The sequence below is a fragment of the Gadus macrocephalus genome, chromosome 23 (assembly GCF_031168955.1).
Source record: "Gadus macrocephalus chromosome 23, ASM3116895v1".
Lineage (NCBI taxonomy): Eukaryota > Metazoa > Chordata > Actinopteri > Gadiformes > Gadidae > Gadus > Gadus macrocephalus.
Window position 1 is genome coordinate 17,076,727 of NC_082404.1, and position 72,089 is coordinate 17,148,815.

The window sequence follows — 72,089 nt, forward strand, 5'->3', positions numbered from 1 at the left end:
TATTCAATGACTTACGGTGTTGCCTCATCGTGGCTTTCCTTCCACTGTGTTCATTTTTGACTGAGCAGCTGTATGTCGATTCTGTGCCATTGTTAATAGTCCTTATGGAGCAACTGATGTCACAGAGTCCCTGGTCGTCTTCATGGACCTCGGTTGTGTTCTGGAGGAGAGTAGCCGGGCGAGGACTGACGGACCAGGTGAGCTGTGGTCTTGGGTAGATTCCTCCAGACTGACAGGTGACAATGTTGTTCACTAGCTGAATGTCCACTCTAGCAACAGGAGCTGCGACGACATGAAACCACATTAAAACAAGAAACTAATAGTAACCATGCCTCATTTGGTTTCCTGCATTTGCATTATATATTTCACTTCATTGCAACATATGCATTGCCATTGAGATCAATGGCGTAGTTCGTTATTATTGCTAACCAAACCACAAGAGGCATAGCCACGGGCGGGACTAGGCCCGTCAACTTTTCAGTCTTGCCCTTCCAATCAGATGGCTTTCCTTTGTTTACGTTCACCATCCAAAGAAGACACACAAGTCATTCCGCTGAGAGCTCCAGAATCAGTCAATCGCCTCCAGCCGGTAGATCATCCCCGCCTCCCCTCCTGAACTTTGCTGTGAGAGCCCTCCCACTACACAATTGAGCGGAGTCTCTCTCTCTCTCTCTGTCTCTCTCTGTCTCTCTCTCTCTCTCTCTCTCTCTCTCTCTCTCTCTCTCTCTCTCTCTCTCTCTCTCTCTCTCTCTCTCTCTCTCTCTCTCTCTCTCTCTGTCTGTCTCTGTCTCTGTCTCTCTCTCTCTCTCTCCCCCTCCATCTATTTTCATCGTTGGAGTAGGCATGGTCGTATATGGCCAATCAGTTTCTATTTGATTTGAAGCTACGTTCCTGCAGTTTTGCGCATGTTTAAAATGTTATGCCAACCCAGTATTGTCAGCTGTGACCGAAAGCGTTGAAGTGTTAAATTTGACGCGCCGATGCAGTGGTCCATGCAGTTTTGCGCAAGTTTAAAATGTTGCCGCGTAATTTGTCAGCTAATCTAGGCCTATTTTATATTCAATCAAATTTGCCTGCCCACCCGTATTTTTCTGTGCTCATCCATTTGAACCTTTCTGGCTAAACCACTGCAACGCACATCAGAAAACATACCAAAAAATACTCCGAACTGACATGGGAACGTTGCAATTTTATTTTGCTGTTGAACAAAACTCAGGACTCAGATTGTAGGGTTACATCTCAAGAGTAAAATTTGTGAGTTGTAAGTGGACCATTGACTGAGTTATTGACCTTTGTTACTGTACCTATATAGCCATATGCACAATTTCTTTCCTAGAAAAATAACAAAACGTAACAACACAACTTTCTCCATCAACTTACAGCTGGTATTGGCCAAAGCCTATGCAGAGGTCACAATTTATTTTGCTAAAACATGAACATAATGCGTTTATGAGCTCAAACTAGTGGGTTGCATTATAAATACATATATTTTTTAAATAGGATATGACATCAGGACTTGAGCTCACCTCTTACTGTCAGGGTGACGAAGGTCTCCTGGTTGTTCTGTGAAGTGCTGGCGTAACACAGGTACCTGCCCTGGTCCTGGAGGTTCACCCTGGCCAGACGAAGGGATGCGTCGCCCCCTGAGATCTGGTCATTGAACAGGGAGGTCCTTCCCTTGTATAGAGGGTCCTGGTGTCCCAGTTGGTCCAGTTCATCGTAGTAGGAGTGGACCTGAACGTTCTTCCCCTTCATCTTGACCCAGTGGAGGATGGTATCACTGTTTGGCTGGAAGCGGCAAGGCAGCACACAGCTCCCCCCAAACACACAGCCCACCGGGGTGTCTGGAGATCAGAGGGTACAGCCGTGGTTGGATGTTAGAACAGCACAAAGTTGTTTTTCACTTTTTGGAAAAGGCATATGTAACTGTGAGGTAAAGGTGTAACCTCAAAGTTTCAAGTAATAGAGCTAAGCGTTTCTGGTGATTGTGTAAAATGTTGCAAAGATAACCACGGGCATGAAATACAGGATTGCACGTTTCCAAGCAGAGCTGCAGCCTTAGCATATCGTTATAGTGATAGGACTGCATAAGTCACTACATGTAAACAATGTGATAAACAGTATATACCAAACTTCCACTTTCACTTCTATCTCAGAACTGTACACCTAATTAACAAATGACTTACTTGCTTGACTTGCAAACAATGCTTGACTGCCAGCGAATGTAATTAGGCAGGTTTATCCTCTGGTGGAATTTTCAAATGGTTTCTGTCTGACTACAGCTCAAAAATATGAACCGCAGTATCTAGTAGTAATATAACATATAATTTACTGCAAAACTATTATATTGTACCCTGTTTCCGTGATCTGTTGTTGCTAAAAGAGGTAGTGAACCCAAAATCGTAATCAATTATTTTTGTTGTTCCAAAGCTGCAATATGTCGTATATGATCTTCCACACATTAATCTATTCCATTTGATCACTATTAGAGAAAATGCTGTTTTGCAAGCCTCTGCCAACCAATTTGCCAACGAAAGGAGGGCCGTGTCATCCCCATGGTTACGACCCATGGACTTTGTAAGAGTTTATAGTCTACCCTGATTGTGTATGAGCGATGCTGGTCATGAAACGTGGCGTTATAGCCTACTAAGAGTCTGAGGAGTCTAACCCTCTCTCGGTCGCGGTCATCGACCGCTGCTCGGACAGAGCTCCACACGCCCACACACACCTCACCACCGGTGTCCCTTCGTCGGGACGTTGAAGAGTATACTAAAGTCACTGACGTCACAAAATATCTCTTCCTGCGTTGGGAGCAGAGTGGAACACACAATATGTGGTTGGCAGAGACTGGCATAAACACAGGATTGATTTTAGGAAAAGATGAAAGGGTTTAGGTTCTACCCCTAGATTGTAAAATTATCAGAAGAAATGAAACGTTCTCCATATTAGTTCATACATTTAGTCAAGCTTACCTCCCTGAACGAGGACCTCCAGCATAAGAAACACGGCCGTGTGGACCAGAACTCTGTTGAGTTCTCTCATCTTGTTGATCCTTTCTGACTCTTGAGCCTCTCAAGTCGGCTGCAGCTCTGCTCATCCAGTCAGTGAAACGATCATATGACCCGAGCTGCATTCCCTTCATGGGGAGGAGGAGGAGGAGGAGGAGGAGGAGGAGGAGGAGGAGGCAAGGAGTGAGAAGTATGTTGCGGTGCCAGTCCTGCCTCACCTGTGCAGGTGGACTGCAGTGACGTCATGCCTGGTTGTTTAGAGGTTGTCTCTCAAATTGGAGGATTTATCTCGTCAGGCCACATTTCCATCAGGTGTATTGAAATGGGTGGACGTAATAATGATTTTACATTATTAAGTCCATACATTATTACATTACATTACAAATAACATTAGAAATAACATTATTAGTATTTACATGAAGTTATGTCAAACAAATCGTACTCAAACAAATCGTATAAGTGACGTTTATTAAATGCCTCTCGGCCAGCTGCAGTACAGCACAACCAGTCAAGGAATGTTTGCTATGGGAGGCAAAAAACAAAAGAAAAAAGAACAATGCAATTCCTGCCACACCTGTTCTTGTGGTCATAGATCACCTGTTTTAGCCGCAATGGGCTTCCACGCTGAGTCGATCCGAGTCGAGCCAGGCCAATACAGTATAATAGAAAAATGCCAGTAGATTACGGTTTTCTTTTGTAATATTAAAGCTTTAAAAACCTCTTGCCGAGTTCAGCACTTCAGCTTGGCATGCATGATGTTCAACCAGTGTAATGGGGGCGTTTAGCAGAACCCAAGTGCACATATAGACGACTGGCGCAGGATAAGTACGAGGCTTTATTTGGGGACAGGATCGACGGGCAGAGGGTAGTCGGCAGGCAGAGGTCGGCAACGGGTACGGCAGACGGACAGACCAGGAATAGGGAACGGGTAAGCAGACAAACCGACAGGGACTCGACGGCAGGCGGGATAGTCAGACAGGCAGAGGTCGGGGGCAGGCTGGTGGATCAGGAGCCGGGGACAGAAGAGCAGACAGACCAGCAGGGGCTGGGCGGCAGGCAGGATAGTCAGACAGGCAGGGATCGACAACGGGAGGCAGACAGGTGGATCAGGAGCCGGGGACAGAGGAGCAGACAGACCGTCAGGGGTTGGGCGGCGGGGAAGGGTCCTATAAACCTGAGGGCCAGCTTGCGACTCTCCAGCTTAAGGGGAAGGTCTCGGGTGGAGAGCCAGACCTTCTGGCCAGGCCGGTAGGCAGGGGCCGGCGAATGGCGCTTGTGGGCGGCGGCGGCAGCGTGGCGACCTGCGGCCCTAGAGAGAGCAGTGCGAGCCCGGGTCCAGGTGCGTCGACAACGCCGGATCAGGGCTTGGACCGAGGGGCAGGAAGACTCCTTCTCCAGGTCGGGGAACAGCGGTGGTTGGTACCCGTAGGCCCACTGAAAGGGAGAGAGACCGGTGGCCTGAAATGGTGGGGTTCCCTGGGGTGCGCTGTCTTGGGGACAGGGACCACACTGGACGTCTTCCACAGGATTGGGACTCTCCCCAGACCCAGGCCGATGTTAACAATGTGCTGAAAGACCCCACAGAGGTCATCAGCACAGTCCCTAAGCAGTCCGGGGCTAATCCCGTCAGGACCCGTAGCCTTCCTCACCTTCATCCTCAGCTGTTCTGGGTAGGCTGGGGAGAGAGGTGAGACCCCCGCAGGCTGGGGAGACACGCCCGAGTGAGTCGGGGAGGGGCTATGTGAAGTGAAGAACTGGAGGTGGAGATGGTCAAGGGGGGGTGGAGTTACTCCACTCTGGTAACCCCGGAGTGGGGCAGGCTGGTGGCGTAGACTGGTGGGGCAGATTGGACTGGGCTCTGGTGGGCGGGGTCTTGAGTGGTAGCGGGGGCCTCCGAATGAAATCGGTTAAAAAATTAGATGTAACTTATTTGGCCACTCCCCGTCCCCGTCTTCAGGTCCGCTCCCTCCTACTTTGCTGTGGCCTGAGATAGTTTTCAAACCCCTCCAGACCTCCCTGACATTGTTACCCTGAAGGCGCTGCTCCAATGTCCTCCTGTAGTCGTCCTGTCCCCTTCTTAGTTCCCTCTTCACATCCTTTTGCACTCTCCTCAACTCTTTATCCCCAGATGCCAAAGCCCTGGGGATAGTTTTTCAGGTCAGGGGTCACCCAGGGTTTATTATTTGGAAAACATCGTACCCTCTTTACAGGTACAGTGTTATTCACACCGAAATTAATAATCACAGATAGTCATACTATCTACATCTTCCCCGTGAGGACTGTACAGTACTTCCCAACAGTACTGTTGAAACACTCCTTAAGAGCCATGCTTGCCTCATCAGACCATTTCCTTATATACTTCTTAGTTGGTAGTTGTCTATTTACTAGGGGTATGTAACCAGGTGTCAAGTGGACCGAATTATGATCAGAACGGCCCAATGGGGGTAGGGGTATTGATTTATAGGCATCTTTGATGATAGCGTAAAACAAATCCAAATTTCTATTGTCTTACCGTTGACATATTGGGTGAATGTGGGGAGAGTGGAAGACAAGGGGGCGTGGTTCAACTCCCCAGAAATGAGAAGGAGCGCTTGGGAGTTGGATGTCTGCAACTCTGGTTCAACAGTGAGTAGAAGCTCGCAAGCAGAGACAGCATCAGCAGACGGCGGGGATGTACATGGTAATGGCAATGACGTGAACATTCTCTAGGGAGATAAAAAGGACGGATGCTGCCCCCTGTCCACTCTCACGAGTTTAAAAACATCCAGTATCACATGCGAACCCAGGGTGAGATCATTCAGCCATGTTTCTGTGAGGAAAGCAAGGCTAATCTCCCAGTACCTCTGCTGTAGTCTGGTTGAACTCTGGGTTTGTTATATTGAATTCAAAACATATAATATCAGAGATCTGAGGTTTGATTGAGCGTAAAGTAGGGATGTCCGATATTGGCTTTTTTGCCGATATCCGATATGCGATATTGTCCAACTCTAAATTTTCGATTCCGATATCAGCCGATACCGATGTCGATATTTTGGTTATTTTTCCTCAAACCTAATTTAGGTAACATTACATATCTCCTGTTGTGGAATTAACACAACATGCTTAATGTTATTGTGATGCCCCACTGGATGCATTCTTGAATGCAACAAGGCTTTCCAAATGTTAACATTGTCTGTGCAAAATAAGAAAAATACTTCAACTTAATTTAAGGGAAAAGTGCCATGTTTATTTATTTATTTTTAATGGTCTCCGACAACAGTTTGGATTACACTCTCCCTGAGATAATCTTGACAATGCCCACAACAAATAGGGCAAACTTGACTTCACAAATGATAAAACATTGTACCTGAACAACTATGTGCAACATAGCAGTATGTTTCTTTAACTAAAACTCAATAACCTTAATTGAATAAATGCACAAATATGAGTCAATTACAATGTGCACTGTACTGCACAATTTTGAAAACATTTGAGCTATAAAAAAATATGTTTTATCGGTTTTAAGGCAAAAAAATTAGATACCGATATTACATTTTTATGCTAATATCGGGCCGATAATATCGGTGGGCCGATAATATCGGACATATCTAGCGTTAAGGGACATTTTAATTGTAAAGAAACTTTTACTATATTATTTATTGTAAAATATTATAGTAAAATCCGTAAGTCTTGTTAATAATAATGGGTTAAGTCTAATATTAGAATTCTCTGCACTTTATGGGCTTAATATATGTACATGTATCATTCAGATTTGATGGATTGATCAGGTGGAAAAGATAACTTAAACACAAACGACATCAGAGGAATATAACACGCAAACAGCAGGGAGGTGGGAAATGAAGGGCAAAAGAGGAATTTATTTTAATGTATTTATTTATTTGATTTGGGCATCACAATAATAGTGTAAACTGCACAGCAGCAGATGAAGTGGAGGACTGTTTGCAACCAAACAAAACAAAATACCATAATTTACACATAGCTGACTATATAAATATAGATACAATACATCGTTTTCAAAAAAGTATTTGAAAAAGGTTGATTACAACGTCATAATACAAATAAAATTAACAATATTAATAAATAACAAGTATTCTGTTGGAGATGCTTTTGTTTTAAATCTGTGTAGAAGTCCAATGACACAGACGGTACGCTAAGATAATGGATGCATGTTACAATTCATCCATTCATAGCCTTGAAGATGAACTTAAGTTTCACGACTTGTTACAAATCTCAATGTAAAAGAAAATTGCGGGATCATTAAGATGACAAAAATCTCACCGCTTTTCAAGTGACCAAACTACAAATCGTTGTGTATTTAGTCAGAAAATGTTTCATTCCCATAAATCCAGACTCATGTGTCTGCACTCTTGGTTGTGTGTCACCAAGGTCGTCCATTTTGTCGTTGTTGTTGTTGTTGTTGTGGTGCTGAAGTTGCCTCGGTTGTCTCCATCACATTGTCTGTTTGACCTTTTCAAAGTCTTTCTCTGTTGCAGAATAAAAATATCCTCCCAGTCCATCTCAGATGAAGACACCGGGCAACATAGCGGCAGACTCTAATCCCAGCAGAGGACTCAGAGGTCAGAATCAGCCCCTACCACTCCCAGTCAACTCCTAAGCACCGCAGTAGCACCTGATGGAGATAGTTTCACTAGAGGGTTGGAGGGCAGGATGTCTCTAGATCTTCAGGTTGTGCTTCACTAGAGGGTGCTGGAGGGCTGGATGTCTCTAGACCTTCATGCTGTGTTTACCTAGAGGGTGCTGGAGGGCTGGATGTCTCTAGACCTTCAGGTTGTGTTTCACTAGAGGGTGCTGGAGGGCTGGATGTCTCTAGACCTTCAGGTTGTGTTTCACTAGAGGGAGCTGGAGGGCTGGATGTCTCTAGACCTTCAGGTTGTGTTTCACTAGAGGGTGCTGGAGGGCTGGATGTCTCTAGACCTTCAGGTTGTGTTTCACTAGAGGGTGCTGGAGGGCTGGATGTCTCTAGACCTTCAGGTTGTGTTTCACTAGAGGGTGCTGGAGGGATGGATGTCTCTAGACCTTCAGGTTGTGTTTCACTAGAGGGAGCTGGAGGGATGGATGTCTCTAGACCTTCAGGTTGTGTTTCACTAGAGGGAGCTGGAGGGCTGGATGTCTCTAGACCTTCAGGTTGTGTTTCACTAGAGGGAGCTGGAGGGCTGGATGTGGTGCTGGATGTTGCTTGACCTGCAGGCTGTGTTCAAACATACAGTTCAACAATATTGTTAAACCACTGCATTAAGTCCTTCGGCATTCTATTGCAGTTAAAGTAGCACTGTACAAATACACTTTATATAATTTGCCTAATACATTCATTTAATACAAGATGTAACTGTAACATTCAACAATATATAATATATATATAGTAAGATTTAATAAGATAATATATATACAATGACGACAAAGCATTGTATTAGCAAATACAAAGAGACCACCAATAATTGGCTGAACGTACAAGCTCCAGAGGGAGGAGGAGAGTTGAAGATTGGGGACCAGATGTCCCTTCTCCATCAGCTGGGGACATCGGCAGATGATCCAAGACATTTATAGAGAAGATAAAGTTAGACTATTACATGCAAAAACATGTAGCTTCTTGGTCGATGAAACGGTTTCCTTTTGGACTAAATTGAAACGGCTCTCATCCTTGCTAAGAAAAAGCTTTTTCGGGGAAAAATGCATTTTGATTGTTTACGTTCTGTTAATAATTTGGGCCAGCAGTTCAATAGGCCTGCCCTACTTTAACTCTTCTTAATGAATAAATAGATAAACGAGTCAAACCCTGCTATGTCTGAGGGTACGGTGATAAAGTCAGGAGGTTTAACCCTTAACACAAACAACTTTCTCAGCCTTGTCCAGCCGTGTTCCCTCACAAGAAGGACCTGGGATTACCTGACCAGATGGTCTCTGGGGAAGCATTGGTACACTTGAGATGCAGACGGGTAGTCGAAAAACAGCATATTTCTTTTTTCCTAAGATTAAAAAGAGTTCAATTAGTAAAGGCTTCTTCTCAATCATATTTGTAAAACCACACATCGGTCCCACATCAAATATAAATGACCGAGAAATAACCTCACCAACTTTCTTGACAAAATCAACTTTAATGAAACGTGTACATTAGTATTTACCTGATGAAGATGCTGATGACGATAGCTGAAAGAATAGCTGCAAGGATGACTCCTAATGTGATCCAAAGTGTTCTAATGGATCCCTCTGAAACAGAGAAAGAGAAGATCATTATTTCTTATTATTATTTATCTTATTATTATATATATGATTTTTTATAATTATTTTCATAATTAATGCTAGTTTAACAATAACAAATATCAGCAAGAGGTGCAATATACATTCAAGTAGCTCAATGTTAATCACTACTTAGTCAACAATGCTATCGACCCAATTTCTAACGTGACTTTAGTTATCGGCCTATGGTGAAAATTGTAAAAAACAAAAAAGACAATTTACAATGACATCAAAGTATTGTAAGCCCGATGTCCCTTTCACACCATGGATGGTTTAAGCATCACACAGACTGCTTTTGTATTTTCACCAAGAGCCTACCTTCAATAGGGTCCTCCAGTATCTTCAGTTCAATGTGGGTTACGTCTTCTTCGTCTGCGTACCTGAGAGTACACCTGTACGTCCCTTCACTCTGGGCTGATGAGGTCACATACAGCAGGAGGCTGCCTGATTCAGACAGGTCTCTTACATGCTGCTGCCACTCTGTTTCCACCACCTTCTCTTGTCCTGCTTGTCTTCTGAGGATGGTCTGGTTGTGGTTGAAGGTCCAGGTGATGTCATCGAGCCCCGAGGCGTCACAAGGGAGTAACACCTCACTCTTGGGAGTACTTTGCATTGGAGCTGAATTAGATGGACACACGATTGGACAAACAGACATATTAGATATTGTTATGAAATCTGCAGAGATTTTGGACCATGACAACCTTTATCCTATTTTGACCAATGGAGAACGCATTTCCCAGACCCATGATGTAAATGGTCCCATTTTCAGCGGAAAATGAATAGACGTTGCACACAAACATATTTTCTCGATAAAAATATGAAGCAGTACTCTTATGTTAGCTATTTAAGAGGTGGTGGTTTCCCCTGAAATTGAAACGACTCAATTGGATCGCAACAGTTCTAATCAACGCTTTACTACTGACTGTCTATCTGATTTTCAAAGACTTACAGCGTAACCTCAGTGTTGCTTTCCTTCCACTGTGTTCATTTTGGACTGAGCAGCTGTAGGCCGAGACTGTGTCACTGTAAACAGTCCTTAAGGAGCCGCTGATGTCATAGAGTCCCTGGTCATCTTCATGGACCTCGGTTGTGTTCTGGAGGACAGTAGCCGGGCGAGGACTGACAGACCAGGTGAGCTGTGGTCTTGGGTAGATTCCTCCAGACTTACAAGTGACAATGTTGTTCAGTAGCACAATGTCCACTCTAGTAACAGGAGCTGGATCAGGAGCTGCAACGACATGGTACCGCATTAAAACAAGGAACTCAAAGAGCTATCGTTTTCCCAATAGAATGTTTTTACTTATTTATACATCCTATTAAAACAGGACTTGAACTCACCTCTCACTGTCAGGATGACGAAGGTCTCCTGGTTGTACTGTGAAGTGCTGGCGTAACACAGGTACCTGCCCTGGTCCTGGAGGTTCACCCTGGTCAGACGAAGGGATGCGTTGCCCCCTGAGATCTGGTCATGGAACAGGGAGGTCCTTCCTTTGTAGAGAGGGTCCTGGTATCCCAGTTGGTCCAGTTCATCGTAGTAGGAGTGGACCTGAACGTTCTTCCCCCTTATCCTCACCCAGTGGAAGATGGTATCCCTGTTTGGCTGGAAGCGGCAAGGCAGCACACAGCTCCCCCCAAACACACAGCCCACCTGGGTGTCTGGAGATCAGAGAACAGGGGGGTGTTGGGTCCATGGATCTTCTGGCCAATCGATTTTCGTTTTAAAACCAGGAAATGGAAAACGGATAACGAGCCGTCTCCCGTCTCCATCCCGTCTCCCGTCTCGGAGTCGGAAAATGGGAAACGAGGAACGAACCTATTTCCCATTTCCCATTTCTGATTTCAAAACGGGAAACGGGGAACGGGTCGTTTTCTGTGGTTCGTGTGCGTGGTTATGAATGGAAATTCGGGTAAATAAAAACAGGGGCAATTTTCCATCACTGATTTTGCATTAATTTTGCATTAATCTGACCCGGAATTTGATGTCTTTTGTCAGTGTCTGTTAATCATGGCTGGCTACCGTTGATGAAGTTGGACATTTAATACACAAAATTAGGCAAAGCGGCATGTCTTATGCTGACATTTCAGAAAGACTAGTCGCTGAATTTGGTTTGCAGAGAGAAGTATTCGGCGATACTGCTCCGAGCATGATTTGTTGAGGCGTCCTCTGTCAAGCGACCGATTAGAGGTGGCTCGCGCGATTCATGAGGTAGGTTAGTAGCCTGGGCGAAAGCCGACTGCGCGGAGCCAAAATGTAATGATGGGCAAATGAAGTTTTGTTGAAGCTCAGATCCATATAGGCATATTGTTTCAAAAATTGGGTTAGTAGGCTACTTGAAGTGTCAGGGCCCTCTCATGTTTGCAATTAAATGCGCCCAATTCGACAAGACGTGACATCCTACCCCCGAAAATATTGGACTGAGCTCAAACTTTTGCACACTATACTTGCATACATTTGACATTTTACGCAACTTGTATTTTTTGGTGATCAGAATAAATCCTCTTCTCCTTGTTTTTCATAAATTATGATGATGATGTGTGTGTACCTAGCCTACTACTGCTATTAATGAAGATGGACGTAATGCAGTCAATCTAGCCTTTTCCCGTCCATGAGAAATGTACTGCGTATTCGGCAGTGGGTTAGGCCTATTTATCCTTTGAAATAAGTTATATCTCATGTCATGTGTATGTGAACACTTAGGCCTATGACCTGTGGGTCTTATGTCTGCTAGCGTTTTGGAGTGCGCGCACCCAGTTAAAACAGGTGCCGGACTAAACGCAATCGAACAAAAGAAGAAAAAGGTCCGCACACTGTTCTGCTCCCAGTTTATTATACACAACGTTTCGACCAGTCTGGTCTTCGTCAGGTGTAGGTGTGAGTTTGTGTTTCTGACAGTTCTTTTAATTTTTAAGTTTTAAAGACTCTCAATCAGGGGCGGGCGCAGTGCGCCGATGAATGACAGCTCCACACTTCATATTTAAAACACAATAAAAAAAGAATTGGGCCTACACAAAAACCCAAATGAATATGAAATAAATTACATAGCCTATGCTGAAGAAAAAGGAACACCATTCAATAGAAACAAAGATGACAAGTGCACAAATATAGGCCTAGGCCTACAGAAATAGGCCTATGTTGGCCTATCACCAAAACGGTGAACGGGCTGGAGAGGGCGTGGTGAAACAGAAGCCTGTGTCCAAGTAGCCGTGTTGCCTCATACCACTACACTATCATTGCCAAATGTATTGTAAAATCTACTAAATGTTTAGTATGTCAGCATTAAAAGCAATTTTCCCTGTGAAAGTGTAGACCAATTCACTGAAGGACAAACTAACATGTTGCTTTGTCTTTTGCTTCATATGCATTTACTGTAGTTAATGCAATAGGCCTACCTTATTTCAACTGAAACACCTTATCATGTTGCTTCACTATATTTAAATCATGTACTTATTAGTTCATACATGTGTAAATAGTGTAACAAATCACGGATGCGTAATATGGCTTTTTATGAATAAACACTAAACACAACTCAATTTCAAAATGGCACGGACTTTATGCCCTGGTACAAGTTATCTCGAACAGACCGTTACCGTCACACAGCTGTAAATGCAGTCCCAACACAAAACAACTATGCGCCCGCCGCAAGTCATTATGGGGCGACTATGCCGGCACGTTAGAATAGGCCAGTATATACTGAATTAAAGTAAATTCAGCTTTTTTCAGGTCCATATGTGTACGTGCTGATCTGGAGTCAGTTTGGTAGGATTTGGGTATAAATGGGTATACATTTTTATATTTAAAGATATTCATGTAATTGCCATGCAAGATTGGTTAACCCGAACCAGCGGACAAAGAATTCAACCCGCGGCAACACTTCAAAAGTAGCCCAATTCCGCGGTAAAACCGTGTACCTGGCAACACTGGTCATCAGCACATACAACAGAACCAGTTCCGGGTCATATTAATGCAAAATCAGTGATGGAAAATTGCCCCTGTTTTTATTTACCCGAATTTCCATTCATAACCACGCACACGAACCACAGAAAACGACCCGTTCCCCGTTTCCCGTTTTGAAATCGGAAATGGGAAATAGGTTCGTTCCTCGTTTCCCATTTTCCGACTCCGAGACGGGAGACGGCTCGTTATCCGTTTTCCATTTCCTGGTTTTAAAACGAAAATCGATTGGCCAGAAGATCCACGGACCGTGTTGGAGCCCTATTCATTAACTTTATAAGCAGGTCCATAAGTAATACTCTGATGGAGATAGCCGTTTATGAGTTACTACTCGATCAAAGATTATCTTACATCACTCATAAAAAATGACCTTTAGACCTCTGTAATCTGAGAGAGTGAACGACGACTAAATCCTCTTAACTAATCCAGAAGACGGACTAATGTCCTCTTATGCCTTTTAGAGTTAGTTTTTTGACCAACTAAATATCAAGCATAACAAACCAAACATAGAAGAACTCTTGATATTAGGTCTGTCAGAGAGCGGTTTATATTCGGTCCAGTTTACCTCCCTGAACGACGACCAGCCCCGTCAGTAACACGACCGCCTGAACCACAACACTGCCCAGTGCCGTCATTGTCTCCGTCTTCCTCTCTCAGCCTTCTAAATCAGGGCGTTTCCCAAAACAGTCAGGAAGTTAGCATTTTGCCGACTTATTACTAATACCAGTTGTACTAGCAGCAGCCGAAGTAGGCCTACTAGGCCTAGTGTTTCCCAAAAATCTCCAGCTAACATAGCAATACTAGCTGACCTCTTCGTTGATAAACTGCGTGCTAATCGGATGAACAGAGTCCTGAAGGGAGTTTCTTCTTTTTTTGTTTCTTGGCAGATTACAACTTTTTTTTAGTATACCGCCACCAACTGTACAGGTGTAATACTGCACGTCGTATATTAAATAAAATAAAAAATAAATGAAAGAAAGAAAAATAGGCTCCCTTGTCCTCCCCTTTTTTTCAATGACCTGTGTCAAGGCTATGTAAAGCTGCCATGGAATCTGTACATATAACGGTTCTCAATGGCTTAACTTCCTCAATTCACCTATCTGTTATTATTATCCCAGTCAGCTCAATAGAATATTCAGATAGAAAATTATTTAACCTGTAACCATCTCTTTTGTCAAATTCTGGAATATATACCCCAATACCACAGTGCCCATTTTGTGGATCTTTTGATCCATATATATATATATGTTAACATACAGAAAGACTTTTTTAAATAACACTGGCAATATGCGGCACATTTTTTTTCATTTGGATAGCCTACTCTCTCTTTACTTCCAATAACTGAAGGCAGAGTTTGGAGTTGCTGGAGTCAATCAATCATTGCAACTGAAGGACGAGAAGGGTCTAAAAACCGATGCTTGTGTGGCGGTTGACATAGTTTCAAAGTTTATACCGTTTATACTCGGTAATACCGGTGTTGAGACGAGTGTATTACTCGGTGTGAAAATGTCCACACCGCAGCAACCCTAGTGAAAACCAGGACTTCCAATACAATTATATGAAACAAACATACATTTTCTAAAAATAGTAATGATTTATGTGACCGTTTAATGTTTATAACATCTGGTGCAACCATAGCCGCGAGAACGTATTCTCAGCAGGGGGTGCTGGAAAAAAAAAACTCAGCCTGCACTAGACTCGCAACTCGTTACATTGATAAAAAAAGATATATAGCAGCGCAGCTCAATTACACCAGTGCATGCGCGCACAGTTGAAAATCGATCGTTGTGTTCACTTTCTTCACACCATGGTTCACATCCAGCTGCTCACAGAACAAGTTTAGCGCACCACCGCTACCCTCACACTTTTTCATATAACCTTTTTTCAGCACTAGGTCATATGAGCATTAAATAAATGCTGCGTCTCAAAATGCCTTGGACAGCAGCGAGGATGACTCGCTTTGCCACGGGCCGAAACAGTTCGGAGCGACCACAGCCAGAGCGAACACAGCGGGGCAGAGGAGTGTCAGGAATAGTCTTTGGTGTACACATCAGTACGGCCTATTTGCACTACTGTTTAGTGGCAATGCAGTGTTTTATTCTATGCCTTTTTATTTTCGTATATTATTTCAATGAATACAATTTATTTATTCATAAAAACAAGATCTGGTCTTCAAATCTTTTTTCCAAATATAGGTCGTCCCCATTTCCACTGCAGGGTGCGGAACGGATCGGATCGCAAAGGGGCGGTAGGGAGGGGGCAGTATAGCCCAGCTCAGTTCCGAGGTCGCGTTTCCACTGCCGACAGTACCCTTGGTGGTAGGCCGGATGTCAATCGCCGCGGCAGCTACGTAAACATCGTAAACAACGTCTTCCTCCGCAAGAATGCAGACGAACGTCTCCACCTCCTTGTTCGCCCAAGCAAGCTTTTTACGCGACATGTTAATTGTAAAGAATAATACCTCGAGGCTACTGTTTGTTTGTTTTTATCCCCGCGTCACCCGGAAGTGACGATTCTGTCGACCAATCAACGGAGGGGGGGTGTAGCTAGAATTCCAGGGTACCCTTTCAGGCGTCTGGTCTCGTTTTGGGTACCGCAACGGAGTAGTCCCTAGAATGGGGTCGGAACGGGTACGGCAAAGTCCGGGTCACGCCCACTTTTGGCGGTGGAAACGCGATCCGACCCGCACCTTTGCGATCCGATCCGTTCCGCACCCTGCAGTGGAAATGCGTCATTACAATGGGGTTTGTGTTTATATTCGGACCAATACGGTACAGCGGGCGCTCACATGACGTTAAGCATTTCCTGGTGCATAATGTGACGCTTCAGAACCTAAAATCCCGTTTCTCCCCGTTGACACGACAACACATAACCGGCGTTTTCAGAAATCTCCACTTTGGCCGGAGTTTTTAGAAATGATCGTTTTTTGTGATAAGACAGGGCCTCGGACAGGGGGTGTTGCAGCACCCCCAGCACCCCTACTTCCCGCGGTACTGGGTGCAACTTACAGCTGAATAGAGTGGCGAAGTCACGCCCCTTCCGGTAGGGCTCATGGGACCTATGAGATCGAAAAATATGAATGGGTGTCAATGGAGAGAAAATAATTATTTTCTGGTCCCGGTCTTTATATGCCCTGGATTACACATATGTTGTTTGTGGATTTAAAGGATAATTTTTCATGCAAAGAGTTCGACCGTTTATTGTGCAATTGTTTAGATAAAGGCTGTAGAGAAAACACAACGAGAAAGACTACACGGCTCGTATGTGACGTCACGCTCCCTGCGACTGGCGTGGAGAAGACCAACAATCTTCCCATCGGCATAACTGAAACTCTGCACGTGCCCCGATTTATAATGGTTTTCACCTCTTTCGATGCTTTTATCCTCCCCTTGGAAAAAGCGGTGAAGTGGGGCAGAGAGATCGCCATCTCTGTGCCGAGTTCCAAGGGCGGGTGTGGTGACGTATATCATATGCGTCTAGAGCAGCGAAGAGCTGTAGTTCACAAAGCGGCCTCACATAAAACCTAAAATTATCAAACTTCTTCACGAACATTTTTAGTTTTCTTTGCATGAAAAATTATCATTTAAATCCACAAACAACATATGTGTAATCCAGGGCATATAAAGACTGGGACCAGAAAATAATTATTTTCTCTCCATTGACACCCATTCATATTTTTCGATCTCATAGGTCCCATGAGCCCTACCGGAAGGGGCGTGACTTCGCCACTCTATGTAGTGCCATGTTGTTAAACGAAAACCTACGCTAGCCTGGCTCGCTCTCGCGCATCTCTGTTCGCGCTCGTGCATGATTGCGCGTCCAGGTACTTGGAACGGGTGGAGTCAGAGTCAGCGTTGAAGGAGAGGGGGTAGGACCATTTGAGTTGTGTATTTTCAAAATCTGCTGGCGTTTCGCAAATCGCATACCCAACCTTTAACGTGAACGCGCATTCGCTGCACTCACGACGATCGTAGGATTGTACCTGACATGGTGCTGAAACGGGCTATGACGCAGGGGGAGACGCAGGAATGTCGGAGAAAATGGGGTTAAAAAGGGTTAAAATATCTCCCCATCAAGGCCAACCGCAGAGTAGCCTACGAAAAGAACAGATTGCAATAATATGAATGCTAAAGATATTAAAACACAATGGATTAAGCCTAGGCCGACATATATATCAGTCCTAATCCTGAGCGCACGATCGGGAGGTGGAAGTTGCGCTAAGATGCCTTCACAAGTCCAGCGGAGGGCTCCAGTTTTCGCCGGCCAAGTCATGCGCTGTGATATGTGTGAGTGACAGCTATGTTGCACTACATTGCAGCTAGGCTGGGGTAGCTTTGGTTGAACCGGAGGACATTGAGGACGATGACGACGAGGAAGATCGGTGTGAGGACGGCCTCCCTCATAACTACGCGGCTGGTTTTCATGCACGTCGAAGAGTGATTGAGACTTTTTTTTAACCCCCTCCACCCTCCCACATGTCACTAAACATTCCCGTCAACGTGACCAATCCCCACCATATCCCAGCCTTTTGCCTGGTCCTTTGCATTTTTTTTTTAAATATTTTTATAATTAATATTTTTTTTATTTTACATTATTTTAGGCTACGTTTTATGAGTAGCCTATGTCAGTCTGCACAAATCCCCCCCACTTTCTCTCACACATTTTAAGTGCCCTACCTGCTCAAACATTTCCTGGACTGTCTCTCTCAAACTAAGAACATAATGGCCCACATTAGGCTCAGACGCACGTGATACACCATTACCAATGTGTTATAATAAAACACATCCAATACTAGGAATGTCCGCTGGTTACGCCACTGAGGCTATAGTAGGCTAACGAGGCTCTTCGTCCTACGAGTACCCTGGAGCACTCGTTAGCTACGAGCGTTTTCAAGACGTTCGTTACCAAAGATGCTTTCGGGAAACGGTGTGAAAACTGTACGATGCTCGTACGACCCACTCTGCGATCCACTTTAGGCTAAAGATGCTTTCGGGAAACGGGGCCCAGTCCTCACCGGACGCCCCTCTAATAATAATAATACATTTTATTTATGGGCGCCTTTCTTGACACTCAAGGTCACCTTACAAAATCAAACATCCATAGTAGCAAACAACAAGACAAAACAAAAAACAACAACAACATAATAAAACAGTATACATGAGAAAAACAGTGTGTTCATTCTAGTCCCAAGAATGCAACTGACTTAAAGGGAGTAGGCTTAGGTGAATAGATAAGTTTTCAGGTGAGATTTGAAGGTGATAATGGAACTGGAGAGCTGGATGTCATGAGGCAGAGAGTTCCAGAGGGGGGGGTTACTGCTCATGGCGCCCCCCACAAATATGGCGCCCCGTGCCCAGAACCACACCTGCTGATGGTACACTAAGGTAATGGACGCATGTTACAATTCACCCATTCATAACCTAAGAGATTTAAATCTAAATGTATCTCAATTTGGGATCATAAAGATGACAAAAACTCACTGCTTTTCAAGTGACCAAATTATTTAGTTTAGTCATAAAACTTGGTCATTCCCATTATTCCAGATCCATGTGTCTGAGCTCTTGGACGTGTGCTCTTTGGTGCATCACCAAGGACGTCCATGTTGTTGTTGTTGTTGTGGTGCTGAGGTTGCTCGGTTGTTCTCACCCATCACATTGTCCGTCTGACCTTTTCAAAGTCTTTCTCTGGTGCAGAATGAAAATATCCTCCCAGTCCATCTCAGATGAAGACAGCGGGCAACATCGCAGCAGACTCTAATCCCAGCAGAGGACTCAGAGGTCAGAATCAGCCCCTACCACTCCCAGTCAACTCCTAAGCACCGCAGTAGCAGAGATAGACGGAAAGAGACAGACAAGATATTGTTATGGAATCTGCAGAGAGACTGGACCATGAAACAATTCTTCCTTCCATTGGGATTAGAAAGATTGGGATATATTAATATTAATTACCTGACTGCAGCTGTAACATATAATGAACACCCACCTGCTGAAGGCTGTGTTTCACTGGAGGTAGCTGGAGTGCTAGATGTTGGTAGATCTGCAGGTTGTGTTTCACTGGAGGGCTGGATGTGGTGCTGGGTGTTGCTTGACCTGCAGGCTGTATACAAACAAACAGTTCAACAATATTGTTACACCACTGCATTAAGTCCTTAGGCATTCTACTGCATATAAAGTAGCACTGTACAAATACACTTTAAATAATTTGCCTGATACATTCATTTAACACAAAATGTAATTTTTAACATTCAACAATATATATATATATATAATAAGATAATATATACACAGTGACGACATAGCAGTGTATTAGCAAATACAAAGAGACCACAAATAATTGGATGAACGTACAAGCTCCGTAGAGAGGAGGAGAGGTATAAACTGGGTACCAGTCTGATGTCCCTACTCCATCAGCTGGGGACATCGGCAGATGATCCAAGACAAGAGAAGATACAGTTTAACTATTACAAGAGAAAACATGCAGCTGCTTGGTCGATAAAAACGTTTCTTTTTGGACTAAGTTGAAACAGCTCTCATCCTTGCTAAGTAAAAGCTTTTTCAGGGAAAATTGTATTTTGATTGTTTACGTTTTGATAATAATTTGGGCCAGCAGTTCAATAGGCCTGCCCTATTTTAACTCTTCTAAATGACTAAATAGATAAACATATGATGAGTCAAACCCTGCTATGTCTGAGGGTACGGTGAAAAAGTCAGGAGGTTTAACCCTTAACACAGATAACTTCCTCAGCCTTGTCCAGCCGTGCTCCCTCAAAAGAAGGACCTGGGATTACCTGACCAGATGGTCTCTGGGGAAGCATTGCACACTTCAGGAGATGCAGACGGGTGTTGGATGATGGTCGAAGTTCCGGATTGAGGGCTTTCGTTGCTTACTTTTAGTTTTTTTCTTTGGTTTGACTTTTTTTCTCCTAAGACTAAGACTACTTCAACTCTTCTTAATGACTAAATAAATAGATAAACATATGACGGGTCAAACCGTGCTTTGTCTGAGGGTTCGAAGTACCGTATTGATGGCTTTCGTTGCGTTGTTTGACATTTTTTCTCCTAAGAAAAAATGAAAAAAAGAGATACATTAGTAATGGCTTCATCTCAATCTTTTTTGTTAAACCACTCAGTCCCACATCACGAAAAAATTACCCAGAAATAACCTCACCAACTTTCTTGCCATAATCACAGTTAATAAAATGTGTACATTAGTATTTACCAGATGATGATGATGCTGATGACGATAGCTGCAAGGAAGACTCCTAATGGGATCCAATGTGTTCTATTGGATCCCTCTGAAACTGAGAAAGAGAAGTTTCTTCCAAAATAATAATTGGATTTTTTATAATTATTTTCATTATTAATACTAGCATAATAATAACAAACATTAGCAAGAGGTAAAAAAAAGACAATGTACATTGACATCAAAGTATTGCAAGCCCGATGTCCCTTTCACACCACGGATAGTTTAAGCATCACACAGATTTATTTGCAGATACAGAGCTGTATTAGTTCTCAGCCAGACAGTGTTGCTGATAATAATGTCATGAATTATATCAAACTACCACTAGAAAAATGTAAAGCCATTAAATTTTACAAGACTGCTAATGCTTCTCTGTTTAATGATTCTAATATTATGAGATTGATTTGGCAGAGGGACATTAGTGTAGAGATCAAGTGTGACAATTGGGCAAAGATGTTTGCGGATTGTGGTAAATATGTGAGAGAGGCAAGGGGAAAGCTCACACAATACAAAATATTACATAGATACTTTTATACTCCTTCTAAAGTCCACAGGATGAAGAAGGGTCCTCTTGAGAAGGGTCTTGGGACCACATAAAGGTTGACAATGACCCCACCTAATACAGCTATAACTGCGAATGCAACTAACTTCACCGGTTCCACTGTAACAAATGTATTCGATTTTTGTCATTAGCCTGTAATTAATTGTGGGGTCTGATCATGTCACATTCCTGGGGGGGAGAAGAAATTGAAAGAAACATTGGCCCCTGTTTGTTGGTATGGTTTCTAGTTTAGAAGTTTTAGTAGAACATTTACTTGTTCTCATTAACTATTTGTTTGTTTGAATAGTTTACCTTTAGCTATTTTAATGGTTGATTTTTTTTAATGATTTTTTTTCTTGAGAGCTGGAAATAAATTGAGTGTATGCCGCCATTAAATCCATGAAATTGAAGCTATTAAATGTATGAATTTTGTGTTGCGCTCTACACGCATGTCGTTGGCAGAAACAGACAGGAACGACAAGAGCCGCAATCATGTCTTGTTGTGCGGTTGGTTGCGCAAACCCTTTTAATAAGACTGATTATCCCATTTATTCTACTTCTTGCTTGCCAACATAATAAAACAATTCAAATACTTTAATAATTCTGCTTTTTTTTATTCGTATTGCACTCTTATTAAATGTATACTCTGTTTGAGTTAATCTCCCTCAAAAAGTAGTCCCCTTTAATTAAGATCGATCAAACATGTTTTTGACACCTCGAAGGGCATTATTATGCATATACCATGGTCACTTGCCAAGGAGAAGAAATTAAGATCATTCAATTAAGGTCTTCACATAAATAGGACGGACCGTAGCTACAACTTGGCAACGGGAGGTATTCGAGTCCGATGAGCTATGAGCCAGAGAGCTAACGCTTTGGATTGTACATATTTATAAATCGAAATACGTCCCAGCCTTTATACTACAGATACTCTAGGGTTCATATAACCGCGTTGTCTGATTACAGTTTAATTCATTTTTCACATTTTACCAGCTCTCGTTTTGAAGAATAATCACTGCGCCATTCGTTTCAATGGGAATCGCGACGTTCTATACTTTCAACATAAAGTGTACATATTTATAATTCGAAAAATCGTCCCAGCCTTTATTCCACCGATACGTCTAGGGTCTATACTAGCATATAACCATGTTGTCTGATTACAGTTTAATTAATATTTCACAATTTACCAGCTCTTGTTTTGAAGAATAATCACTGCCATTCGTTTCAATGGGATTCGCGGCAGTCTATACTTTCAACATAATGTGTACATATTATAATTCGATAATAATTTGTCCCAGCCTTTATACCAGAGATTTTCTTTTTGCAATCTTTCTGCACACGCATCCGCCGTTTTGATAAACAAATAATCCCTCTATCCTATGACCTGGTAACATTTAAGTACCGTCTGTGAACATTTTATCAATATGTGAATTCTGAAAAATAAAATAATAATAATGAAAAAAATAATCCTTACAAAAACAATAGGGTTCCAACCCTTCAGGCTTGGCCCCCTAAAAAAGGAAAACATCACACAGATGTATGTGTTTGTATTTTCATCAAGAGCTTACCTGCCATAGGGTCCTCCGGTATCTTCAGTTCAATGATCTTCAGTTCAATGTGGGTTACGTCTTCTTCGTCTGCATTCCTGAGAGTACACCTGTACGTCCCTTCACTCTGGGCTGATGAGGTCACATACAGCAGGAGGCTGCCTGATTCAGACAGGTTTCTTACATGCTGCTGCCACTCTGTTTCCACCACCTCCTCTTGTCCTGCTTGTCTTCTGAGGATGGTCTGGTTGTGGTCCAGGTGATGTCATCGAGCCCTGAGGCGTTACAAGGGAGTAACACCTCACTCTTGGGAGCACTTTGCATTGGAGCTGAATTAGATGGACACACGATTGGACAAACAGACATATTAGATATTGTTATGAAATCTGCAGAGATTTTGGACCATGACAACCTTTATCCTATTTTGACCAATGGAGAACGCATATCCCAGACCCATGATGACAATGGTCCCATTTTCAGCGGAAAATGAATAGACGTTGCACACAAACATATTTTCTCAATAAAAATATGAAGCAGTACTCTTATGTTAGCTATTTGCGAGGTCTCAATTGGACTCTCAATTGGATCGCAACAGTTCTAATCAATGCTTTACTACTGACTGTCTATCTGATTTTCAAAGACTTACGGCGTAACCTCAGTGTTGCTTTCCTTCCACTGTGTTCATTTTGGACTGAGCAGCTGTAGGTTGATTCTGTGTCATCGTAAACAGTCCTTAAGGAGCCGCTGATGTCATAGAGTCCCTTGTCATCGATATGGACCTCGGTTGTGTTCTGGAGGACAGTAGCCGGGCGAGGACGGACGGACCAGGTGAGCTGTGGTATTGGGTAGATTCCTCCAGACTTACAGGTGACAATGTTGTTCACTAGCACAATGTCAACTCTAGCAACAGGAGCTGCAACGACATGGCACCAAATTAAAACAAAAAACTAATAGTAACCATGCCTCATTTGGTTTCCTGCATTTGCATTACTACTGATATCAATGGTGTAGTTAGGTATTATTGCTAACCAAACTAGGAACGTTACTTCAGAAAATATACCAAAATGCACACACAACTGACATGGAAACGTTGCAATTTTATTTTGTGGTTGAACAAAACACAGGTCTCAGATTGTAGGGTAATATTTGAAAAGTAAAGCTTGTGAAGTGTAAGTGGATCCTTACCTGAGTTATTGATCTTTGTAACTGTACTTTATGAAAATATATAGCCAACTACACATTTGCTTTAGATGCATAGAAAATTACATAACTGCGTATCTACACAACTTTCTGCATCGACTTGTTTTGACATTGGTTAAATCCTATGCAAAGGTCACATTATATTTTTGCTGAAACCTGAATATAATTTGTTTATGGGCTTAAACTACCCGTCGGTGGGTTGCATTATAAAAATAATTGTTTAAAATAGGATTTGACATCAGGACTTGAGCTCACCTCTCACTGTCAGGATGAAAAAGGTCTCCTTGGTGTTATTCAAAGTGCTGGCGTAACACAGGTACCTGCCCTGGTCCTGGAGGTTCACCCTGGCCAGACCAAGGGATGCGTTGCCCCTTGGGATCTGGTCATAGAACAGGGAGGTCCTTCCCTTGTAGAGAGGGTCCTGGTGTCCCAGTTTGTCCTGGTCATCGTAGTAGGAGTGGACCTGAACGTTCTTCCCATTCTTCTTGATCCAGTGGAGGGTCAAATTACTGTTTGGCTGGAAGTTGCAAGGCAGCTCACAGCTCCCCCCAAACACACAGCCCACCTGGGTGTCTGGAGGTCAGAGGGTACAACCGTGGTTGGATGTTAGAACAGCAAACACTTCTTATTCACTTTTTTGGAAAAGGCATATGTAACTGTGAGGGAAAGGTGTAACCTCAAAGTTTCAAGTAATAGAGCTAAGCGTTTCTGGTCATTGTGTAAAATGTTGGAAAGTTACCCACGGGCGTGAAATACAGGATCGCGCGTGTCCAAGCAGAGCTGCTGCCATAGCATATTGTTATAGTGATAGCACTGCATAAGTCACTACATGTAAACAATGTGACAAACAGTATATACCAAACTTCCACTTGCACCAAACCACTTTCACTTTCACTTCTATCTCTTTCGACTCGACTTTCGACTTTCGACTTTATTGTCCCCAAGGGGAAATTTTTCTTCACGTCACAGTACATTACATATTTCTCAGAACAGTACACCTCACTAAACAAATACTTGCTTGACTTACAAACAATGCTTGACTGCTAGTGAATGTAATCAGGCAGGTTTATCCTCTGGTGGAATTTTCAAATGGTTTCTGTATGACTAGAGTATAAAAATATGAACTGCACTAGTATCATATAATGTACTGCAAAATTATTATATTGTACCCTATGCTTCCGAGATTTGTTGTTGCTAAAAGAGGTACTGAACCCAAAAAATCATCATAAATTATTCTCAATATGTCGCAGTAACACAGTCATCTGTTCCATTTGATCACTGTTAGAAAATGCTCTGTTTTGCAAGCCTCTGCCAACCAATTTGCCAACCAAAGGAGGGGTGTGTCATCCCCATGGTTACGACCGAAGGAATTTTGTAAGACTTTATAGTCCCTTATAGTAACCCTCATTGTGTATGAGCGTTATAATGAGCGACGTTGGTCATGAAACGCGGCACACAACGTGGCGTTTGAGGAGTTTAACCCTCTCTCGGTCATGGACAACAACCGCTGCTCAGACAGAGCTCCACACGCCCACACACACCTCACCACCGGTGTCCCTTCGTCGGGACGTTGAAGAGTATACTAAAGACACTGACGTCACAAAAATATCTCTACCTGCATTCGGGAGCAGAGTGGAATGCGCACTAAGGGTTGGCAGAGACCGGCATAAACACAGGATTGATTTTAGGAAAAGCTGAAAGGGTTTAGGTTCTACCCCTAGATTGTAAAATTATCAGAAGAAATGAAACGTTGTCCATATTAGTTCATACATTTAGTCAAGCTTACCTCCCTGAACGAGGACCTCCAGCATAAGAAACACGGCCGTGTGGACCAGAACTCTGTTGAGTTCTCTCATCTTGTTGATCTTTTCTGACTCTTGTGCCTCTCAGTCGGCTGCAGCTCTGCTCATCCAGTCAGTGAAACGATCCTATGACCCGAGCTGCATTCCCTTCATGGGGAGGAGGAGGAGGAGGAGGCAAGGAGAGAGAAATATGTTGCGGTGCCAGTCCTGCCTCACCTGTGCAGGTGGACTGCAGTGACGTCACACCTGGTTGTTTAGAGGTTGTCTCTCAAATTGGAGGATTTATCTCGTCAGGCCACATTTCCATCAGGTGTATTCAAATGGGTGGACGTAATAATGGTTTTACATTATTACGTCCATACATTTTTTTTTACATTACATTACAAATAACATTAGAAATAACATTATTAGTATTTACATGAAGTTATGTCCAACAAATCGTACTCAAACAAATCCTATAAGAGACATGTATTAAATGCCTCTCGGCCAGCTGCAATACAGCTGTACTGCAGCTGGCCGAGAGGCATTTAATACATGTCTCTTATAGCTAACATTCCTTGAATGGTTGTGCTGTAATGTACAGCACAACCATTCAAGGAATGTTTGCTATGAGAGGCAAAAAAACAAAAGAAAAAAGAACAATGCAATTCCTGCCACACCTGTTCTTGTGGTGATTGGTCACCTGTTTTAGCCGCAATTGGCTTCCACCCTGAGTCAATCCGAGTTGAGAGAGACCAATATAGTATAATAGAAAAATGCCAGTAGATTAAGGTTTTCTTTTGTAATATTAAAGCTTGAAAAACCTCTTGCCGAGTTCAGCCCTTCAGCTTGGCATGCATAATGTTGCACCTTTCCTTACAAAGTAATTAATGAGTTGCAGTTGAGTGCAACTAAACCATATGCTGGATTACGAAGCACTTTTAGAGACACTCAAAAGGCTCTTTGTTGGTCTTTCTACCCACAGCTTTCACATGGTCTATATAAATATATGTTAGCATTATTTCACCATCAGAGGGGCTAAAGAGCTGCTGGTTTTTCTTCCTTGAGGTCTTTTGAGTTGTCAACACATTTCCAAAACAAACAAGCAGAACCAAAACCAGTGATGTGGCAAGCTTTATTCTCTAGGGGGTTCAAGCGTCTTTGCTCGGAGTGTCCGTTGTGTTTCCTCCGTTGTCCGCTCCGTTCAACCAGTGTAATGGGGGCGTTCAGCAGAACCCAAGTGCACAGACAGACGACTGGCACAGGATAAGTACGAGGCTTTATTTGGGGACAGGATCGACAGGCAGAGGGTAGTCGGCAGGCAGAGGTCGGCAACGGGTACGGCAGACGGACAGACCAGGAATAGGGAACGGGTAAGCAGACAAACCGACAGGGACTCGACGGCAGGCGGGATAGTCAGACAGGCAGAGGTCGGCAACAGTGGGGGGGGGGGGCAGGCTGGTGGATCAGGAGCCGGGGACAGAAGAGCAAAAAGACCAGCAGGTGCTAGGGAGCGTAGATTGGTGGGGCAGATTGGACTGGGCTCTGGTGGGCGGGGTCTTGAGTGGTAGCGGGGGCCTCCGAATCAAATCGAGTCCTAACTTATTTGGCCACTCCCCGTCCCCGTCTTCAGGTCCGCTCCCTCCTACTTTGCTGTGACCTGAGATAGTTTTCAAACCCCTCCAGACCTCCCTGACATTGTTACCTTGAAGGCGCTGCTCCAATGTCCTCCTGTAGTCACCCTGTCCCCTTCTTAGGTCCCTCTTCACATCCTTTTGCACTCTCCTCAACTCTTTATCCCCAGATGCCAAAGCCCTGGGGATAGTTTTTCAGGTCAGGGGTCACCCAGGGTTTATTATTTGGAAAACATCGTACCCTCTTTACAGGTACAGCGTTATTCACACAGAAATTAATGTAATCTGTGAAACAAGTAGTCATACTATCTACATCTTCCCCATGAGGACTGTACATTACTTCCCAATCAGTACTGTCGAAACAGTCCTTGAGAGCCATGCTTGCCTCATCAGACCATTTCCTTATATACTTCTTAGTTGGTAGTTGTCTATTTACTAGGGTTATGTAACCAGGTGTCAAGTGGACCGGATTATGATCAGAACGGCACAATGGGGGTAGGGGTATTGATTTATAGGCATCTTTGATGATAGCGTAAAACAAATCCAAATTTCTATTGTCTCTGGTGTTACAGTTGACATATTGGGTGAATGTGGGGAGAGTGGAAGACAAGGGGGCGTGGTTCAACTCCCCAGAAATGAGAAGGAGCGCTTGGGAGTTGGATGTCTGCAACTGTGGTTCAACAGTGAGTAGAAGCTCGCAAGCAGAGGCAGCATCAGCAGACGGCGGGGATGTACGTGGTAATGGCAATGACGTGAAAATTCTCTGGGGAGATAAAAAGGACGGATGCTGCCCCCTGTCCACTCTCACGAGTTTAAAACCATCCAGTATCACATGCGAACCCAGGGTGAGATCATTCAGCCATGTTTCTGTGAGGAAAGCAAGGCTAATCTCCCGGTACCTCTGCTGTAGTCTGGTTGAACTCTGGGTTTGTTATATTGATTTCAAAACATATAATATCAGAGATCTGAGGTTTGATTGAGCGTAAAGTAGGGATGTCAGATATTGGCTTTTTTGCCGATATCCGATATGCGATATTGTCCAACTCTAAATTTTCGATTCCGATATCAGCCGATACCGATGTCGATATTTGGGTTATTTTTCCTCAAACCTAATTTAGGTAACATTACATATCTCCTGTTGTGGAATTAACACAACATGCTTAATGTTATTGTGATGCCCCACTGGATGCATTCTTGAATGCAACAAGGCTTTCCAAATGTTAACATTGTCTGTGCAAAATAAGAAAAATACTTCAACTTAATTTAAGGGAAAAGTGCCATGTTTATTTATTTATTTTTAATGGTCTCAGACAACAGTTTGGATTACACTCTCCTTGAGATAATCTTGACAATGCCCACAACAAATAGGGCAAACTTGACTTCACAAATGATAAAACATTGTACCTGAACAACTATGTGCAACATAGCAGTATGTTTCTTTAACTAAAACTCAATAACCTTAATTGAATAAATGCACAAATATGAGTCAATTACAATGTGCACTGTACTGCACAATTTTGAAAACATTTATTTGAGCTATAAAAAAATAAAAAAAAATATTTTATCGGTTTTAAGGCAAAAAAATCCGATACCGATATTGACCGATATTACATTTTTATGCTAATATCGGGCCGATAATATCGGACATATCTAGCGTAAAGTGACATTTTAATTGTAAAGAAACTTTTACTATATTATTTATTGTAAAATATTATAGTAAAATCCGTAAGTCTTGTTAATAATAATGGGTTAAGTCTAATATTAGAATTCTCTGCACTTTATGGGCTTAATATATGTACATGTGTCATTCAGATTTGATGGATTGATCAGGTGGAAAAGATAACTTAAACACAAACGACATCAGAGGAATATAACACGCAAACAGCAGGGAGGTGGGAAATGAAGGGCAAAAGAGGAATTTATTTTAATGTATTTATTTATTTGATTTGGGCGTCACAATAATAGTGTAAACTGCACAGCAGCAGATGAAGTGGAGGACTGTTTGCAACCAAACAAAACAAAATACCATAATTTACACATAGCTGACTATATAAATATATATACAATACATCGTTTTCAAAAAAGTATTTGAAAAAGGTTGATTACAACGTCATAATACAAATAAAATTAACAATATTAATAAATAACAAGTATTCTGTTGGAGATGCTTTTGTTTTAAATCTGTGTAGAAGTCCAATGACACAGACGGTACGCTAAGATAATGGACTCATGTTACAATTCATCCATTCATAGCCTTGAAGATGAACTTAAGTTTCACGACTTGTTACAAATCTCAATGTAAAAGAAAATTGTGGGATCATAAGGATGACAAAAATCTCCCCGCTTTTCAAGTGACCAAACTACAAATCGTTGTGTATTTAGTCAGAAAATGTTTCATTCCCATAAATCCAGACTCATGTGTCTGCACTCTTGGTTGTGTGTCACCAAGGTCGTCCATTTTGTAGTTGTTGTTGTTGTTGTTGTGGTGCTGAAGTTGCCTCGGTTGTCTCCATCACATTGTCTGTTTGACCTTTTCAAAGTCTTTCTCTGTTGCAGAATAAAAATATCCTCCCAGTCCATCTCAGATGAAGACACCGGGCAACATAGCGGCAGACTCTAATCCCAGCAGAGGACTCAGAGGTCAGAATCAGCCCCTACCACTCCCAGTCAACTCCTGCACCGCAGTAGCACCTGATGGAGATAGTTTCACTAGAGGGAGCTGGAGGGCTGGATGTCTCTAGACCTTCAGGCTGTGTTTCACTAGAGGGTTGGAGGGCTGGATGTCTCTAGACCTTCAGGTTGTGCTTCACTAGAGGGTTGGAGGGCTGGATGTCTCTAGATCTTCAGGTTGTGCTTCACTAGAGGGTGCTGGAGGGCTGGATGTCTCTAGACCTTCAGGCTGTGTTTCACTAGAGGGTTGGAGGGCTGGATGTCTCTAGACCTTCAGGTTGTGCTTCACTAGAGGGTGCTGGAGGGCTGGATGTCTCTAGACCTTCAGGCTGTGTTTCCCTAGAGGGAGCTGGAGGGCTGGATGTGGTGATGGGTGTTGCTTGACCTGCAGGCTGTGTTCAAACATACAGTTCAACAATATTGTTACACCACTGCATTTAGTCGTTCGGCATTCTATTGCATTTAAAGTAGCACTGTACAAATACACTTTATATAATTTGCCTAATACATTCATTTAATACAAGATGTAACTGTAACATTCAACAATATATAATATATATATATAATAAGATATAATAAGATAATATATACACAATGACGACAAAGCATTGTATTAGCAAATACAAAGAGACCACCAATAATTGGCTGAACGTACAAGCTCCGTAGAGAGGAGAGGTATAGACCGGGTACCAGATGTCCCTTCTCCATCAGCTGGGGACATCGGCAGATGATCCAAGACAGTTATAGAGAAGATAAAGTTAGACTATTACAGCAAAAACATGTAGCTGCTTGGTCAATAAAACAGTTTCCTTTTGGACTTAATTGAAACAGCTCTCATCCTTGCTAAGAAATGTATTTTGATTGTTTACGTTCTGCTAATAATTTGGGCCAGCAGTTCAATAGGCCTGCCCTACTTTAACTCTTCTAAATGACTAAACAGATAAACATATGACGAGTCAAACCCTGCTATGTCTGAGGGTAAGGTGATGAAGTCAGGAGGTTTAACCCTTAACACAGACAACTTTCTCAGCCTTGTCCAGCCGTGCTCCCTCAAAAGAAGGACCTGGGATTACCTGACCAGATGGTCTCTGGGGAAGCATTGGTACACTTGAGATGCAGACGGGTGTTATATGACGGATTGTTTTTTTCTCCTAAGATTAAAAAGAGTTAAATTAGTAAAGGCTTCTTCTCAATCATATTTGTAAAACCACACATCAGTCCCACATCAAATATATATGACCGAGAAATAACCTCACCAACTTTCTTGACAAAATCAACTTTAATGAAACGTGTAAATTAGTATTTACCAGATGATGACGCTGATGACGATACCTGAAAGAATAGCTGGAATGATGACTCCTAATGTGATCCGAAGTGTTCTATTGGATCCCTCTGAAACAGAGAAAGAGAAGATCATTATTTCTTATAATTATTTATCTTATTATTATATATATGATTTTTTTATAATTATTTTCATAATTAATGCTAGTTTAATAATAACAAATATCAGCAAGATGTGCAATATACATTCAAGTAGCTCAATGTTAATCACTACATAGTCAACAATGCTATCGACCCAATTTCTAACGTGACTTTAGTAATCAGCCTATAGTGAAAATTGTAAAAAACAAAAAAGACAATGTACATTGACATCAAAGTATTGTAAGCCCGATGTCCCTTTCACACCATAGATGGTTTAAGCATCACACAGATTGCCTTTGTATTTTCCCCAAGAGCCTACCTGCAATAGGGTCCTCCAGTATCTTCAGTTCAATGTGGGTTATGTCTTCTTCGTCTGTGTACCTGAGAGTACACCTGTACGTCCCTTCACTCTGGGCTGATGAGGTCACATACAGCAGGAGGCTGCCTGATTCAGAGAGGTCTCTTACACGCTGCTGCCACTCTGTTTCCACCACCTTCTCTTGTCCTGCTTGTCTTCTGAGTATGGTCTGGTCGTGGTTGAAGGTCCAGGTGATGTCATCGAGCCCCGAGGCGTCACAAGGGAGTAACACCTCACTCCCGGGAGCACTTTGCATTGGAGCTGAATTAGATGGACACACGATTGGACAAACAGAAATATAAGATATTGTTATGAAATCTGCAGAGATTTTGGACCATGACAACCTTTATCCTAATTTGACCAATGGAGAACGCATATCCCAGACCCATGATGTCAATGGTCCGACTTTTCAGCGGAAAAATCGAATGTTAGCAGTAATCTTATGTTAGCTATTTGCAAGGTGGTGGTTACCCCTGAAATTGAAACGACTCTCAATTGGATCGCAACAGTTCTAATCAATGCTTTACTACTGACTGTCTATCTGATTTTCAAAGACTTACAGCATAACCTCAGTGTTGCTTTCCTTCCACTGTGTTCATTTTGGACTGAGCAGCTGTAGGATGATTCTGTGTCACTGTAAACAGTCGTTAAGAAGCCGCTGATGTCATAGAGTCCCTGGTCATCTTCATGGACCTCGGTTGGGTTCTGGAGGACAGTAGCCGGGCGAGGACTGACGGACCAGGTGAGCTGTGGTATTGGGTAGATTCCTCCAGACGTACAGGTGACAGTGTTGTTCACTAGCACAATGTCAACTCTAGCAACAGGAGCTGCAACGACATGGCACCAAATTAAAAAGATAATCTAATAGTAACCATGCCTCATTTGGTTTCCTGCATTTGCATTACTACTGATATCAATGGCGTAGTTAGGTATTATTGCTAACCAAACCAGGAACATCAGATTGGGTCACATCAGAAAATATACCAAAATGCACACACAACTCACATGGAAACGTTGCAATTTTATTTTGTGGTTGAACAAAACACAGGTCTCAGATTGTACGGTAATATTTGAAAAGTAAAGCTTGTGTGAAGTGTAAGTGTACCCTTAACTGAGTTATTGATCTTTGTAGCTGTACTTTCTGAAAATATATGGCCAACTACACATTTGCTTTAGATGCATAGAAAAATTACATGACTGCGTAACTACACAACTTTCTGCATCGACTGGTTTTCACATTGGTTAAATCCTATGCAAAGGTCAAATTATGTTTTTACTGAAACCTGAATATAATTTGTTTATGGGCTACAACTACCCGTCAGTGGGTTGCATTATAAAAATAATTTTTTAAAATAGGATATGACATCAGGACTTCAGCTCACCTCTCGCCGTCAGGATGACAAATGTCTCCTGGTTGTTCTGTGAAGTGCTGGCGTAACACAGGTACCTGCCCTGGTCCTGGAGGTTCACCCTGGCCAGACGAAGGGATGCGTTGCCCTCTGAGATCTGGTCATGGAACAGGGAGGTCCTTCCCTTGTAGAGAGGGTCCTGGTATCCCAGTTGGTCCAGTTTATCGTAGTAGGAGTGGACCTGAACATCCTTCCCATTTTTCTTGTTCCAGTGGAGGATCGTATCACTGTTTGGTTGGAAGCGGCAAGGCAGCACACAGCTCCCCCCAAACACACAGCCCACCTGGGTGTCTGGAGATCAGAGGGTACAACCGTGGTTGGATGATAGAACAGCACTACTTCTTATTCACTTTTTTGTATAAGGCAAATGTAACTGAGGTAAAGGTGTAACGTTTCAAGTAATAGAGCTAAGCGTTTCTGGTGATTGTGTAAAATGTTGGAAAGTTACCCACGGGCGTGAAATACAGGATTGCGCGTGTCCAAGCAGTGCCGCTGCCTTAGCATATTGTCATAGTGATAGCACTGCATAAGTCAGTACATGTAAACAATGTGATAAACAGTATATACCAAACTTCCACTTGCACCAAACCACTTTCACTTTCACTTCTATCTCAGAATGGTACACCTCACTAAACAAAAATGCTTGACTGCTAGTGAATGTAATCTGGCAGGTTTATCCTCTGGTGGAATTTTCAAATGGTTTCTGTATGACTTGAGTTCAAAAATATGAAATGCAGTAATAATATCGTATAATGTACTGCAAAACTATTATATTGTACCGTATGTTTCCGTGATTTGTTGTTGCTAAAAGAGGTACTGAACCCAAAATCGTCATCAAATATTTTTGTTGTTCCAAAGCCTCAATATGTCGTGTATATATTCCACACAGTAATCTATTCCATTCCATCACTGTTAGAGAAAATGCTCTGTTTTTCAAGCCTCTGCCAACCAATTTGCCAACGAAAGGAGGGGCGTGTCATCCCCATGGTTACGACCCAAGGAACTTTGTAAGACTTTGTAGTCTGCCCTCATTGTGTATGAGCGTTATAATGAGCGATGTTGGTGATGAAACGCGGCACACAACGTGGCGTTATAGCCTGCTAAGTGTCTGAGGAGTCTAACCCTCTCTCGGTCGCGGTCATCAACCGCTGCTCGGACAGAGCTCCACACGCCCACACACACCTCACCACCAGCGTCCCTCCGTCGGGACGTTGAAGAGTATACTAACGAGACTTTGACGTCACAAAAGTATCTACCTGCGTTTGGAGCAGAGTGGAACGCGCACCAAGTGTTTGGCAGAGACCGGCATAACACACAGGATTGATTTTAGGATAAGATAAAAGGGTTAAGGTTCTACCCCTAGATTTTAAGATTGTCCAAAGAAATGAAACGTCATCATCATACATAGATCATACATTTAGTCAAGCTTACCTCCCTGAACGAGGACCTCCACCATAAGAAACACGGCTGTGTGGACCAGAACTCTGTTGAGGGCTGTCATCTTGTTCATCCTTTCTGACTATTGAGCCTCAGAGTCAGCTGCAGAGCAGTTCAACCAGAGAGTGGAATGATCAAATGACTCAAGCTGCATTCCTTTTATTGGGGGGGAGGAGGAGGCAAGGAGAAAAATATGTTGCGTTGCCAGTCCTGCCTCACCTGCGCAGGGGGAATGCATTGACGTCATACCTGGTTGTTTAGAGGTTGTCTATCAAATTGTAGGATTCATCTGATAATACCCAGTGGCGGATTTAGCAAATTGGGGGCCCAAGGCGAAGATATGTATGGGGCCCGCCTCATCCGATCTTTAAAAGATCTTAAAAAATGTACAGACTAAATGGTGGATAGGCAGGTAAAACTAATCTACTGTATATAGTGTCCTCAGAATACTCAGAGTAAGGGTAAGCATGTTTGTACTGTCACGTGATTGTTTATTAAACAGGGTTATTTTCTTCATTCATACCTCGTCAATGAGTCATCTTGTTGGGTTGGATTCTTCTTGTGTTTCTTCCTTCTTATCTTGTTACACCCTTCACGATAAAACGATTATAAGGGGCGTTTTTTAGAGACACGCAGTAGTCCCACAAAAGTATGCAATTTAACAGTAAATATAAAGAATGTTGCAATGATACATTACAGTAGAAATATCATCATTTAAATAGTGTATTAGGTCAACTGAATTCTTACTTGTTGTTGTAATTGAGTTTTATATACAAACGGCATATTGTGTTGGCTTGTTGACTTGGATTCTGCTCGTGTTTATTCCTTCTTATCTTGTCAACCCTTTACAGGCAGCTATTCAGAAAGGAGCCAAGGCAAGGTGGCACACAGAGACATGCGCGCGCACACGCACGCACGCGCGCGCACACACACACACACACACACACACACACACACACACACACACACACACACACACACACACACACACACACACACACACACACACACACACACATTATCAGAGACAGTTTTTAATGTTAGAGCCTACAAATATATAACGACTAGGGCTGTAACGATATGCGTATCGAAACCATAATCGCGACACTCAAAGCCACAAACCTGTCTCGCGGTGTGAGAAGGCAGAAGCACGTCATGCCCTTTCTAACTCCCATTATCCTTCCAGTCAAGATCCAGCCACGTGATATTAGATGTTAGTGCCAGGGCTTCCGTTGTCCGGCAATAGAAAATTTTAATGTCGGACAAAATTGTATCGGTTTTTTGGGTCAAATTGTCCGAAATTAGAAATTAGCTAATAATCTGTCTAAATAATAGTCTGCGACGAGATGCCCTCGCTGTGATGACAGCGCTCCGTAGCTACGGAGGATTGCATTTCACCACTGCCTGCGAAGTCCTCATATGCGATATGAACGACATTTATCCAGAGTGGGCCAAGCGCGCAAAAATAGCTTGTGTGATCCCTGTCTCTAGAAGCTGCCACCGATTATTGACAGGCTGGGTACTTCATTCTTATACACAACCGGACTCGTTTGTTTCTTCAGTAGACTGACACGTACGCTACCGCTCGCTCCCCTCGCTCGTCCACTCACTCGCTGATGTCGCACACACACGCTGCCATTCTCGCACACACACATACGCTACTCGTAGGCTATGCCTCGTTATTGCGAATCAGACGTTTATTTTTTTTCCCATCTATTTGAAAGTTAGACTATTAAACATGTTCATTTTATACAGCCTGATTATGTCATTATTTAAGCTACATAGCCTAATAAGAAGCGATAATAGGATATTTGACCGAAAAAACTAAACCTATGCAGGTCACTTTGACCGGCACCGTTTTTTCTAGCGGGAACGCTGGTTGGTGCTACCAAACTATTCAAATTACTATTATTTATTTGACATTAATGTTTTCAAATGCGTAAGCCTAAACCCCCAAAAAGTTGAGTGTTTTTTCCTAGCTGCAAGCATCCTCCAACTGCAATCTTTGGTTATTTATTTATTCATTTGCTATATGCCTACTTGAATAGTATTCTTTCCTGTTCAAATCTATTCAGTGTTCCAAATTATTTGTTATTAAATGTTTTCTGAGCCAGAGCAGGCTGATAGGCCGGACAACACAAAGGCATCCAGCGCACTGCCTGGAGGGTCCAGAGTCGGACGTCCCGCACTGTGCTCGAAGTAACGTTAAAGTGTAATTCCGGCCAAAATAGAACCCAGGGTCTTTGTTTTGGCATGAATACCCATCATTGTTAAAAATCATATAACACGACAAATAACCAAACAACTTGACCTCAAGTCTATCCGTAGCCACTTGCTGCACTCCTGGAATAGCATTCTTCTTCAATGACATGGGTCAGCAGCTCTTTTAGGAATGATGAAGTCATCCTTATCGAAATGAGCACTGCAGACACGGTGATCCTTCTGCATCAGCATCTCAATTGGCGTCTCAATGTCCATATTCAAAACAATAAGCCACTTGTCTACCAGAGATTGGTCATTGTACCACGATGGCAGTCTATGGAAAGTTTCTGGGGTGTAACTTTTCATTTGTTTTCCGTAGCCGGGGAAAACACAAACACAAACCATCTCTCTCCTTCTCTCCACTTCTGTCAACAACGTGCCATGCTTGATTGTAGCGAACAAATATTTTGTAACGGTAACCTACACATGCAAGTCCTTTAATTTACGTGTCAACACTTGCTATGTATTATTTATAAATATAAATGATGTTACTTAGAAATTCCCCAACTTTCCTCCTTGAACTGAATTCCGGCGCATTCGGTCACTCTATGCGTCAATCACGTGTGCAGTGCGTCTTCTGTCAACAACGTGGCATGCTTGATTGTAGCGAACAAATATTTTGTAACTAACTTATACATGCAAGTCCTTTAATTTACGTGTCAACACTTGCTATACATTATTTATAAATACAAATTATCTAAATTTTAAATTCCCAAACTCTCCTCCTTGAACTGAACTCCGGCACATTCAGCAATCGACTTGTGTGGACTTCCTGTAAACATGGACCTGCCGGTAATGCTTGTTAAACTGTCTTTTTAAATAAACTCTGGGTTTACAAACTAAGTTGTTGGTGCTTCGTTTTATGTGTAGGGACCCTAGTCATGCTACTGCAGAGTTTTGGTGTTATTTTTAGCAATATTAGTGGTTAAAAAATGCCGATTTGGAAGCAAAACTCAATGCCCCAAGCCAATAACATGGACGCCAAACATTGTGCCAGGCAAACTCTAATACTCGATTTTCAATGAAAAAGGTATCTGGAGGGCTTATTTGATGGGTTTTCATGCCAAAACAATGACCCTGGGTTCCATTTACGCCAGCATTACACTTTAACTCCTTGGACATCTTCCACACAAACACACTGCTCAATCGGTCTCAAACTGTTTAAGACTTGGTCACCCATGACCATATCTTTAAGAGAACTTATCCACCTGATTATTTCTGAAAAAGTCTTCAATACGGGGCTGACGAGGATCTGCTGCTCAGCAGCACTGCACAGGGTAGTGAGTGCTCCTATACATTACACCACGACGAAGAGTAGTGGGAGTGGACCTGTCTTTGTCTTTGGACTCGTATTTACAACACGAGTTTCGGATACTTTTGCCATTCAAGTAATTTTAAATGTAAATAACAGTTCAGGCATAAACAACTGCACAGCACCAGCCCTGTATGAACGTTTGTGACAAATGAATAGTGGAAAACCATAATTTACATTCATAGTAAATACACGTATTTGAAAATGGTTGATTATGACGTTATAATACAAAAGAAAACAATATTTTAAAATAAAAATAGTAGTAATCTGTCAGAGTTGGTTTTGTACCGTCAATGGAAAGTCCAATTCCATTGATGGTACACTAAGATAATGGACGAATGTTACAATTCAGCCATTCATAGCCAAAAGATGAATTAATATTTATCTCAATGCAAAATAAAATGCTGGGATCATAAGGATAACAAAAACTCATTGCTTGTCCAGTGACCAAACGAGAAAAGAACTTTGTTTTTTTCATTTGCATTAATCCAGAGACTTGTGTCTGCGCTCTTGGACGTGTGCTCTGTTGTGCGTCACCAAGGTCGTCCATTTTGTCGTTGTCGTTGTTGTTGTTGTTGTGGTGCTGAAGTTGCCTCGGTTGTACCCATCACATTGTCCGTCTGACCTTTTCAAAGTCTTTCTCTGGTGCAGAATGAAAATATCCTCCCAGTCCATCTCAGATGAAGACAGCGGGCAACATCGCAGCAGACTCTAATCCCAGCAGAGGACTCAGAGGTCAGAATCAGCCCCTACCACTCCCAGTCAACTCCTAAGCACCGCAGTAGCACCTGATGGAGAGAGACAGAAAGAGACAGACAAGATATTGTTATAGAATCTGCAGATAGACTGGACCATGACACAATTTTTTCCTAAATTGACCAATGGAAAATGCAAAACCCTGACCATTCCATTGGGATTAGAAACATTGGGATATATTGGTATTAATTCCCGGACTGCAGCTGTAACATGCAATTACCACAACTCACCTGCTGCACGCTGTGTTTCACTAGAGGGAACTGGAGGGCTGGATGTTGCTTGACCTGCAGGCAGTGTTTCACTGGAGGAAGCTGGAGGGCTGGATGTTGCTTGACCTGCAGGCAGTGTTTCACTGGAGGAAGCTGGAGGGCTGGATGTGGTGCTGGATGTTGCTTGACCTGCAGGCTGTGTTTCACTGGAGGAAGCTGGAGGGCTGGATGTCTCTAGACCTTCAGGTTGTGTTTCACTAGAGGGAGCTGGAGGGCTGGATGTCTCTAGACCTTCAGGTTGTGTTTCACTAGAGGGAGCTGGGGGGCTGGATGTGGTGCTGGATGTTGCTGTACCTGCAGGCTGTGTTCAAACATACAGTTCAACAATATTGTTACACCACTGCATTAAGTCCCTTGTAATGCTACTGCATATAAGGTAGCACTGTACAAACACACTTTATATAATTTGCCTAAGACCTTAATATAATTATTTACAAGGTGTAATTGTAACATTCAACAATAATAACAATAATAATGACAACATAGCGGTGTATCATCAAATACAAAGAGACCACAAATAATTGGCTGAACGTACAACCTCCAGAGGAAGGAGAGGTGAAGATGGGAGACCAGATGTCCCATCTCCATCAGCTGGGGACATCGGTGGAAGATCCAAGACAGCTATAGAGAAGATAAAGTTCAGACGATTACAAGCAAAAATGTGTAGCTGCTTGGTGGATAAAACAGTTTCCTATTGGACTAAATTGAAACAGCGCTCATCCTTGCTCAGAAACAGCTTTTTCGGGGAAAATGTATCTTGATTGTTTACAGTCTGCTAATAATTTGCTGGCCGGATCAAAATGATACATGGGCTGGATGTGGCCCGTGGGCCAGCAGTTCAATAGGCCTGCCCTACTTAAACCCTTCTAAATTACTAAATAGATAGATAAACATTTGACGAGTCAAACCCTGCTGTGTCTGAGGGTACGGTGATGAAGTCAGGAGGTTTAATCCTTAACACAGACAACTTCCTCAGTCTTGTCCAGCCGTGCTCCCTCACAAGAAGGACCTGGGTCAATCTGACCAGATGGTTTCTGGGGAAGCATTGTTACACTTCAGGAGATGCAGACGGGTGTTATATGATGGTCGAAGTACCGGATTGAAGGCTTTCTTTTTTTTTCCTAAGAATAAAAAGAGTTAGATTATTAATGGCTTCATCTCGATAATTTTTGTGATGTCACACAGTCCCACATCATGAATAAATGACCCAGAAATAACCTCACCAACTTTCTTGACAAAATCTCAGTGAATGAATGTGGTGTACATTACTATTTACCAGATGATGATGCCGATGATGATAATTGTAAGGAAGACCCCTAATGTGACCCAATAAGTTCTTCTGGATCTCTCTGAAACAGAGAAGAGAAGTTGATAATTACTTCCATAATAATAATAATGACAATAATAATAATCATGCGATTTATTATTATTTTAATTTATTATTATTATAATAATAAAAATATATTAACCAGAGATGCACAGTCAAGTAGCTCAAATCCTTGTCAACAATGTTTAAATATAATGTATAAACTTTTGGCCTAGTGAAAAAGGTAAATGGACATTTTTACATTTTTTGAGTATTGTAAGCCCGATAACGCTTTCCCAACACGGATGGTGTAGCATCTTAAAGATTGCTTTTGTATTTTCACCAAGACCCTACCTTCAACAGGGTCCTCCAGTATCTTCAGTTCAATGTGGGTTACGTCTTCTCCGTCTGCGTACCTGAGAGTACACCTGTACGTCCCTTCACTCTGGGCTGATGAGGTCACATACAGCAGGAGGCTGCCTGATTCAGACAGGTCTCTTACATGCTGCTGCCACTCTGTTTCCACCACCTTCCCTTGTCCTGCTTGTCTTCTGAGGATGGTCTGGTTGCGGTTGAAGGTCCAGGTGATGTCATCGAGCCCCGAGGCGTCACAAGCGAGTACCACCTCACTCCCGGGAGCACTTTGCATTGGAGCTGAATTAGATGGACACACGATTGGACAAACAGACATATTAGATATTGTTATGAAATCTGCAGAGATTTTGGACCATGATAACCTTTATCCTATTTTGACCAATGGAGAACGCATATCCCAGACCCATGATGTCAATGGTCAGATTTTCAGCGGAAAATGAATAGACGTTGCACACAAACATATTTTCTCGATAAAAATATGAAGCAGTACTCTTATGTTAGCTATTTAAGAGGTGGTGGTTTCCCCTGAAATTGAAACGACTCAATTGGATCGCAACAGTTCTAATCAACGCTTTACTACTGACTGTCTATCTGATTTTCAAAGACTTACAGCGTAACCTCAGTGTTGCTTTCCTTCCACTGTGTTCATTTTGGACTGAGCAGCTGTAGACCGAGACTGTGTCACTGTAAACAGTCCTTAAGGAGCCGCTGATGTCATAGAGTCCCTGGTCATCTTCATGGACCTCGGTTGTGTTCTGGAGGACAGTAGCCGGGCGAGGACTGACAGACCAGGTGAGCTGTGGTCTTGGGTAGATTCCTCCAGACTTACAAGTGACAATGTTGTTCAGTAGCACAATGTCCACTCTAGTAATAGGAGCTGGATCAGGAGCTGCAGCTGCAACGACATGGTACCGCATTAAAACAAGGAACTCAAAGAGCTATCGTTTTCCCAATAGAATGTTTTTACTTATTTATAAAACAGGACTTGAACTCACCTCTCACTGTCAGGATGACGAAGGTCTCCTGGTTGTACTGTGAAGTGCTGGCGTAACACAGGTACCTGCCCTGGTCCTGGAGGTTCACCCTGGTCAGACGAAGGGATGCGTTGCCCCCTGAGATCTGGTCATGGAACAGGGAGGTCCTTCCTTTGTAGAGAGGGTCCTGGTATCCCAGTTGGTCCAGTTCATCGTAGTAGGAGTGGACCTGAACGTTCTTCCCACTTATCCTCACCCAGTGGAAGATGGTATCCCTGTTTGGCTGGAAGCGGCAAGGCAGCACACAGCTCCCCCCAAACACACAGCCCACCTGGGTGTCTGGAGATCAGAGAACAGGGGGGTGTTGGGTCCATGGATCTTCTGGCCAATCGATTTTCGTTTTAAAACCAGGAAATGGAAAACGGATAACGAGCCGTCTCCCGTCTCCCGTCTCGGAGTCGGAAAATGGGAAACGAGGAACGAACCTATTTCCCATTTCCGATTTCTGATTTCAAAACGGGAAACGGGGAACGGGTCGTTTTCTGTGGTTCGTGTGCGTGGTTATTAATGGAAATTCGGGTAAATAAAAACAGGGGCAATTTTCCATCACTGATTTTGCATTAATCTGACCCGGAACTTGATGTCTTTTGTCAGTGTCTGTTAATCATGGCTACCGTTGATGAAGTTGGACATTTAATACACGAAATGAGGCAAAGCGGCATGTCTTATGCTGACATTTCAGAAAGACTAGTCGCTGAATTTGGTTTGCAGAGAGAAGTATTCGGCGATACTGCTCCGAGCATGATTTGTTGAGGCGTCCTCTGTCAAGCGACCGATTAGAGGTGGCTCGCGCGATTCATGAGGTAGGTTAGTAGCCTGGGCGAAAGCCGACTGCGCGGAGCCAAAATGTAATGATGGGCAAATTAAGTTTTGTTGAAGCTCAGATCCATATAGGCATATTGTTTCAAAAATTGGGTTAGTAGGCTACTTGAAGTGTCAGGGCCCTCTCATGTTTGCAATTAAATGCGCCCAATTCGACAAGACGTGACATCCTACCCCCGAAAATATTGGACTGAGCTCAAACTTTTGCACACTATACTTGCATACATTTGACATTTTACGCAACTTGTATTTTTTGGTGATCAGAATAAATCCTCTTCTCCTTGTTTTTCATAAATTATGATGATGTGTGTGTACCTAGCCTACTACTGCTATTAATGAAGATGGACGTAATGCAGTCAATCTAGCCTTTTCCCGTCCATGAGAAATGTACTGCGTATTCGGCAGTGGGTTAGGCCTATTTATCCTTTGAAATAAGTTATATCTCATGTCATGTGTATGTGAACACTTAGGCCTATGACCTGTGGGTCTTATGTCTGCTAGCGTTTTGGAGTGCGCGCACCCAGTTAAAACAGGTGCCGGACTAAACGCAATCGAACAAAAGAAGAAAAAGGTCCGCACACTGTTCTGCTCCCAGTTTATTATACACAACGTTTCGACCAGTCTGGTCTTCGTCAGGTGTAGGTGTGAGTTTGTGTTTCTGACAGTTCTTTTAATTTTTAAGTTTTAAAGACTCTCAATCAGGGGCGGGCGCAGTGCGCCGATGAATGACAGCTCCACACTTCATATTTAAAACACAATAAAAAAAGAATTGGGCCTACACAAAAACCCAAATGAATATGAAATAAATTACATAGCCTATGCTGAAGAAAAAGGAACACCATTCAATAGAAACAAAGATGACAAGTGCACAAATATAGGCCTAGGCCTACAGAAATAGGCCTATGTTGGCCTATCACCAAAACGGCGAACGGGCTGGAGAGGGCGTGGTGAAACAGAAGCCTGTGTCCAAGTAGCCGTGTTGCCTCATACCACTACACTATCATTGCCAAATGTATTGTAAAATCTACTAAATGTTTAGTATGTCAGCATTAAAAGCAATTTTCCCTGTGAAAGTGTAGACCAATTCACTGAAGGACAAACTAACATGTTGCTTTGTCTTTTGCTTCATATGCATTTACTGTAGTTAATGCAATAGGCCTACCTTATTTCAACTGAAACACCTTATCATGTTGCTTCACTATATTTAAATCATGTACTTATTAGTTCATACATGTGTAAATAGTGTAACAAATCACGGATGCGTAATATGGCTTTTTATGAATAAACACTAAACACAACTCAATTTCAAAATGGCACGGACTTTATGCCCTGGTACAAGTTATCTCGAACAGACCGTTACCGTCACACAGCTGTAAATGCAGTCCCAACACAAAACAACTATGCGCCCGCCGCAAGTCATTATGGGGCGACTATGCCGGCACGTTAGAATAGGCCAGTATATACTGAATTAAAGTAAATTCAGCTTTTTTCAGGTCCATATGTGTACGTGCTGATCTGGAGTCAGTTTGGTAGGATTTGGGTATAAATGGGTATAAATTTTTATATTTAAAGATATTCATGTAATTGCCATGCAAGATTGGTTAACCCGAACCAGCGGACAAAGAATTCAACCCGCGGCAACACTTCAAAAGTAGCCCAATTCCGCGGTAAAACCGTGTACCTGGCAACACTGGTCATCAGCACATACAACAGAACCAGTTCCGGGTCATATTAATGCAAAATCAGTGATGGAAAATTGCCCCTGTTTTTATTTACCCGAATTTCCATTCATAACCACGCACACGAACCACAGAAAACGACCCGTTCCCCGTTTCCCGTTTTGAAATCGGAAATGGGAAATTTCGTTCCTCGTTTCCCATTTTCCGACTCCGAGACGGGAGACGGCTCGTTATCCGTTTTCCATTTCCTGGTTTTAAAACGAAAATCGATTGGCCAGAAGATCCACGGACCGTGTTGGAGCCCTATTCATTAACTTTATAAGCAGGTCCATAAGTAATACTCTGATGGAGATAGCCGTTTATGAGTTACTACTCGATCAAAGATTATCTTACATCACTCATAAAAAATGACCTTTAGACCTCTGTAATCTGAGAGAGTGAACGACGACTAAATCCTCTTAACTAATCCAGAAGACGGACTAATGTCCTCTTATGCCTTTTAGAGTTAGTTTTTTGACCAACTAAATATCAAGCATAACAAACCAAACATAGAAGAACTCTTGATATTAGGTCTGTCAGAGAGCGGTTTATATTCGGTCCAGTTTACCTCCCTGAACGACGACCAGCCCCGTCAGTAACACGACCGCCTGAACCACAACACTGCCCAGTGCCGTCATTGTCTCCGTCTTCCTCTCTCAGCCTTCTAAATCAGGGCGTTTCCCAAAACAGTCAGGAAGTTAGCATTTTGCCGACTTATTACTAATACCAGTTGTACTAGCAGCAGCCGAAGTAGGCCTACTAGGCCTAGTGTTTCCCAAAAATCTCCAGCTAACATAGCAATACTAGCTGACCTCTTCGTTGATAAACTGCGTGCTAATCGGATGAACAGAGTCCTGAAGGGAGTTTCTTCTTTTTTTGTTTCTTGGCAGATTACAACTTTTTTTTTAGTATACCGCCACCAACTGTACAGGTGTAATACTGCACGTCGTATATTAAATAAAATAAAAAATAAATGAAAGAAAGAAAAATAGGCTCCCTTGTCCTCCCCTTTTTTTCAAGTAGGCCTATATCATGAGTTGAGTTCTCTCCTTCCATTTCCGGCCATATTGCTCTACATTTCTCACATGCATAAAGTACATGGTCTAAATCTTATCTTCGCATTCTATGCATATTCCATTACCCTTGCCTACCTGATCCAAGTCTGGTGTAAACCACTCCTTCCCTTCTGCTTAATATTGAATTAAACATGTCCCTCCTACTTTATGTCTAGCATTAAGTTCTTCTTCCCTTTGCCAGTTTTGTATGATTACGGATTTAATTGTTGATTTGGCTTAACCCTTCCCCATTGGAAAATTAATTGCTATCTATTTATTTTCCAGAATCTTTTTTGTAATTTTATCCGCCTCTTCATTTCCTCTAATGCCTATAAAAGCTGGAACCCAACAAAATTGAATAATGATTGCAAGGTTTCTGAGTTGTAATAATAAATGTCTCATTTCAATAATCAAATCTTCCCTTGATGAATGACCTGTGTCAAGGCTATGTAAAGCTGCCATGGAATCTGTACATATAACGGTTCTCAATGGCTTAACTTCCTCAATTCACCTATCTGTTATTATTATCCCAGTCAGCTCAATAGAATATTCAGATAGAAAATTATTTAACCTGTAACCATCTCTTTTGTCAAATTCTGGAATATATACCCCAATACCACAGTGCCCATTTTGTGGATCTTTTGATCCATATATATATATATGTTAACATACAGAAAGACTTTTTTAAATAACACTGGCAATATGCGGCACATTTTTTTTCATTTGGATAGCCTACTCTCTCTTTACTTCCAATAACTGAAGGCAGAGTTTGGAGTTGCTGGAGTCAATCAATCATTCACATGCGGAACCCTCAATCATTCACAGGTGGAAGCCTAACAAACTTTGATTTAGACCACATGCTTGATATAGGCCTACAGTTGTGGTTAATATTCAACAACTTCATTGTATCACCTATTCTTTACATCGACATTAAAACGATATCGGAAATAACTTTATTTTTTAAGATTAGTAGCCAAGCCCACTTGAAGCGCCGGGATTATAGCCTATGCGGCATAAGGCCGATTTTGGACTGTGTTTCTTCAGGAAATGATCAATAAATAAGAAATAGACTAGCCAGGCTATGTCTCAAGCCTATCATTAACAAATTAATTAAATGAAATGAATAGGCCTATATCAGAAGACATGCCAAAATAAATTGTTGACGTGACATTTATCATATTATGATTTACATGTACACGTTTTGACAATCAAACAAGCTCAGAACAAACAATATAGTGGTTTAGGCCTTGATCTGTGACTAATTGTTTGTTTTATAACCTTCATCATGGCCCTCACCGATATTGCTGCTTCCAATTAATTAATGAGATCCATTCATTAAATTGAATCAGGTGAAGATAATCTTTGGCCAACATTATTTAAGGCCATTCTCTGTTGACAGGACAGCCTATAATAACTATGACGCGTACACCAATTTTTTCCGCACAAGAAATGTGCACATTAGGGACGGGGTTGAGAAGAAAATCCTTTCCTCTACTCTCCGGAGTTCGATTTCTAAATGCCGTCAAAACGAGGGGTTGGGAGGAGGTCGGCGAGCGGGTGAACGCAGTCGGTGTGGGGGGTGTGAAGGCTCGATTCCACCGGACGCGAACGTTACGGCAGCGGCACGTCTTGGCCGCGGTCACCGCAGCAGATGGGTTCCACTCTAATCAATGAGACCATTTCCACAGGGCGCGGCTGCGGAACGTCTCAGCAACGTCCCAGGAGCGGCTCGCCGTGCCGCAGCGCTATCATTCCGTAGCATTTCTATTTTTGCCGCAAGCCGTTGCTGAACCGCGTCAATTTCAACAGAGCAGATCGATCAGGGCAGGAAGTGAACAAGTAAAAGCCATAGAGCATTCCGGTCAATTTACAAAATAAAACACAATAAATAAAACACCAACATTATTACTTCATGACCGGTGGCACCAGGTCAGCAGTCAATCAATCAAAGGGTCTCAAATCATCTTTTTTATAAGAACAATGTCAGAAAGGACAAAGCCTGGCATTTAATTGCAGTAGTTTTGGGAGTGGAAGGTGAGTAGGCCTACATTAGGTTTAGGATTATCGCGGGACCTCGTGATCTCGCGGGAATACGGCTGGCTCGCAAGGCAGCGTTGCGCTGCCGTAACGCGCCCGGTGGAATCCCCGGGTCAGGCATCATAACTCTGAAGAGAGCGAGAGAAGACCGGCTCTGGCAAGGTCAGTCTTCCAGACCACGCCCCCTTGGAGGAGCGCGTAATTGGGGTGCTGGGCTCCGAGGCACTGGAGGGAGTTAGTTAGTTCCAGAGAGGTTTGAGGTGCTCCGAATGCACACCCAGCAACGGGACAACCCACCGTCGACGTCAGTTGCGGAGACAACCCCCGGCACATCACAGGCTCTGGGCCCCGTTTCCCGATATCGATGGATCTTCGCTCGTAAGATCATTCTCCCGATGGATCTTTCGAACCATCGATAATTTTTTTGGAGCGTTTCCCGAAACTCCTCTTAAAGGTTGCGTAGGTGATTCGCTTTTTTGGCCATTTTTGCAAAATTACTTGAAATCCTTATCATAACCCGCTTACAGCCACTGAGTTAGAAGTACTGACATGAAAATTAAACTTGTCAATCATCTGTGGAACGGGCAGGGCTCGAAAAACTCCAGCCAATCATTTCCATTGCCACCGAGTTTCATTGGACAGTAAGTACGTCAATCAAACGGTCGTACTGCACTCCCCCTCCCCCGCGCCCCGCGCGCGACCCCTTCGTGCAGTACTCGTGACCCAGAGCTCGTGACCCAGAGCAAGCTCCTGTTTGTTGTTATCCTGCGGTATCTACTGGAACTAGTTAATCCACATTTGGACCTAGCAGTAGAAGACAATTTCCATGGCAGACAATACGCCACCATCCCCACCACCACCACCACCAGCAAAGAGAAGGAAAACTCTTTTTCAGAGAGTAATTGATAATAAAAACGTTGAAAGAGAAAAACTGAAATCAAGAATAATCCTAGGCGCTGCTTTCGAACGTTGGCGGCAACTGAAGGACGAGAAGGGTCTAAAAACCGATGCTTGTGTGGCGGTTGACATAGTTTCAAAGTTGATACCGTTTATACTCGGTAATACCGGTGTTGAGACGAGTGTATTACTCGGTGTGAAAATGTCCACACCGCAGCAACCCTAGTGAAAACCAGGACTTCCAATACAATTATATGAAACAAACATACATTTTCTAAAAATAGTAATGATTTATGTGACCGTTTAATGTTTATAACATCTGGTGCAACCATAGCCGCGAGAACGTATTCTCAGCAGGGGGTGCTGGAAAAAAAAAACTCAGCCTGCACTAGACTCGCAACTCGTTACATTGATAAAAAAAGATATATAGCAGCGCAGCTCAATTACACCAGTGCATGCGCGCACAGTTGAAAATCGATCGTTGTGTTCACTTTCTTCACACCATGGTTCACATCCAGCTGCTCACAGAACAAGTTTAGCGCACCACCGCTACCCTCACACTTTTTCATATAACCTTTTTTCAGCACTAGGTCATATGAGCATTAAATAAATGCTGCGTCTCAAAATGCCTTGGACAGCAGCGAGGATGACTCGCTTTGCCACGGGCCGAAACAGTTCGGAGCGACCACAGCCAGAGCGAACACAGCGGGGCAGAGGAGTGTCAGGAATAGTCTTTGGTGTACACATCAGTACGGCCTATTTGCACTACTGTTTAGTGGCAATGCAGTGTTTTATTCTATGCCTTTTTATTTTCGTATATTATTTCAATGAATACAATTTATTTATTCATAAAAACAAGATCTGGTCTTCAAATCTTTTTTCCAAATATAGGTCGTCCCCATTTCCACTGCAGGGTGCGGAACGGATCGGATCGCAAAGGGGCGGTAGGGAGGGGGCAGTATAGCCCAGCTCAGTTCCGAGGTCGCGTTTCCACTGCCGACAGTACCCTTGGTGGTAGGCCGGATGTCAATCGCCGCGGCAGCTACGTAAACATCGTAAACAACGTCTTCCTCCGCAAGAATGCAGACGAACGTCTCCACCTCCTTGTTCGCCCAAGCAAGCTTTTTACGCGACATGTTAATTGTAAAGAATAATACCTCGAGGCTACTGTTTGTTTGTTTTTATCCCCGCGTCACCCGGAAGTGACGATTCTGTCGACCAATCAACGGAGGGGGGGTGTAGCTAGAATTCCAGGGTACCCTTTCAGGCGTCTGGTCTCGTTTTGGGTACCGCAACGGAGTAGTCCCTAGAATGGGGTCGGAACGGGTACGGCAAAGTCCGGGTCACGCCCACTTTTGGCGGTGGAAACGCGATCCGACCCGCACCTTTGCGATCCGATCCGTTCCGCACCCTGCAGTGGAAATGCGCCATTACAATGGGGTTTGTGTTTATATTCGGACCAATACGGTACAGCGGGCGCTCACATGACGTTAAGCATTTCCTGGTGCATAATGTGACGCTTCAGAACCTAAAATCCCGTTTCTCCCCGTTGACACGACAACACATAACCGGCGTTTTCAGAAATCTCCACTTTGGCCGGAGTTTTTAGAAATGATCGTTTTCTGTGATAAGACAGGGCCTCGGACAGGGGGTGTTGCAGCACCCCCAGCACCCCTACTTCCCGCGGTACTGGGTGCAACTTACAGCTGAATAGAGTGGCGAAGTCACGCCCCTTCCGGTAGGGCTCATGGGACCTATGAGATCGAAAAATATGAATGGGTGTCAATGGAGAGAAAATAATTATTTTCTGGTCCCGGTCTTTATATGCCCTGGATTACACATATGTTGTTTGTGGATTTAAAGGATAATTTTTCATGCAAAGAGTTCGACCGTTTATTGTGCAATTGTTTAGATAAAGGCTGTAGAGAAAACACAACGAGAAAGACTACACGGCTCGTATGTGACGTCACGCTCCCTGCGACTGGCGTGGAGAAGACCGACAATCTTCCCATCGGCATAACTGAAACTCTGCACGTGCCCCGATTTATAATGGTTTTCACCTCTTTCGATGCTTTTATCCTCCCCTTGGAAAAAGCGGTGAAGTGGGGCAGAGAGATCGCCATCTCTGTGCCGAGTTCCAAGGGCGGGTGTGGTGACGTATATCATATGCGTCTAGAGCAGCGAAGAGCTGTAGTTCACAAAGCGGCCTCACATAAAACCTAAAATTATCAAACTTCTTCACGAACATTTTTAGTTTTCTTTGCATGAAAAATTATCATTTAAATCCACAAACAACATATGTGTAATCCAGGGCATATAAAGACTGGGACCAGAAAATAATTATTTTCTCTCCATTGACACCCATTCATATTTTTCGATCTCATAGGTCCCATGAGCCCTACCGGAAGGGGCGTGACTTCGCCACTCTATGTAGTGCCATGTTGTTAAACGAAAACCTACGCTAGCCTGGCTCGCTCTCGCGCATCTCTGTTCGCGCTCGTGCATGATTGCGCGTCCAGGTACTTGGAATGGGTGGAGTCAGAGTCAGCGTTGAAGGAGAGGGGGTAGGACCATTTGAGTTGTGTATTTTCAAAATCTGCTGGCGTTTCGCAAATCGCATACCCAACCTTTAACGTGAACGCGCATTCGCTGCACTCACGACGATCGTAGGATTGTACCTGACATGGTGCTGAAACGGGCTATGACGCAGGGGGAGACGCAGGAATGTCGGAGAAAATGGGGTTAAAAAGGGTTAAAATATCTCCCCATCAAGGCCAACCGCAGAGTAGCCTACGAAAAGAACAGATTGCAATAATATGAATGCTAAAGATATTAAAACACAATGGATTAAGCCTAGGCCGACATATATATCAGTCCTAATCCTGAGCGCACGATCGGGAGGTGGAAGTTGCGCTAAGATGCCTTCACAAGTCCAGCGGAGGGCTCCAGTTTTCGCCGGCCAAGTCATGCGCTGTGATATGTGTGAGTGACAGCTATGTTGCACTACATTGCAGCTAGGCTGGGGTAGCTTTGGTTGAACCGGAGGACATTGAGGACGATGACGACGAGGAAGATCGGTGTGAGGACGGCCTCCCTCATAACTACGCGGCTGGTTTTCATGCACGTCGAAGAGTGATTGAGACTTTTTTTTTAACCCCCTCCACCCTCCCACATGTCACTAAACATTCCCGTCAACGTGACCAATCCCCACCATATCCCAGCCTTTTGCCTGGTCCTTTGCATTTTTTTTAAAAAATATTTTTATAATTAATATTTTTTTTATTTTACATTATTTTAGGCTACGTTTTATGAGTAGCCTATGTCAGTCTGCACAAATCCCCCCCACTTTCTCTCACACATTTTAAGTGCCCTACCTGCTCAAACATTTCCTGGACTGTCTCTCTCAAACTAAGAACATAATGGCCCACATTAGGCTCAGACGCACGTGATACACCATTACCAATGTGTTATAATAAAACACATCCAATACTAGGAATGTCCGCTGGTTACGCCACTGAGGCTATAGTAGGCTAACGAGGCTCTTCGTCCTACGAGTACCCTGGAGCACTCGTTAGCTACGAGCGTTTTCAAGACGTTCGTTACCAAAGATGCTTTCGGGAAACGGTGTGAAAACTGTACGATGCTCGTACGACCCACTCTGCGATCCACTTTAGGCTAAAGATGCTTTCGGGAAACGGGGCCCAGTCCTCACCGGACGCCCCTCTAATAATAATAATACATTTTATTTATGGGCGCCTTTCTTGACACTCAAGGTCACCTTACAAAATCAAACATCCATAGTAGCAAACAACAAGACAAAACAAAAAACAACAACAACATAATAAAACAGTATACAAGAGAAAAACAGTGTGTTCATTCTAGTCCCAAGAATGCAACTGACTTAAAGGGAGTAGGCTTAGGTGAATAGATAAGTTTTCAGGTGAGATTTGAAGGTGATAATGGAACTGGAGAGCTGGATGTCATGAGGCAGAGAGTTCCAGAGGGGGGGGGGGGGGGGGGGTTACTGCTCATGGCGCCCCCCACAAATATGGCGCCCCGTGCCCAGAACCACACCTGCTGATGGTACACTAAGGTAATGGACGCATGTTACAATTCACCCATTCATAACCTAAGAGATTTAAATCTAAATTTATCTCAATTTGGGATCATAAAGATGACAAAAACTCACTGCTTTTCAAGTGACCAAATTATTTAGTTTAGTCATAAAACTTGGTCATTCCCATTATTCCAGATCCATGTGTCTGAGCTCTTGGACGTGTGCTCTTTGGTGCGTCACCAAGGACGTCCATGTTGTTGTTGTTGTTGTGGTGCTGAGGTTGCTCGGTTGTTCTCATCCATCACATTGTCCGTCTGACCTTTTCAAAGTCTTTCTCTGGTGCAGAATAAAAATATCCTCCCAGTCCATCTCAGATGAAGACAGCGGGCAACATCGCAGCAGACTCTAATCCCAGCAGAGGACTCAGAGGTCAGAATCAGCCCCTACCACTCCCAGTCAACTCCTAAGCACCGCAGTAGCAGAGATAGACGGAAAGAGACAGACAAGATATTGTTATGGAATCTGCAGAGAGACTGGACCATGAAACAATTCTTCCTTCCATTGGGATTAGAAAGATTGGGATATATTAATATTAATTACCTGACTGCAGCTGTAACATATAATGAACACCCACCTGCTGAAGGCTGTGTTTCACTGGAGGTAGCTGGAGTGCTAGATGTTGGTAGATCTGCAGGTTGTGTTTCACTGGAGGGCTGGATGTGGTGCTGGGTGTTGCTTGACCTGCAGGCTGTATACAAACAAACAGTTCAACAATATTGTTACACCACTGCATTAAGTCCTTAGGCATTCTACTGCATATAAAGTAGCACTGTACAAATACACTTTAAATAATTTGCCTGATACATTCATTTAACACAAAATGTAATTTTTAACATTCAACAATATATATATATATATATATAATAAGATAATATATACACAGTGACGACATAGCAGTGTATTAGCAAATACAAAGAGACCACAAATAATTGGATGAACGTACAAGCTCCGTAGAGAGGAGGAGAGGTATAAACTGGGTACCAGTCTGATGTCCCTACTCCATCAGCTGGGGACATCGGCAGATGATCCAAGACAAGAGAAGATACAGTTTAACTATTACAAGAGAAAACATGCAGCTGCTTGGTCGATAAAAACGTTTATTTTTGGACTAAGTTGAAACAGCTCTCATCCTTGCTAAGTAAAAGCTTTTTCAGGGAAAATTGTATTTTGATTGTTTACGTTTTGATAATAATTTGGGCCAGCAGTTCAATAGGCCTGCCCTACTTTAACTCTTCTAAATGACTAAATAGATGAACATATGATGAGTCAAACCCTGCTATGTCTGAGGGTACGGTGAAAAAGTCAGGAGGTTTAACCCTTAACACAGATAACTTCCTCAGCCTTGTCCAGCCGTGCTCCCTCAAAAGAAGGACCTGGGATTAGCTGACCAGATGGTCTCTGGGGAAGCATTGGTACACTTCAGGAGATGCAGACGGGTGATATATGATGGTCGAAGTTCCGGATTGAGGGCTTTCATTCCTTACTTCGTTCCTTAGTTTTTTTCTTTGGTTTGCATGTTATTCCCCTAAGAGTAAAAAGAGTTGTATTAGTAATGGCTTCATCTCAATCATATTTGTAAAACCACACAGTCCCACATCACGAATAAATGACCAATAAATAACCTCAGCAGCTTTCTTGAAAAAAAACATATGAAGATAGTTGTAAGGATAACTGCAAGGAAGACTCCAAATATGATCCATAGTGTTCTATTGGATCCCCCTGAAACAGAGAAAGAAAAGTTGATTATTTTAATAATATTTACTTACAATAATAATAATATTAAGATTTAAAATTATTATTTTCATTTTTAATAGTAGAATAATAATTACAAATATTAACAGGAGGTGCAATATACATTCAAGTAGCTCATTACCTAGTCAATAATATTTTCAACACAATGTCTAAATTAACTTATCATTTATCAGCCCAAAAGAAAGTGTACATTATTTTTTTTCTTTTACATTTGATTATTGACATCGTCAAAATATTGTAAGCCCAATAACGCATTCACACCAGATGGTTTAACATCACACAGATTGATTTTGTATTTTCACCAAGAGCCTACCTGCCATAGGGTTCTCCAGTATCTTCAGTTCAATGTGGGTTACTTCTTCTTCGTCTGCGTACCTGAGAGTACACCTGTACGTCCCTTCACTCTGGGCTGATGAGGTCACATACAGCAGGAGGCTGCCTGATTCTGACAGGTCTCTTACATGCTGCTGCCACTCTGTTTCCACCACCTTCTCTTGTCCTGCTTGTCTTCTGAGGATGGTCTGATTGTGGTTGAAGGTGCAGGTGATGTCATCGAGCCCCGAGGCGTCACAAGGGAGTAACACCTCATTCCTGGGAGCACTTTGCCATGGAGCTGATGAAGACAGACACACGAGTTGGTGGACAGACAGAGAGACCCAAGATATGGTTATAGAATCTGAAGAGAAATTGGACCATGACATAATTTTTCCTTGATCAATGGAGAATGCAAATCCACAACCAATTATGTCAATGGTCCAACTTTTCCGACATTTTCCAAGGAAAATGTAGTAGATGTTGCAGACCACTGCTATTTCACAACACACATTTGAAGCAGCAATCTCTTTTTTTAGCTATTAGCGAGCGGGACAGGCACATTAAGTTGCCACCATGGAAAATCGATCTATCTTTACTTCTGACTGCTGCCCTTCTGAATTTAAAGACTTACAGTGTTGCCTTATCGTGGCTTTCCTGGCACTGTGTTCATTTTGCACTGAGCAGCTGTAGGCCGAGACTGTGTCACTGTAAACAGTCCTTAAGGAGCCGCTGATGTCATACAGTCCCTGGTCATCTTCATGGACCTCGGTTGGGTTCTGGAGGACAGTAACCGGGCGAGGACTGACAGACCAGGTGAGCTGTGGTCTTGGGTAGATTCCTCCAGACTTACAAGTGACAATGTTGTTCAGTAGCACAATGTCCACTCTAGTAACAGGAGCTGCAACAACATGGTACCGCATTAAAACAAGGAACTCAAAGAGCTATCGTTTTCCCAATAGAATGTTTTTACTTATTTATACATCCTATTAAAACAGGACTTGAACTCACCTCTCACTGTCAGGATGACGAAGGTCTCCTGGTTGTACTGTGAAGTGCTGGCGTAACACAGGTACCTGCCCTGGTCCTGGAGGTTCACCCTGGCCAGACCAAGGGATGCGTTGCCCCCTGAGATCTGGTCATTGAACAGGGAGGTCCTTCCCTTGTAGAGAGGGTCCTGGTATCCCAGTTGGTCCAGTTCGTCGTAGTAGGAGTGGACCTGAAGCTTCTTCCCACTTATCCTCACCCAGTGCCGCTTCCAGCCCACTGTTTGGCTGGAAGCGGCAAGGCAGCACACAGCTCCTCCCAAACACACAGCCCACCTGGGTGTCTGGAGATCAGAGAACAGAGTGGTGTTGGAGCCCTTCTATTCATTAACTTTATAAGCTGGTCCATAAGTAATACTCTGATGGAGATAGCCGTTTATAAGTTACTACTCGATCAAAGATTATCTTAAATCACTCATAAAAAATGACCTTCAGACCTCTGCAATCTGAGAGAGTGAACGACGACTAAATCCTTCAACTAATCCAGACAACGGACTAATGTCCTCTTATGCCTTTTAGAGTTCGTTTTTTGACTAACTAAATATCAAGCATAGCATACCAAACATAGAAGAACTCTTGATATCAGGTTTGCCAGAGAGACGGTTTATATTCGGTCCAGCTTACCTCCCTGAACGACGACCAGCCCCGTCAGTAACACGACCGCCTGAACCACAACACTGCCCAGTGCCGTCATTGTCTCTGTCTTCCTCTCTCAGGCGTCTGAATCGGCAGTATAACAAAGCTTCCCCCAGAGAACATCATCCCCATCGTCAGATTCTAACACAGGTCCTTCTTGGGAGGGAGCATGGCTGGACAAGACTGAGGAAGTTGTTTTGTGTTAAGGAGATAAACCTCCTGACTTTATCATCATACCACCAGACAAAGCAGGGTTGGATTCGGCCAAAGGTTCAAACGTTTTTTTATTAATGTAGGTGTGTCTTTATTAAGTATAACAGGTGAAGGCCGAGCCCACAGAGGAGGGGGCAGGTGCAGCCCGCCCTAATGAGCCCTGCACAACGGGGGTGCACCGACCCCTAGTGGCCGTGGCCGGGATCGCTGGGAACGGCTGTCAGCCGCCGACCGCCGCCTAGTGGCCACCGGCCAAGCTTCCTGAGACCATTCTCGATCCAGGCGCAATGATAGCTCACGCCCTAACATCAAGGCCCTTTCCCATTCCTTTGCTCTAAAGAAAATCTCAGCCCTAGCCCTCGCTGTTGCGCGTGCACGCACCGTGGAGCAATGTCCCAATACCACTTTAAGGTAGCTTTAAGGGGTAAGAGGGAGGGCTAACATCCCCTCAAAATTGAGATTTTCGATGGGCACCCTCAAAGCGATTCAGTTCTGACTTGCTCCCACAATACCTTGCGAGAAAACGGAAAATCAAGAAATATCCCAGACAAGATGGAGGACGAAAAGATGCGACAGGATTGGAAAAACACAAATGTAAGTATTTTCTCTGTAATTAACTAGTAATTATTTTATTAATTATACTCTGCAGCCCGGCCGTGGGCTTCGAAGCCCGGCCAAGGACTCTCGGAAGATCGCGAAAGTCTGTGGCCGATTTTCGCGGAAGATCGCGGAAGTCCCCGGCCGACTTTCGCAGGCCGCCCGACCCCGGTTCTCGGCCGGGATGCATGCCCCATCACGGGCTCTGCATCCCGGCCGTCGACCGGGCTGCAGACCGGGCTGGATATCATGTCGTATGATATCCAGATCTTCCATGTTCTAGTGACTCCAGGTTAAAAATAAGCTTTACTATACTAATATATTATATTATATTATATTAGATTAGGCTTTATTGATCCTTTTGGGATGACTCCCTCAAGGAAATTGATTGTCCAGTAGCTTACAGAAAGAAACACAACACAATATTAAATTAAATTATATACAATATAAGATAAACAATACACTCTAATATAACTATAAAAAGTAAAATAAAAAGTAAACAGTAAACAATAATTATAATATAAGATAAGATAAACAATAAACTCTTAACTAAATAACTATAAAAAGTAAACAAAAAACAGTAAACAGTCAACAATAAACTCTTATCTAATATAGAAAGTAATTTTAGTAATATTATTTGTTATTAATTATTAATATTCTATAAGTAATATTATATATACTAATATATATATTAGTAATATTCTATAAGTATTATTATACTAATATATTATATTATATTAGTAATATTACAAGGTTAATCAATGTATTTTTTGGCAGTACTATATTGTGTACATAGCTATTATATATTGTACATAACATATGGCCATATCACCCAGTTCTGGCATATAATTCCTAATTCCTTCTTATTCGTTTTCTTTCAGGACATCGTTGAGTCCACTGCCACCAGCCCCCCCACCTCTCCCTCATGCTCCTCCACCCCAGGCACCTCTTCCACCACCCCAGACACCCCTTCCAAGAGGAGAGTGCCAGGGGGCAGGCGAGGCATGAGGAGAGCGAGGCAAAGTTGGCGGAATGGTGGAGAAGATGTGATTCTCCACCATTCTCTCAAAAGCTGAGAGAGAGTGTGTGTGTGTGTGTGTATTTTTAGGTTTGCGTGTGTGTGTATTTTTAGATGCGTGTGTGTGTATTTTTAGATGTGTGGTTCAGTGTTTCTTATTTAAATAAAGTGTTTCTTCTAAAGTGTTCTTGTTCATAACCGATTATTATCTAAGGGTGCACTCACACTAGGCCATCTGTCCGTGGCCATGGCCGTTTTAGCACCTAACCGTGCTCAAATCTGCCAGTGTGAGTGTGGCCAGTCTGGCTAATACCACCTTTAACAGTATTATTATTTTTTTAACACTTTATTTAAACATGCCAATTACAAAATATAAATACCATTTCAGGTTAAACATCTTTACAATGGGTCTTGCTCGTTGCCTGAGACAATGGCAGCCAGTCTGTCTCTTGTAACATTACCAGGGGTCTGGTTATCTGCTAGGGGGCACGGGGAGGCCATGATGACGTCACAGGGTAGGGTTGTCCCATTTGGTAGGGGATCGGTTAGGGTAGCAATGAGGGGTAGCAATGTGCATGAGCAATGAGGGTTAGGGTTGAGATGTAGGGTTGAGACAGTGAGCAAAGAAACGGGATTGGGCCAAGAGTGCTGGTGAGCTGTCCGTTGTAGTATGAGTAGTAGTATTTGAAAATGGTTGTTGTTGTTTTGATTAGTTTACTAACCCAAGTGCTGTTATACTAAAGTAGGCCTACTGTATAAGATAAACACTTATTTCAACTAGGGAGAAAAGGTTGAGTGCAAATACTTGATATGCTGAGCTACTGTAATTAGCTAATGTTTTTATGCTGTACAGCAGGGGTCTCAAACTCAAATGACCTGGGGGCCGCTGGAGGTAGAGTCTGGCGGGCCGCGAGTTTGAGACCCCTGCTGTACAGTACAAATGATGCGTTTGAAAAAACGAGGGCAGAAGTCTAAACGAGTCAACGCATCACAGGGACATGTTCACACAAAGTTTGCTTGCGCTGCCACTCGCGCTAGGACCATGGGTCCTTCCCCCTCCAAACGGAAACAGGCGGGCGGTGCAGTGAGCGCAATGCACTGTGGTAGTTTGAGGATTTCTTACCTTTGAGCCATGGAGTCACTTTCTGCCTTTTCTCAGGCTAGGATAAACCGATTTCAAATTTTTTCCACATTTATAATACATAGAATTATTTACTTAATATAACCTTCATAACTCCACCGGTGGAGAATCCCTTCAATGGGTACAACATTACAAATATGTGCAGCCAGCACCAGAGGCATTGTGGTTTTGAGGTGAAGCTCATTTGAACACCCATCACCAGTGAGGCAGGGAAGACAAAGACAAATGGTAAGACATCATAACAGATAGCTCCCTAAAATATATAAAAGGTTGATAATTACATTATGATAAAAAATAAAGCGGACAATGATAATAAATAATCATAGCAACATTGACCTTTACATCATCAAAATACAGCTTAAGTTGCCTTTCAATCCGATCAAAAGGCAGACAATATAAAACACCACGTAAGGCATGTATAAAATAACCAGCAAGCAATGTGAAGCAGAAATATATCTGAGAACTCCTTCAACTCTGTTCATCCTGATAAATGTGTCGGCACTCCGGGAAGGGTGCTCTTTGGACGTCCCTGCTGTGGGGCTGAAGTTGCCTCCCTGATTGCCATCCAATCGTCAGTCTGTCAACTGTCCTCTTCCCTGAAGCTGGTCAGCCCCTCTAACAAGGCTCCCCTAAATGACATGTGACCGTTGAATCCTGGTCCCTACGACCCAGTCTGACCCTGCTGTGTCTGATGGTACGGGTCATAAAGTCAGGAGGTTTAACCCTCTGCCCCAGACAGAGGAAGGCCTTCATGGGGAGAGTACAGAGTTCAGTACTCAGGTTGTTTGAGCTTATTCCTTGTCTTTTGTTTGCCTAAGAGTTAAAACAAAGTTATATTAATAATAGATCCATGCCAATCAGATTTGTAAAATTATATAGTCCCACATCACTCATAAATAACCAACTTTCTCAACAAATGCACGCTGGATAAAATGTGTATTAAACATAATAAATGAAAGTGAAACTATTTTTTTACCTTTCTTTTTATATGTAAAGAGATGGTGAGGCTTAAAATCATAACTGGAACCCCAACTACCAATGCAATATGAATGATCCAAAGTTTGTTAAATGATCTCTCTGGAACAGAAAGGGAAAATGATTATTATTATTTCTATAATAAGGATGAGAATAATAACAATGAGAGCAAGACACATCCTAATACCTTCATAATAAACATGACCTAGATAAAAAAAAAATGAAGATGGCTTGTCAGTTACTGGCCCAGTGAACATGGTTCAGTAAAGAAGCCAACGGACACCCTTTCCTTACTCCCCCAAGCATGAGCCAAGTGTTAAAACACAATGTCGCTTTTTTACACCACGTATGTTTTAGCATCTCACAGATTGCTTTTGTATTTTCACCAAGAGCCTACCTTCATTAGGGTCCTCCAGTATCTTCAGGTCAATGTGGGTTACGTCTTCTTCGTCTGCGTACCTGAGAGTACACCTGTACGTCCCTTCACTCTGGGCTGATGAGGTCACATACAGCAGGAGGCTGCCAGATTCAGACAGGTCTCCTACATGCTGCTGCCACTCTGTTTCCACCACCTTCTCTTGTCCTGCTTGTCTTCTGAGGATGGTCTGGTTGTGGTTGAAGGTCCAGGTGATGTCATCGAGCCCCGAAGCGTCACAAGGAAGTAACACCTCACTCCCGGGAGCACTTTGCATTGGAGCTGATGAAGATAGACAGACAAGTGGACGGACAGTCAGACGATTTTTCCTTATCTGACCAATGGAGATAGCAAATCCCAGATCAATTACGTGAACTTTAACATTTTAACATTTTTCTGCGAAAATGGAGTAGATGTAGAAGCCCAAAATATTTTCACAAACACACATTTGAAGCAGTACTCTCTTATGTTAGCAATTAGCGGCCTTATGGTTCCACTTTAAGTTAAAGCCATCACAAATTGTATCGCACCAGATCTAATCTACTTTTTCTCTGACTGTTGCCATTCTAATATTCAAAGACTTACGGTGTAACCTCATCGTGGCTTTCCTTGCACTGTGTTCATTTTGGACTGAGCAGCTGTGGGTGGATTCTGTGTCATTGTAAATAGTCCTTAAGGAGCCACTGATGTCATAGAGTCCCTGGTCATCTTCATGGACCTCGGTTGTGTTCTGGAGGACAGTAGCCGGGCGAGGACTGACGGACCAGGTGAGCTGTGGTCTTGGGTAGATTCCTCTAGACTGACAGGTGACAGTGTTGTTCGCTAGCCGAATGTCCACTCCAACAACTGGAGCTGCAACAACATGGTACCACATTAAAACAAGCAAATAATGGTTACTATATTTCACCTGATTGCTACATATGCATTGCTCCTGATATAAATGCCGTAGTTTGCTATTGTTGCTAACAAACCACCAGAAGCAGGCATAGCCACGGGGAGGGCCTAGGCCCGCCTACTTGTCAGTCTTGCCCTTCCAATCAGAGGGCTTTTCTTGGTTTATGTTCACCATCTTAAAAAGACACGCAAGTCCGTATTCCGCTGAGAGCTCAAGAATCAGTCAATCGCGACCAGCCATGTAGCTCACCTCCCCCCCCTCCCCTCCTGAACTTTGCTGTGAGAGCCCTCCCACTATACGATTGAGCAGAGCCATTATATCTGCATGGGTTCATGCAGTTTTGCACAAGTTTCAAATGATTTCGCGTAATTTGTCAGCTGTGATCAAATGCCTTTCATAAATTCACCTTTATGTCATAAATGTAACATGCTATTGATAATGTTTGCGCGATACATTTAATCTAGGCCTATTTTATGTTCAATCAAATTGGCTTGTCCAACCGTTCTTTTTTGTGCCCGTCCATTTGAACCTTTCTGTCTACGCCACTGCAAACCACATCAGAAACAAACCAAAATACACACCGAACTGACATGGGAACGTTGCAATTTAATTTAGTTGTTGAACAAACTCAGGTCTCAGATTAAAGTAAAGTTAGTTAAGGGAAGTAGAGTAAAGTGTGTGAGGTGTTAGTGGACCATTAACTGAGTTATTGACCTTTGTTACTGTACTTTATGGAAACATATAGCCAATGTTCAGCACTTGAGCTCACCTCTCACTGTCAGGGTGACGAAGGTCTCCTGGTTGTACTGTGAAGTGCTGGCGTAACACAGGTACCTGCCCTGGTCCTGGAGGTTCACCCTGGTCAGACCAAGGGATGCGTTGCCCCCTGAGATCTGGTCATGGAACAGGGAGGTCCTTCCCTTGTAGAGAGGGTCCTGGTGTCCCAGTTGGTCCAGGTCATCGTAGTAGGAGTGGACCTGAATGATCTCCCCATCCTTCTGGACCCAGTGGAGGATCGTATCACTGTTTGGTTGGAAGTGGCAAGGCAGCTCACAGCTCCCCCCAAACACACAGCTCACCTGGGTGTCTGGAGATCAGAGGGTACAACCGTGGTTGGTGTTAGAACAGCACACACTTCTTATTCACTTTTTGGAAAAGGCACATGTAACTGTGAGGGAAAGGTGTAACCTCAAAGTTTCAAGTGTCTGAGCAGAGCTGCTGCCAGCATATTGTCGTAATGATAACTATGTATAAGTCACTACATGTAAATATTCCAAACTTCCACTTACACCAAACCCCTTTCACTTTCAGTTTTATCTCAGAACAGTACAGTACCGTACTGGAATTTTCAAATGGTTTCTGTATGGCTACTGTTCAAAAATATGAACTGCAGTATCTAGTAGTAATATAACATATGATATAATGTACTGTAAAACTATTATATTGTAGGCCTACCCCGTTTCCGTGATCTGTTGTTGCTGTAACCCAAAATTGTCGTCAATTATTTTTGCTGTTTAAAAGCTGCAATACGTCGTCTATGATCTTCAACACAGTAATCTATTCCATTTCATCAATGTTAGAGAAAATGCTCTGTTTTTCAAGCCTCTGCCAACCAATTTGCCAACCAAAGGAGGGGCGTGTCATCCATGGTTACGACCCAAGGAACTTTGTAAGACTTTATAGTCTACCCTCATTGTGTATGAGCGTTATAATGAGCGATGTTGGTCATGAAACGCGGAAACGCGGCACACAACGTGGCGTTACAGCCTGCTAAGAGTCTGAGGAGTTTAACCCTCTCTCGGTCGCGAGAAACTGCTGCTCAGACAGAGCTCCACACGCCCACACACACCTCACCACCGGTGTCCCTTCGTCGGGACGTTAAAGAGTAGCCTATGCTAAAGGAACTTTGACGTCACAAAAGTATCTCTACCTGCATTCGGGAGCAGAGTGGAACGCGCACTAAGTGGTTGTCAGAGACTGGCCTAAACACAGGAAAAGATAAAAGGGTTTAGGTTCTACCCCTAGTTTTTAAAATTATCAGAAGAAATGAAACGTTCTCCATATTAGTTCATACATTTAGTTAAGCTTACCTCCCTGAACGAGGACCTCCAGCATAAGAAACACGGCCGTGGGGACCAGAACTCTGTTGAGTTCTTTCATCTTGTTGATAATTTCTGACTCTTGAGCCTCTCAGTCGGCTGCAGCTCAGCTCATCCAGTCAGTGAAACGATCCTATGACCCGAGTGGGGCTGTCCCCGACTCGGAATTTTATGAGTCAGATCGGCCTTTTCAGTTCAGAGATTTGACTATTTGGCGGCCGTGCGGGGCAGGTCTTTTGGAGTTTTAAAAAAAATGAGTTTCCTTTCTATTAACACTGTTTTGGTAGGCTAGGCTATAGGCCTTTTTTTATACAACGGGCTTAAATCCAGCGATCTGATTGGTTCCAAACGGTTGTATAATGAGCGTATACATAACTGCTATGACGATTAATCCTTTTGTGAAAGTTTGCATATCACTCCGCGCCTGGAAGTAGAAACAGTTACAAAGTAGCAGTTGTTGGTAGTAGCCTAAAAATATGTTGAATGATGGAGAGGGTGTAAATGTTGTTACTCCGGGAGTGAGCAAGGCGATGGAGAGACTAACGAAAGCTTAGGCACACGGTGAGTGAACTGCTCCATAGGATAAATTGCTGGCGAACCGCTCTAGCCGAGCCTTCTCTCGGAGGGACGCTAAATGCTTCTTCTTTTTTTTAATATATATATTCTGCTTTATTTTGCACTTTATTTTGCACTATGGGCAGTGAGCACCACCCCAAATTCATTGTACAAGTTGGAACAATGACAATAGAGTCTGAATCTGAATCTAAAGTGTGTTGCATAGCGACCGTCGTGCATTTTGAAGGCAGCCAGGAGGGACTACTTTTTTGTATACTTAAAAAAAAAAGAAGCTATTTTGACTTTCTTGCCTTTCTTGTCTATGACTTTCGTTTTGCCATAATAGTAACCGTTGTATAAAAGCAATAGCTCACTTCAGTCTGTGGTAGCCTATGTGCTCATTATACCACTGTGAAGGGGTCGCAATAAATGTGTCGATTCATGCATATGGTCTGCCACGCCTACACTGTAGGTTGGGTCTTTAACTGAGATCAAATAAAAACTCTTTGAAAATACACAAAGTAGGCCTAACGCTCCTAACCTTCTCCCTCACTCTCTCCTTTCGGCACGGCACCAGCTGTCTCTTCGGTGTCAAAGTCGTATTTATTGTTTGTTTATATGTAGGCCTATTTATAACTTTAGACTGGCTGCTGCTTGTTGCTGCTAAGAATTCATTCTTAAACTGTATATAATATTTCCTTGTTTTGCCATGGCATGGGGCTTTTCCGCTCGCTTGTCACCGTTTGAAAAAATAAATAAAAAGGAAGACGGCGGGAAACCCCGCAGTCGACTCAGATTCTCCGAGTCGACCGCGGGGTTTCCCGACTTATGATTCGAATCATCGACTTTCAGGGGACAGCCCTAGACCCGAGCCGAATTCCCCTGTCGGTTGCACCAGCAGAACGTAAAGCCGATCATAAGTTCGGGTGTAAAGTCTGCCTTAACCCTACGCTCGACGTAGCTAGTGTCAAACTAAAGGTGTTGTACATTTTGGTTGCACCACCATAACTTAAGTTGTAACGTTACTAGTAGCGCATAAAGTGTACCAGTGTCGCTTTTAATGACGTTTAGATCATTTCAAGCCAATCATTGACAGATAACAATGTAAACAGGAAATACCGGCAAGTTTCCACCTTACCCGAGTGAAGACCATGGAGGTGAAGACGCGTTAGCACCCAAATGAGAGGGCAAACAAAAGAGTTTCAGTCATTTATTCTCTAAATTTTGCTTGGACGGTATAGGCGTGAGGTTAAGCTATTTGATGGCGGATTTTATAATAAATAAATAAATATAATATTCCGCCCGGCAAAACCGACGTTTTCAGCTTGTAGGGATCGAGACCTAACAGGTTAACTTTCTGCTGGTATCTTCCCCTGGCGGGACCGCTTAAATTTGAGAAATATTCAGACATTGTATCGCACTATTGTGTTCGCTGCTAAAAGACGACTGTGTCTTCACTTGTGTTTTCCTACCAAGATGGCCGCCGTCGTGACGTAAGCACTTTTTACGTCATTTTGATCACGTGGTTGCAAACGATGCTGCGTTGAGTATTTTCTGCGAACCGACTCGGATCTCGGATCTGACACCACGCCCACACTTCAAGCGTTAGGAAAACATGGACGCCACCCGGAAAGCTGTTGTCGCGGTAGCATTGGCAGAGGACCAGGCGCTCCAAAATAAGTAGGCTATAGGCCATAGGCAGAGATACGGACGCAGTTAGGTATTGCAGTAATACAAGTGATTGAAATTGCCATTTAAACCACCAAAGTGGTCCAATCACAATGAAAACAGTTCATACTTCAAGTCACACTGGGCGAAGCCATCTTGAATTCTGTCTCGGAATTTTGCTCGGTCACCACTGAGTTCAACCGAGATGGCGAGTTCGCCGTCCGAGGAAAAGGGGCGTGTTCGTGCGTGTCGGTAGGCAACGTCCTCGGACCTCCGAGACGGATGAATAATAAAACACAGTTTTTGAAACTCTCCTGAGGTGGCTGGATTCACAAATGCATTTTTTTTTTAACAAGGAACTCTCTGTAGCCAATCAGATGCCTCCCTCGTTTTCAGCCAATCACATGACTGCACTTCCGACCTCTGAGTCCAGCCTCCGAGCCTCCCGGTTCCCTCGGTCAAATGTCTATGGGAAATAACATGTTTTTTTTAAATATTCGTACATAACAATCTCGAGGTGGCGAAGAAGTAAAAGCTGCGTCACGTTTTGAACTTCAAACTTTTTCCATCTAGCTTCGACTGGGTTTTAGGATTGTCGGTGCCCTTAACGTAGTAAACGGTACCGACAATGTAAAAACCCAGTCACTGCAGTCATGTGATTGGCTGAAAACGAGGGAGGCATCTGAATTCAGGGTGAGGTCATTCAGCCATGTTTCTGTGAGGAAAGCAAGGCTACTCTCCCGGTATCTCCGCTGCAGTCTGGTTGCGCTCGGAGTTTGTTATATCTAATTCAAAACATATAATATCAGAGATCTGAGGTTTGGTTGAGTGTAAAGAGACATTTTAATTGTAAAGAAACTTTTACTATATTATTTATTATAAAATATTATAACAAAAAGTCTTGTTAATAATAATGGGTTAAGTCTAATATTAGAATTCTCTGCAATGTATGGGCTTAATATATGTAAATGTGTCATTCAGATTTGATGGATTGATCAGGTGGAAAAGATAACTTAAACACAAACGACATCAGAGGAATATAGCACGCAAACAGCAGGGAGGTGAGAAATGAAGGGCAAAAGAGGAATTTATTTTAATGTATTGATTTGATTTGGGCGTCACAATTAAAATAATAGTTTAAAGTGCACAGCACCAGATGAAGTGTAGGACTGTTTGCAACCAAACAAAATAAAAATGGAAAACCATAATTTACATATAGCTGACTAGATACATATATATACAATACACTGTTTTTCAAAAAGTATTTGAAAAAGGTTGATTACAACGTCATAATAAAAATAAAAAAAGTTAAAAAAAAAAGTATTCTGTTGGAGATGCTTTTCTTTTAAATCTGTGTAGAAGTCCAATGACACAGACGGTACGCTAAGATAATGGATGCATGTTACAATTCATCCATGCATAGTCTTAAAGATGAACTTAAGTTTCACGACTTGTTACAAATCTCAATGTAAAAGGAAATAGTGGGATCATAAGGAGGACAAAAATCTCACCGCTTTTCAAGTGACCAAACTACAAATCGTGTATTTAGTCAGAAAACGTTTCATTCCCATAAATCCAGACTCATGTGTCTGCACTCTTGGTTGTGTGTCACCAAGGTCGTCCATGTTGTCGTTGTTGTAGTTGTGGTGCTAAAGTGGCCTCGGTTGTACCGATCACATTGTCCGTCTGACCTTTTCAAAGTCTTTCTCTGGTGCAGAATAAATATGTCCTCCCAGTCCATCTCAGATGAAGACACCGGGCAACATAGCAGCAGACTCAAATCCCAGCAGAGGACTCGGAGGTCAGAATCAGCCCCTACCACTCCCAGTCAACTCCTGCGCCGCAGTAGCACCTGATTGAGAAAGACAGAAAGAGATAGGCATACAAGATGAAATCTGCAGAGAGACTGGACCATGAAACAATTCTTCCTTCCATTGGGATTAGAAACATTGGGATATATTAATATTAATTACCTGACTGCAGCTGTAACATATAATGAACACCCACCTGCTGCAGGCTGTGTTTCACTGGAGGGAGCTGATGTGCTGGATGTTGGTAGATCTGCAGGTTGTGTTTCACTGGAGGGAGCTAGAGTGCTGGATGTTGGTAGATCTGCAGGTTGTGTTTCACTGGAGGTAGCTAGAGTGCTGGATGTTGGTAGATCTGCAGGTTGTGTTTCACTGGAGGTAGCTAGAGTGCTGGATGTTGGTAGATCTGCAGGTTGTGTTTCACTGGGGGGAGCTGGATTGATGGATGTTGGTAGATCTGCAGGTTGTGTTTCACTGGAGGGAGCTAGAGTGCTGGATGTTGGTAGATCTGCAGGTTGTGTTTCACTGGAGGTAGCTAGAGTGCTGGATGTTGGTAGATCTGCAGGTTGTGTTTCACTGGGGGGAGCTGGATTGATGGATGTTGGTAGATCTACAGGCTGTATTCAAACATACAGTTCAACAATATTGTTAAACATCTGCATTAAGTCCACACTTTATGTAATTTGCCTAATACATTCATTTAACACAAAATGTAATTTCTAACATTCAACTATATATATATATATATATATATATATATATATATATACACAATGACGACATAGCAGTGTATTAGCAAATACAAAAAGAGACCACCAATAATTGGATGAACGTACAAGCTCTGTAGAGAGGAAAGGTGTAGACTGGGTACCAGATGTCCCTTCTCCATCAGCTGGGGACATCGGCAGATGATCCAAGACAAGAGAAGCTACAGTTAAACTATTACAAGAAAAAACATGCACCTGCTTGGTCGATAAAAGGGTTTTCCTTTTGGACTAAAATGAAACAGCTTTCATCCTTGCTAAGAAACAGCTTTTTCAGGGAAAATTGTATTTTGATTGTTTACGTTCTGCTAATAATTTGGGCCAGCAGTTCAATAGGCCTGCCCTACTTTAACTCTTCTAAATGACTAAATAGATAAACATATGACGAGTCAAACCCTGCTATGTCTGAGGGTACAGTGAAAAAGTCAGGAGGTTTAACCCTCAACACAGATAAATTCCTCAGCCTTTTCCAGCCGTGCTCCCTCAAAAGAAGGACCTGGGTTCAATCTGACCAGATGGTCTCTGGGGAAGCATTGCACACTTCAGGAGATGCAGACGGGTGTTGGATGATGGTCGAAGTTCCGGATTGAGGGCTTTCGTTCCTTACTTTTAGTTTTTTTCTTTGGTTTGCATGTTATTCCCCTAAGAGTAAAAAGAGTTGTATTAGTAATGGCTTCATCTCAATCATATTTGTAAAACCACACAGTCCCACATCACGAATAAATGACCAAGAAATAACCTCAGCAGCTTTCTTGAAAAAAAACATATAGCTATGAGGATAACTGCAAGGACGACTCCAACTATGATCCATAGTGTTCTTTTGGATCCCCCTGAAACAGAGAAAGGAAAGTTGATTATATTAATAATATTTACTTACAATAATAATAATATTAAGATTTAAAATTATTATTTTCATTTTTAATAGTAGTATAATAATTACAAATATTAACAGGAGGTGCAATATACATTCAAGTAGCTCATTACCTAGTCAATAATATTTTCAACACAATGTCTAAAGCAACTTATCATTTATCAGCCCAAAAAAAAGTGTAATTCTTTTGTTTTCTTTTACATTTGATGATTGACATCGTCAAAATATTGTAAGCCCAATAACGCATTCACACCACGGATGGTTTAGCATCACACAGATTGATTTTGTATTTTCACCATGAGCCTCAGGTTTGTACGGTATCTTCAGTTCAATGTTGGCTACGTCTTCTTCGTCTGCGTTCCTTCGAGTACACCTGTACGTCCCTTCACTCTGGGCTGATGAGGTCACATACAGCAGGAGGCTGCCTGATTCAGACAGGTCTATTACATGCTGCTGCCACTCTGTTTCCACCACCTTCTCTTGTCCTGCTTGTCTTCTGAGGATGGTCTGGTTGTGGTTGAAGGTCCAGGTGATGTCATCGAGCCCCGAGGCGTCACAAGGGAGTAACACCTCACTCTTGGGATCACTTTGCATAGGAGCTGTTGAAGAAAGACCCATAATTTGACAAACAAACGAACATACACATATTGTTTTTTGATTTTTTTTTTGGTTTCGAAATCTGCAGAGTAATTGGACCATGACACCATTTTTCCTAATTTGAGCAATGGAAGACGCAAATCCCGCACCAATGATGGTCCAACTTTTCTGCCAATTCTCAGCGGAAACTGAGTCAACTTTGCAGACCAAAATATTTTCACGATAAAAATATGAAGCAGTACTCTCTTATGTTAGCTATTAGCGAGTGGGATGGTTTCCCCTTAAATTGCAACCACTCTAAATTGGATCGCAACAGTTGTAATCAACGCTTTACCACTGACTGTTGTCTATCTGATATTCAAAGACTTACGGTGCAACCTCATCGTAGCTTTCCTTGCACTGTGTTCATTTTGGACTGAGCAGCTGTAGGTTGATTCTGTGTCATCTTTCACAGTCCTTAAGGAGCCGCTGATGTCATAGAGTCCCTTGTCATCGATATGGAACTCGGTTGTGTTCTGGAGGACAGTAGCCGGGCGAGGACTGACGGACCAGGTGAGCTTGGGTCTTGGGTAGATTCCTCCAGACTTACAGGTGACAGTGTTGTTCACTAGCCCAATTTCCACCCTAGCAACAGCAGCTGGATCAGGAGCTGCAACGACGTGGCACCAAATTAAAACAAGAAACTTATAGTAACCATGCCTCATTTGGTTTCCTGCATTTGCATTACTACTGATATCAATGGTGTAGTTAGGTAAAATTGCTAACCAAACCAGGAACGTTACATCAGAAAATATACCAAAATGCACACACAACTGACCTGGGAACGTTGCAATTTTATTTTGTTGTTGAACAAAACCCAGGTCTCAGATAGTAAGGGAATATTTGAAAAGTAAAGCTTGTGATGTGTAAGTGGACCCTCAACTGAGTTATTGATCTTTGTAACTGTACTTCATGAAAATATATAGCCAACTACACATTTGCTTGAGATGCATAGAAAAATTACGTAACTGTGTAGCTACACAACTTTCTGCATCGACTTGTTTTGACATTGGTTAAGTCACATTATATTGTTGCGAAACTTGAACATTGTTTATGGGCTCAAACTACCCGTCAGTGGGTTGCATTATAAAAATAATTGTTTAACATAGGATATGACATCAGGACTTGAGCTCACCTCTTGCCGCCAGGATGACGAAGGTCTCCTGGTTGTTCTGTGAAGTGCTGGCGTAACACAGGTACCTGCCCTGGTCCTGGAGGTTCACCCTGGCCAGACCAAGGGATGCGTTGCCCCCTGAGATCTGGTCATGGAACAGGGAGGTCCTTCCCTTGTAGAGAGGGTCCTGGTATCCCAGTTGGTCCTGGTCATCATAGTAGGAGTGGACCTCAAGCTTCTTCCTATCAGTGAAAATCTTGTTCCAGTGGAGGATGGTATCACTGTTTGGCTGGAAGCGGCAAGGCAGCACACAGCTCCCCCCAAACACACAGCCCACCGGGGTGTCTGGAGGTCAGAGGGTACAACCGTGGTTGGTGTAAGAACAGCACACAGTTCTTATTCACTTTTTGGATAAGGCATATGTAACTGTGAGGGAGAGGTGTAACCTCAAAGTTTCAAGTAATAGAGCTAAGCGTTTCTGGTGATTGTGTAAAATGTTGGAAAGATACCCACGGGCGTGAAATACAGGATTCCCCCCGCCAAGCAGAGCCGCTGCTTTAGCATATTGTCATAGTGATGGCACTGCATAAGTCACGACATGTAAACAATGGAATAAACAGTATATACCAAACTTCAACTTGCAACAAACCACTTTCACTTCTATCTCAGAACTGTACACCTACTGTAATTAACAAATGACTTACTTGCTTGACTTACAAACAATGCTTGACTGCCAGCGAATGTAATCAGGCAGGTTTAATTCCTCTGCTGGAATTTTCAAATGTTTTCTGTATGACTACAGCTCAAAAATATGAACTGCAGTATCTAGTAGTAATATAACATATGATTTACTGCAAAACTATTATATTGTACCCTGTTTCCGTAATCTGTTGTTGCTAAAAGAGGTAGTGAACCCAAAACCGTCCTCAATTATTTTTGGAGAGTGGCACCAATGATCCCCTCGGCCACTCTCACGATGCGCTGGAGGGACCTGCGGCCGGATGAGGCGCAGGCCCCGTACCACGCCGTGATGCAGCTGGTTAGGATGCTCTCGACAGTGCCTCTATAAAAAGTGCACATGATGGGGGCCGGGGCTTTAGCCCTCCTCAGATCCTGAGAAAGTAAAAGCGCTGTTGAGCCTTGGCTAGCGATGCGATA

General features: G+C 42.9%; 1 protein-coding gene and 1 long non-coding RNA gene across 3 annotated transcripts; one reads left to right on the plus strand and one right to left on the minus strand.

The window, feature by feature from the left end:
• Positions 1–20,142: 20,142 nt before the first annotated feature.
• Positions 20,143–35,172, minus strand: LOC132452249 (CD276 antigen-like). 2 transcript variants are annotated; one of them, XM_060044746.1, is made up of 6 exons: positions 34,451–35,172; positions 32,993–33,310; positions 32,171–32,437; positions 31,572–31,871; positions 31,138–31,222; positions 30,681–30,981 (listed from the first exon to the last, which is right to left on the minus strand). In XM_060044746.1, the coding sequence occupies exons 1-6, from the start codon at positions 34,527–34,529 to the stop codon at positions 30,957–30,959; spliced, it is 1,074 nt and encodes a 357-aa protein (XP_059900729.1). In that variant the 5' UTR covers positions 34,530–35,172; the 3' UTR covers positions 30,681–30,956. The 2 variants fall into 2 exon arrangements, 1 of the variants encoding a protein (XP_059900729.1); XR_009524274.1 differs by lacking the exons at positions 30,681–30,981; positions 31,138–31,222; positions 31,572–31,871; ... (1 more) ...; positions 32,993–33,310; positions 34,451–35,172 and adding exons at positions 20,143–20,273; positions 20,434–22,052; positions 22,249–22,560.
• A 21,532-nt stretch (positions 35,173–56,704) lies between these two features.
• LOC132452874 (uncharacterized) lies at positions 56,705–58,402 on the plus strand. The gene is made up of 2 exons (XR_009524535.1): positions 56,705–56,969; positions 57,854–58,402. It is a non-coding gene; the product is annotated as an uncharacterized LOC132452874 (long non-coding RNA).
• Positions 58,403–72,089: the final 13,687 nt, after the last annotated feature.

Excerpts from the sequence above, each read along its gene's own strand:
- LOC132452249 (XM_060044746.1), bottom strand. The coding sequence starts at position 34,529 with ATGAACAAGATGACAGCCCTCAACAGAGTTCTGGTCCACACAGCCGTG. Across the intron at positions 31,223-31,571 it reads ACTGGAGGACCCTATTGCAG|AGGGATCCAATAGAACACTT; the intron begins GTAGGCTCTTGG and ends TCTCTGTTTCAG. Across the intron at positions 30,982-31,137 it reads GTCATCAGCGTCATCATCTG|GAGAAAAAAACAATCCGTCA; the intron begins GTAAATACTAAT and ends TTTTAATCTTAG.